This window comes from Monodon monoceros, unplaced genomic scaffold (assembly GCF_005190385.1).
Source record: "Monodon monoceros isolate NGI ecotype Baffin Bay Population unplaced genomic scaffold, NGI_Narwhal_1 Super_Scaffold_18, whole genome shotgun sequence".
NCBI classification, from domain to species: Eukaryota; Metazoa; Chordata; class Mammalia; order Artiodactyla; family Monodontidae; genus Monodon; species Monodon monoceros.
In genome coordinates this window covers 104508043-104580131 of record NW_021703774.1, presented here as the reverse complement: position 1 = coordinate 104580131, position 72089 = coordinate 104508043, and the positions used below count along the sequence as shown (strand labels likewise).

The 72089-nt window shown below is 39.9% G+C and overlaps 2 long non-coding RNA genes across 2 annotated transcripts; both read left to right on the top strand.

Moving 5' to 3' along the window:
* Window positions 1-30366: 30366 nt before the first annotated feature.
* On the top strand, window positions 30367-35013 carry LOC114897754. The gene is made up of 3 exons (XR_003794259.1): window positions 30367-30417; window positions 34583-34668; window positions 34935-35013. It is a non-coding gene; the product is annotated as an uncharacterized LOC114897754 (long non-coding RNA).
* Window positions 35014-36293: 1280 nt separating this feature from the next.
* On the top strand, window positions 36294-60523 carry LOC114899137. Its single transcript, XR_003794518.1, has 5 exons — window positions 36294-36454; window positions 38712-38788; window positions 56330-56473; window positions 57268-58187; window positions 59410-60523. It is a non-coding gene; the product is annotated as an uncharacterized LOC114899137 (long non-coding RNA).
* The last annotated feature ends 11566 nt before the right edge of the window (window positions 60524-72089 follow it).

Here is a 72089-nt window from a genome sequence, read left to right as displayed (position 1 = left end):
CAGAATGACAGACTAGCTTTTCATGCAAATTAGCTAACTCACACTTATCAGAGAAAATATTTCATAGCATTAACAGCACTGTCATTTTAGAAAAATTAAATGGGGCCCAGGACCACACATTTATTTTTACTACATTCATTTTTCATTTACTTGTTTCTTTCCTCCTTTTCTTTTCTTTCTTTCTTCTTCTTTTTTTTTTTTTTTGGAATTGTAAGTTCTGAATTCAAAGTTCAGTAGAGGAAGAGCAAATGATTTTCCCATCTTAGTGACCCCGTGGTTAGCAGCAATAAAGCACAGGAACAAATCTGGCTTGAAACGTGTCCAAACCCACATCTCCCAGCGAGCACAAAAAGCAGAAAAGTAAGATGTGCAGCGGATATTAACATGAGTAATCTTGGAAATCTAAATATTAAACATATGTCAAAGATTATCAAATGCACATCCACATGTCTTATAGAGATGTCTTTCATCCAAGGAGCTCCAGCCCATTTCAATGTGCATGAGCTAGTTCTCTAGTCTCGAAGGCCTCATCAAAGCTTGGCGTATCCAGTGACAAGAGCACCGTTTTTTATAGATGGGTGCTTGTGAGGCAATAACTCCTCAGCTCCCACACCTTCCTGAAAGACAGTCTTCTTAATCTCCCCCCCCGCGAAGATAATGTCATTTAAATTCAAGTTGATTAAGTTATTTGCCCAGTAAGCTGAACAGTTTGGGAAGTTTCCTGAGGTCTTTGATTTGTGTTCTGTTGCTGCAGTCACTAGAACCCATGTTCAACGCCATCTATAGGGCTCATATCGTAGCGATCCAGGGAAGAATGTTCCAGACCCTGAGAAGTGTATTGTCTTATCTCCTGGGAACTGTATGACAAGGCTGTGACAGTTCCTCCTGTCCATTGGTAGAATGTTGTCATAGTACTTTGGCACCTTTTTCCCTCCAAACCTTATTCTGTGAGATAACTGAAGTTATACTTTGGAAATACTTAAGGGTATAATATTATAATCAGGAGCTAACCTAATTTTTTCTGCGTGTATATTGGCTGTTGAATGGTATTATTTTATAAAATCTCTTGGTGCAGCATGACCTTACTTTTCCTTAGCCTCAGTTTTGTCATCTGTAAATTGCATAAGAAAAGCTGACTCTCGACATTTCACAATGAGATCATGTTTACGAGAAAACTTTGTAAACTCTAGACCTTTATACAAATGTGGGATGTTATCATTACCTTAAAGGCACATCTACCAGAAAGAGTCCCCTCACCCGCTCCCAGTGATAACTGGTGCACTGAAATCCAATTTCGTTTTCATGTCCATTCATCCTTGGCATATGTCATAGAGTCTTCATTATTAAGCTACCGGTGCTGCCTGTGCATACGGCTCAGTAGGTAGGCTGAGCGAGGCAGAGACTAAAGACTTACCTTTGTGCTACTGCTCTCAGGGAGTCTGGCACTGAGTGGGTGCTCAACAAATGTGTTGTGACTTGAACTGAACTGTGTGCAGGTAAAAGGACTTGGGAGTGAACGAGGCGAGTGAATACAAGGTAAAGTGCCAGTTTGGTCGAACCTCTCCAGGGAGGTGGTGTGACAGGCAGTGTCTGGAGCACTGCAGGGAGACAGGTTGCTGGAGAACAAGAGAGAGGAACCAGCCGTGGTCCACAGAGCTGGAGAGCGCCCAGAGCGATTGGGTGGGGGCATCGCCCTCTGACCCCTCCCTGCTCCTCCATCTTTTACCACCCAGAGAAGGAGCTGCTCAGCCTTTTCTCACCTGTCGCATATAGGCTTTTCCTCATTCTGTGAGGTAGAGGAAGCTGAGATTCTTTGGGGAATAGCATGGATTCTCCAGCTCTGTTCTTTAGGGAATTTGCAGGAGCTGTGGAAGAAAATCTGTAGACTGTCTCTCAATGGGAGTTTAGTGGGGAGAGGGAGGGATGTCATTTTAGGGACAGACCTGAAATATGTCAACACACTTTTGGGTAGAAGATTTGCTTACTGAATTTGTTCCTAAACCAAAGTGCCTGTTTTGGTCATCAAAGTAAAACATAACTTATGATAAAAATAATGACCCTATTAATTATCTCTTTTGACCTAGTATGTTCTCCTAGAGCACATTTTGAGAAATAAAGTGTATTCTCAAATTGTTTGACTTGCTTTTGTCCATGTGTCCCAAATAATCTGACTTGATACTCCCCAAACACATTTGATACCACCGCCCCTCCCCCCCTTTGGAATAGTAACTATTATTATCAGTGGAGGAATCTCAAAACCTAACACATTCTTCCCTTTCAAGAACAAAGTGTTCAGTGAAAGGCGGGGCTACTTGCTATTATCTGTGTTATGGAGGATGTAGTTATACCCAGCCTGCCCTCCTCTCTTCCTGCCTATTTATCTGTCTTTCATCTTCACCTTATCTTTTCTTTTTTTTAATTAATTAATTAATTAATTAATTTTTGGCTGTGTTGGGTCTTTGTTTCTGTGGGAGGGCTTTCTCTAGTTGGGGCAAGCGGGGGCCACTCTTCATTGCGGTGCGCGGGCCTCTCACTGTCGTGGCCTCTCTTGTTGCAGAGCACAGGCTCCAGATGCGCAGGCTCAGCAGTTGTGGCTCACGGGCCTAGTTGCTCCGCGGCATGTGGGATCCTCCCAGGCCAGGGCTCGAACCCACGTCCCCTGCATTGACAGGCAGATTCTCAACCACTGAGCCACCAGGGAAGCCCTTCACCTTTATCTTTAACCTATGTCTCACAAGCTGAGCGTGCAAGACTCTCAGTCCCTCAAAGCATCATCTATCCGGTAGACACGCAAGTAGATCTGGGGCTGCAGCCGCTGCCTGAGCCATCTCCCTTTGGACTAAGGGAGCCGTGCTTTGAAAGAAAAGCCTCAATGCAAAAATCACATTGCACTTGCTCTGGAATAATTTTCTTTTCAGCCCTTTCCCAGCCACTTTCTCAGAAATACATAGAAAGCTTTGCTTTGGGTTCTAAGCTGCAAGGAATTGAAGAAAGAAAAGAGGACTTGCAGAAGATCTAGATCTGGGGTCATTGAAGTAGAACATTATTCTTGAGCAGATTCAGATGAGAGTATCAAAAACTAATGAAAGTTGCTGAGTGTGATGGCAGATCAGCACTCAAACACTTGTCTACTTTCTCACTTCTACTTTAGAGTGAAATATTAGTTGAAGAAAACTGTGTTTTGACCAAAACTCTAGTGACTTAACGTTCACATTGTCAGAGAATGGAGTATGTTTAAGCGAAAATATTTTTAAAATATTGATTTAAATATATCACACTCAACTCCTAACTGATCAAAGGCTTAAAGTCTGTTTATAGTGAGTAACACTTTAATGAAAACAATTCACTTTGTCATTTGCATTTATGTGTACACAGATTTACTGGAATCAGCCAGAATAGTAAACTGCAGCCAGTTGGAAAGTCAACATGCTTATTGCTATTTAGTTTATTAAAAAATGTGTTTAATTCTTTAGAGACATCATATGAAGAATATCATGGCCAGCTACAGGCATACATATTTTCGCTTGGGGCTTGATTACTGTAATCCAAGTATTTCAAAACTGTTTTCAGAACCAATGAGCAGCTAGAGTTGGATCAGATCTTCAGACTCTTAGAAATTGGGAAGAATATTAGAGCTTATCTAGTCCAATATTTTTCAAACTCTCCTGATGATAGTAATTCCTGGTCCTTATTACAGACCTATTGAATCTGAATCTCCAGGGGTGGGGCCTCCCTCTGAAACTGTGTTTAAACAATGTGGTATTTTTATCATCAGGAAAGTTTGAAACAAACCTAGTCCACTGGTTCTCAGCCCTGGCTATGTATCAGAATTGTCTGTAGAGGATGTTGAAAATACCGAAGGCTGGGTAGTGACTATATTGACTACTTTGAAAGCCATGTCGCACTGATGGTCTCTAGGTTGGAATTTAATTAAGACCACAGGACTTATAAATGATTTGTTGTTGTTATTGTTATTATTATTTCACTATTACTATTACAAGCATTACGAAAGATAACTTTTGGATAGTGATATATAGTTTACAATGTCTTTCTATATCCCTTATTCTCACAGCAGTTCTGTGAACTTGTACTATTATTTTTCATTTATGGGTGGAAAAAACTGAGGCTCAGTTAAGTTTAGAGTATTGCTTGAAATTGCATGTGTAACATTCAGTCAAGCTAGGACATGAACTTAGGCCTTCGGACACCAAATCTGGTACATTTTCTATTGCCTCACAATGCCGTAAGTGAGGGCTTTGCTGCCTGTACTTTAGTAAGCGGGATGAAGTAAGGCAGGACATTAATTTTTCTTATTTAGTTATATGTGATTAACTTTGACCCTTTATTCCAGCTTCTTGATGTCCTTACAAATCCTTGATTGATCTATCAGTATACTGGCTGCCTTGGATGATTTGTATCATTCACAAATTGACTGAGAAAGTCTCTATGTCCTGATTCAAATTATTAAAATCTTTGAACAGGACACAGCCAAAGAGAAAACCCACTGCCATATTTCTGGGAGAACTATCTCTCTGTTAGCATTAAAACAGTAATTAATACATTGGCGGCCATTTTTCAACCAGCTAGAATTTTATGTACATGTGCCATCATTATGCTCACATGTCCCAATCTTGACATTCAAAGAGATCATGAACGTCCTAGTTAAGTGTCTTGCTGAAGTCCTGATACATTATGTCTATGGAATTCCCTTGATCCACCAAAGAGAAAATGGTCACTTTTTTTTTTTTTTTTTTTGCGGTACGCGGGCCTCTCACTGCCGTGGCCTCTCCCGTTGCGGAGCACAGGCTCCAGACACGGAGGCCCAGCGGCCATGGCTCACGGGCCCAGGCGCTCCGCGGCATGTGGGATCTTCCCGAACCGGGACACGAACCCGTGTCCCCTGCATCGGCAGGTGGACTCTCAACCACTGCACCACCAGGGAAGCCCCCGAGAAAATGGTCACTTTTTAACTGAGTGGACCATTTAGCTGTCCCACAAATCAAGCTACCTCATTATTTAGAAGAAAACACTCAAGATGTTCCTTTAAAGCTTGGAAGGACCCTGTGGGAGCCCCATCCTTCAGGATCTAGCTAGGATGTCACCTTCTCCGGGAAGCGTTTTTTGATCCTCCAGGCAGATTTAGCAACACCCTTTCCTCTGACTCAGCTTGCAGATCATTTCTCCAGTGTAACAATTAGCACATTACCTTGTAGTTATTTATGTTGTCTTTATTTGAACTTCTTGAAGGCAAGGACTGCATTTTATTCAGCTAGGAAGTCTCTCACAGTATCTAATATAGTGATTGGTGCAGGTCACAATAAATATTTGCTGAATGAATGACTGTATGATTGAATACATACACAAATGTGAAATAAAGTTCTCTTGTAAAGTTTTTATTAGATCAAGAACATTAACCAGAATCCCTATTCAATTTCTTTTGGGCTTTGGCACTTCTTACTGAAGATATCCAGGGTAATTGAACAAAGCCTGATCAAGAAAGACTAACATTCATCTACTCCTTGAAAAGGAAGAATTAATCCTTTGGCCGCCTACAATAGTTGTAGTTTTAAGATTAATCTTAACTCAGTTTGTAGCCTATAAAACAAAACTAATAGCAGAATTCAAAGCTTTAGAGCATTTTTAGGTGGCCTGATGGGAAAACATTGAAATAAATACAAACATTTAGATAAAACAACCAATTTTATAGTATTAACTCTGCCAATTAATGATAATGGAAGAGCCGTCCAGTTAGCTAAATCACTAATAGTTTTATTAAGCAGAGGTTGGTAATTTAAAGCAAACAATTTCTTTCTAATTTTATCCACTTGCACACCAAGATATTTAAAGGATAACAGGGGATCCAATAAAGAGTATTGCTCAAGAAGAGCTATATTTAAATCTCCTAATGGCTATAGCATAGAGTTACCCCAATTAGTCAGAAAACCCAAGCAGTCAGTAAATTCTTTCAAGGCTCCGTAATTTGGGGTAAAAAGAAATGAGACACAGCAAAGTTGCTGCTTGTAATCATTAGCATTATTATTGTGGCATATTTGGAAGATAGAGAGGCCCTGAGACAGTCAGGGGTGTAAATTTAACTCATCGAATCCTGCAATTATGAGTGCTCTGTACCTATACTCTGCTTCACGCTGCTGCATTCTTGAGGGGCTTTTCATGGAGGTCACTGCTAACACCTGCTTTCAGGGCAGCAGGTCAGGGGGAAGTTCCTGTACTCGATGACATGGCAAAGCTAGGACTTTCCCTATCAAACCTCCATGGAGAATTCAGGCACGTAATTGGATAATTCAGGAAAATCCTCTCAGGACCAGAATGATGTTAGCATTTCTTACAATACCATTTTATTTTTCTCAAGAGAATAGACTTTGAAAAACATCTGTATCGTCTGGATATGTGAACTTCATTAGTAGAGACTGGTCAGTTAAGGACAAATAGCAAATGATCAACTGAAAAGGGCCTTTGTAGTCTACCTTCTGTTTGAGTACAAGATTGCCCTTAAAAATTTCAGAATTAATGATGCTATTTATCCCATATTCACGTACTGCCAACCAAGCATTGTGCTTAGATGGACAAACTTTAAAGGAAAAAGAACAAAATGAAGAGCATCTCCAAAGCAGGCAGGAAATGTTGTTTGTTTATAGTAACAACTACTGTTTATTGAGCCACTTATTATGAGCCAAGAACTGTGTTAATATCTTTATATTCATTATTTCATCAAGCTGCCCATCAGTAAAGGGGGTGTTATCTCTTTCGTATAGATTAGTTTACCGAGGCTTACAAGTTGAAGTAGATTGCACACAGCTACTAGTCTTAGAGCCAGGATTCAGACTTAGGGCTCTCTAACTGCAAAGACCTTGCTCTTTACTGGATCGTTTATTGCCATCCCCATCTGGAGGCTGGCACGTTGTCAGTGCTTAGTGTATATTGCAGGAGGATGATGGTCTCCATGTGCTCCAGTGGTATGACAAACAAATACCCTGCAGATAGCCCTGTAGGGTAAATACAGAATGAACCAGACCCAGCTGGCCATTTGCATCAAAGTACCTCACCAGAGTTCCCAGCCGCTCTGGCAGAGTGCCCAGGTGCTACCCCGGAGTCCAAACGGAATGCTCTTTGAGATGCCTCTGGTTTTCATTTTCCAAGCCTTGCCACACACAACAAGTGGGCCTGGGGCTGGCCGCAGAGTCCCAAACCAGCCTCCCGTCTAGGGAGGAGTGGGAGGTTGTGGAAACAAAAGAGACTGGTGATAGCAATATCTTGGTATCAAGAACTAACTTTTCTCTAAACTCTAAATAAAGTCTCATCAAATCCATCCATAGAACTAAGTCTCGGCCAGTATCATTAGATAAAAGATTGTCTGTGATATGAGCTCCCTGGAACTTGTGTTTACCAAGAAGTAAGAGCAAAGACTAGCTGAAAGATCTAAAGGTAGCTCAGTTTTAGGGCTGAGGGCAGGATGGGCTGAAAGAACACTTACTAACTCAGCAGGTTGGCCAGCCTGAACGGCATTTGATCAATATTAGGGAGCAGTCTTAATTTCTCTCCTTTTACATTCTCTACTGTTCCTTTTAGGTCACATTAAATACGTCCCTCTCTTAGGGGGGCAACTTTGAAGATGGAGCTTTATCTGACCATCGGTTCAGATATTGGCTCTGCCACTTGGTAGCGCTGAGAGCACGGACTGGTCACGAACCACTCTCAAGCCCAGATCTTGTGGTAAGAAAGGGATCTTGCAGATTGTAGATACTCAATGAGCAGTTTTTTTCTTTCTAATTCTACTATTCTTTATTACTTGCAGAACAGTATAAGTGATAATTGGAACTGGTCCTCAGCAGAACTGGTATTTTAGTTTGAGAAAGAATAGAAAAAAAGCAACTGAAAAATATTGATACTAGGAGCAATTTAGGTGTGGCCTGCGGTCCCAGAGATTTTCACGGGAAATTGTACCTGCCGTCAGCCGCGTATGGGGCTGAAACACTGGGCCAGTAGTCAGGATCCTTGGGCTTTTTCCCACTTTGGCCACTATTTTATGTCAGGTTTCCTGAGAAACAGACTCTAATATGGAGATTGCTGTACAGGAGGTTTACTGGGGTGTGTTTTCAGCAACACCTGTGAGGGGTTGAGGGATGCAGGATTAGCTAAGAGAAGATGAAGTGTGATCTAGCTGTGACAAAGGCCTCAGTAGATCCCACAGCAAGCTCTGAAGCTGGGGTGGGTCTTTCAGAACTACCCTGAATTGAGGCAAAGGGACTTTGAGCTGTTGCATCAACAAGTCAGTGCATATAGGCTGCCCGCAGAGGAGAGGTCATGTTCCTAGGAGAGGGCAGTGCCTGCAGAGAGACCTTGCTGTGTACCATCAGCGGGTAGCATTTCTCACATCTGGGAAAATGAGTGCCTTCAGGAGAAGGGAGGAGGATCTGCACAGGGCATCGTAGCATCCACTAGAGCTAATGTGCGTGTAAGGCACCGTACTGCTTTGGTCCTCACTATCCAACATTTGCAACCAATATTTATGAACGCCTACTTTGTGTATTGTTTCCTTTGCATGGAATGTCTTCCCCTCACTTAGAGATACCTGATGAATTAACACATCAAAATTCTGATAAAATGTCAATTCCTCTAAGGAACCAGTTTTAACTATCATGCACAATTAGATACTATCTTTTCTATTTCTGTGCCATCAAAGCATTTCATATATACCTTTCCCAGGGCACAATTCACTGTATTAAGATTACTGTGGGGCTTCCCTGGTGGCGCAGTGGTTGAGAATCTGCCTGCTAATGCAGGGGACACGGGTTCGAGTCCTGGTCTGGGAAGATCCCACATGCCGCGGAGCAACTGGGCTCGTGAGCCAAAACTACTGAGCCTGTGCATCTGGAGCCTATGCTCTGCAGCAAGAGAGGCCGCGATGGTGAGAGGACTGTGCACTGTGATGAAGAATGGCCCCGCTCGCTGCAACTAGAGAAAGCCCTTGCACAGAAGCGAAGACCCAACACAGCTAAAAATAAATAAAGAAATAAATTTATATAAAAAAAAAGATGACTGTAGTCGGGGAATCTTATTTATATTTGTATCTTTTTCTCTTTTTTTCCCCCAATACAAAACTTAAGTGAATAAGTCATTTTTAAAGTCTATTTGTCTAATACTAGCATAGTTATACCTTCTTACTTTTGGTGAGTATTTGCATGGTTTATTCTTTTAATTCTTTCACTTTAAATTTTTCTATATTATTATATTTTAGATACATCTCCTGTAAATGACATTTAATTCAGATTAATTTTGTTTTTATCCAGCATGACAATCTTTGTACTTTAACTGGAACATTTAGGACATTTATGCCTATGTAATCACTGATGTATTTAGGTTAAAATCAACCATCTTATTTTGTGCTTTTTAATTGATCCACCATATCTATGTCTTTTTTTCTCACCTTTCTTGACTTCTGGATTTAATTTTTTCTTTACTATCTATATTTTTCCTCTCTGTGGATTTGGGAATTATTTACTTTTTTCTATCCTTTTAGTGGTTACCTTAGAATTTACAACATTCACCCTTCACTTATCAAAGTCTAATGTTAACATGTTTACTCTCTTCTGGAATATATACAAGGACTTCAGAATAATTTAACTCAAGTTTCCCTTTGTCCCCAACTTATAGTTGACAACATATAGTTGTCATGAATTTCAATATTTTAAAACCCTGTAAGACATTAATATTACAGCTTTAAAGTCAATGTTTATGTTTACTCACATGTTTATCACTTTTTTAGTTCTTTAATCCTTCCTACATCACTGATCCTTTAGCTCAGTTTACTGGTTGTGAATTCTTTCAGATTTTGTTCATCTGAAAATTTCTGTATTTCACTTACATGCTTGAAGGATATTTTGCTGGGTATAAAATTCTATTGTTTTTATATCCTATAAGAACATTGAAAATATATTCCCATTTTCCTTTGATTTTCATTTTTACCCTTGAGATATTTAACTATAGCTCCTTGGAAGGTAACTGTCTTTTTTCTCTAGCTGCTGTAAACATTTTTCATTTTTTCTTTATTTTTCTGTAGTTTCACAATGAAACATCTTGATATATATTTCTTTTTTCTTTATTCTGCTTAGGGTTCTTAGATTTTGTTAATCTGTTCTGGAAAATTCTGCCATTTCAGCCATAGTGTTTTAAATATTGTTTTTGCTCCATTTTTTTCTCTTGATTTTATTTCTAAACCTACAGTTATATATGTTAGATCTTTTCACTGTTAGGTCTATATCCTCTGTCTCTTATCCTCTCTTCTATACTTTCTATTTTTTGTCTCTTTGTGCTATATTGTAGAAAGTCTATTCTGACCTGTTTTCCTGTTCAATAATTCTCTCTTCAGATATGTTGAATCTGCCATTAAACTCATTCAACCAGTTCTTAATTTGCTATTATATTTTTCCTTTTCAAAAGTATGTCACTTTTTCCCAGTTTCTGCCTGAAATTTTCAGACTTGGCTTTTCTTTTTTCTTTCACTTGGTAGGTATAATTGTTTTTATAGTTTTTGTCAGATATTCCCAATATCCAGCATCTCTGTTAGTTTGTTTCTATTGTCTTGTTATTTTGACTGGTTCTCATTCATGGTGTCTTGTTTTCTGTGTACCTTATTTCCTTTTATTGTATGCTGTGCCATGTGTTTGATAAATTACTTTTATGAACACTTTGAGACATAAGATTGGTATGTAGTTTATATGAGTCCTAAACTTTGGTAGACCCTGAGCTTTAACTCTTGTTCCCTCTCCTACAAAGACCTTCAAAGGAAATACAGTGTTCCAGTTATTTCTTTCAGATAGTCAAGTGTCTTTTGGGAAAAAAAAATATTTGAATATAGGACTTTTATTTTCTTCTGGATTTTTTTTTTTTTTTTTTTTGGCGTTACGCGGGCCTCTCACTGTTGTGGCCTCTCCGTTGCAGAGCACAGGCTCCAGACGCGCAGGCTCAGCGGCCATGGCTCATGGGCCTAGCCGCTCTGCGGCATGTGAGATCTTCCTGGACCGGGGCACGAACCCACGTCCCCTGCATGGGCTCTCAACCACTGCGCCACCAGGGAAGCCCTTCTTCTGGATTTTGACTGGCAATTTCTCATTCTTTGGTTAACTGTTTGGTGCTTTCAGAAGGTGTGGGTTTTTAAAAAATATTTTCTCCAACTTTCTTTTACTTTTTTTCAGAAGAAGGGCTAATCTGAGAAAAACTAGTCTACTATTGTAGGAAGTAGAATTCTACTTTTGTATTTTCGTTTTTAGCACAACTCTGGTCACTCAATATTTGCTGAATAATGACTATGTGAATGGTCATGGGCATTGGAATCAAGTTGTACAAGCTATAGTTTACTATCTTCAAGGAATTTATTAGTTATTAGGCATTGAAATAAAACACACACAAAAAAACTTTAAATAATGACCACTCTATGATATACAGTTAATGTTAGGCCTCCATACTTTCATAGTGGAATTGTAAATTAATATACTTCTTTGGAGGTAAATTTAATAATACTCATCAAAATTAAATATGTACATAGTCTTTGGCTAAATAATTCCACATCTAAGAATTTGTCTGATATATACTCTGTATATACTTGCCTGAGCGCTCAAAGATATATATATACACACACACACACACACACACACACACATATATATATATGAGAATATTCATTGGTAACAGCATGTTTATAATAAAAAGACTGGAAACAATCTAAATATCAATTGGGGATCAGTTAAATAAATTATGATATATCATACAATGGAATACTATGCAGCCATTAAAAAGAATGGGAGGTTTATACGTTTTGATGTGGAATAATAACTGTGACATGGTTAAGTGAAAACAAAGAAATAAACAAGGAGCTGGAGAGTATATATAATATGCCACACACACACACACACACACACACACACACACACACACACACATACTTAGAAATGTATAGCTTGTCTCTGAAAGGCTCTACATGGGACTGCTAATAGAGGTTATATCTGAGGAGAAGAACAGGGGCTTGGAGTCAGGGATAAGAAGGAAAGTTTTCACTGGGTACTTTTGTGTTCATTCTATTCTATTCTGCTATTTATTTTTACCATGTGCATGTTTTTAACCACTACATTAAAAAAAAAAAAAAAGTGCTAGGAAAGTAGTGTATTAGAAGGTATACCATACTGGTGATCAGTTGCCGCCCACTGTATTTTGGTTTTGTTCTGACAAAGTCTCATGACCTTTCCAGAAACTCAGTGTCTTCCGTGAAATGAGGACATTGACCTAGATAATCTCTAAGGCCTCTTTCAACTTTAACACTCCCCAATTTTATCTACTAACTTGGAGATACTTTTATTGCAGAAGTACTTCAGTCAGGCAGTATCTCTGAAGATAATTTGGCAGATGAAAGTATTAGTATTAGATGATAGTACTGGTTGCCGAGAGTGCTAACCTTCTTGGTTCTCCTTCAAGTATGACACTGTGCTTTCCTTAAGATGATACACTAAAATAATTGATTTTTTTGGATTCACAGTTTGAAACTGTGATTTTTAATATAACTTTACATTTGAAATATTTTCGGCCCATTTTTCTTTAAGATTGAGTAGACTTAAGTCCCTCACAGACTGACCAAATCTTATTACTCTCTGTTTACTGTACAATGAAAGCTTATTTTGTAAGTGTTTCCACATTTTATGCTCACATAGTTCTAAGTGGCCAAAACATTTAATTAAATGGACTATTCATAAAATCTCATTTCCTGGCTGGTCATCTGTATCAATGATAACAGTAGCATCCACCCCATGGCTATAACTCCGATTCTTAAAAAAAAGAGAACAGTTATTTAAATCAAAAATATGCTCAGACTAATTATTTAAAATCTTTTTAAATTATAAAAGTAATTCAAGTTTATTTTCAAAAGTTCAAACAACAGAGAAATAAGAATTGAAAGTTTCCTCTCCTCTGCTTCAGTCCTACTCCTCAGAGGTAAACACTGTTAGTATGACACGTATCTTTGCACACACACCCACCCCACAGAGTTTGCTTTTACAATAATGGGATTATACTGAAAATAGTGTTTTTGTACACAGCAAAATATTGTACTTGGGGTACATGTAGCTCTATCTCAGCCTTTAAAGTGCTGTACCTTATTCAATCACACAGATATAACACGATTTATTTACATATTGTCTTAATAATGGGTATCTAGAGTTAGCTTCCATTTATATGCTGTGAGAAGCAGTGTTGCATTGAATTTAGATGTTTGGCTAGAATTTTTATAGAATATTTTTCTAGAATTGAGGTGTTAGATTACAAAGAGCTTCCTACATGCCAGGCACCACTGTAAGCCCTTTAAAATATCAACTTTTTTCATTCCCATAATAGCATAGATACTATTATTACTTCCGTTTTGCAGAAGATAAACTTAGGCTCAGAGAGGTTAAGTAACTTGCTTGAAGTCTCACAGCTCTAAGTGGTAGAGCCAGGATTGGAATGCAGGCTCTCTGAATCCAGAGTCCATGCTTAACTCCTACACTCTACTCCTTCATGGGATAGGTGTATCTGGAACTTTGATAGACACTGCCAACTTGTCCTCCAAAAAGATTGTTTCACTTTATACTCCCACCAACTGAATTTGAGAGTTCACCCATTTCCTCATTTCCTTACAAAATACTACATTCTTTAAATTTTTTTTTGCCAATTTATGGTTGAAAAAATAGTTCATATTATTGTTTTAATTTACAATTAATGCAATATTAACATTCATAAATCTTAACTTCTATGAGACTTTTACTACAATAAATTACATAAAAGAATTATTCATCATTTCCAGATTATTATCCAAGAGCAGTGAAGCCCACATACATCTTCTTCAGAAAATGCTCACATGTGTGCACATGGCTTCCACGTTTGCAGTGGTTCCAAAGTTTGCTTTTGAGGTTACTTCCTTTTTTCTTTTGGATACACTTCTCCCAAAGGAGCTGGGTGAGCAGAAGTCTTTTTGAAAGTATAGCTCAAACTATTTCTTGAGCAATCCAAGGACTCATTTACAATGTGATCCTTAGATTCACAACACATAGTTTGTGAGAGGGTGTGCCCAGAGCAGTTAGGAAAAGCAAAACAGCACTTTAACAGTGAGGGATTTAGCAGGAAGATCTGACCCAACAAATAGAAAGTCTTTTAAAGGTTCAATCAAGTTTATTCCCATCACATTCCTCTGGAATGCCCAACAGGCACATGCTTTGTCAATGAAAATTATTTTCGATCTCATTGATGTTTCATTTGGCAAGAATCATTTCTTTGAACAATTTCTTATTAATCACCTAGGATTTTTCATTTCTGACAGTGTTATCATCAATTGCATATTTATAAAAGAGCCAAACGTCAACCTGTATTCAATCTGTTTGTTTACGCAGAACGTAATTTGAAAAAAAATGCCAATCTATTTACAACCAAATTTCAGATCTTCAACATTACAAAGGGTAAGAAATGTGAACACAGTGGAATTCTTCTATCATCCTTATTTTGTGAGAGCAAATATCATATATCCACCTTACCAGTCATGTCTTTTAGCTTTCTCCCTCTCTTTGTGGTGTGTAGTTTTCTGTTTCTGGGCACATGGTCTGTCTGCCTGTGGTAATCCAAATATTAATGACAACACCAAGTGTCTTAATGGGGTCCTGCCTCCCAGACAAATAACTCACTGTGGTTCTAAGATTGTGTCTTCCAATAGGTGCTAACTGAAATTGTTTTGGTCAAACCACCTTTTATACAGGCGTATTAAAAATACATTCAGGGGCTTCCTTGGTGGCGCAGCGGTTGAGAGTCCGCCTGCCGATGCAGGGGGCACAGGTTCGGGAAACAGGTTCGTGCCCCGGTCCGGGAAGATCCCACATGCCGCGGAGCGCCTGGGCCCGTGAGCCATGGCTGCTGAGCCTGCGCGTCCAGAGCCTGCGCTCTGCAGCGGGAGAGGCCACAACAGTGAGAGGCCCGCGTACCGCAAAACAAAAAAACCCAAAAAACCAACCAACAAACAAAAGAACATTCAGGAGTAGATGAAGGAGTTTGGCATGTATTATTTTTACATGCTGGGGGCAATGTTGGGCAGTGCAGCCTCTGGCTGTGAGCAGCCTGTGGGTCCCCAGGGAACATTTCACTAGGCTTCAGCTTAAACGTTGTTTATACGCGGCCATTGATTTCCTTTACCAAGAGCTGCCAATCCAATGGAATCAGCTCCACCTGTCAAGCAACTCTACCCTCTCCTCAACCAGGTGGCCAGCACAGAAGCTGGGCTAGCAGTGGGAGGAATGGCCATACTGGCAATCTAGTGCAGCGTCAGCATTACCTGGGAACTTGTTAGAAATGCAAATCCCTTGCCCCACCCTATGTCTCCTGGGGATTTGGGTGCAGGCCAAAAAGTTTGAGAATCACTGCTCTTGCTTAATATGTCAGAATCTCCCACTTTATTTCTCTTTTTAACCCCATATTTTTATATCCCTTTTTACCCCTGTAATATTTTCTCAATAATGGATTCACTTTCTAAATATCTTTGAACTGTCCTGTGGCCGGAGCTCACCCTCATGAGTGGTGGCTGGCCAAGGCTTAAAAATGGGCTCAAAGAAGGGGGGCTTGACGTGTAGCCTTTCACAATTTCCGTGGTGTAAATACTCCTACCATGGCTGATTGCAAGCTACTCACATGATCTTACTGAACACGGAGTTAAGAAGAGATGTGCATAATTGCTCTCCAGAGTGGGTGTGAGCGGCTTTAACACCCTACAGGGTGGTACCAATAATCCTGTAGGTGTTGGCTTGAATTTAACTCAATGGGGATTTAGATTGGGTTTACACGCGAAACTGGAGTCATTATTTGCGGTTCAGTTGTTGAATCACTGAACACTTGTGATCATTAAGGTGACTGAAATATTCAGTTGATATCCTTTAAAATCACTGGAAATATTCAAAATCAGCTTACAACTGGCAGTTTGGAGATGGCACACACGTAATAGATTCAAAACCACGCTTATATTTGATGCCTTCTTTGCATGCCCTGTCAAATTACTTATTTGGTAGATGGTAAACCCTAAAAAAAAAATGGACTTTGTTTTGTTCACCATTCTGTCATTATTACTTACACTCAGAACTACCCAAAAAATGTTTGTTGAATTAATAAATTAGTAACTATAGTAGTTTAAGGCTGCGATAACAAAATACCAGAGTGGGCGGCTTAAACAACAGATATTGTTTTCTCACAGTCTTGCAGGTTGGAAGTCCAAGATCAAGGTGTTGGCAGGTTTTGTTTCTTCTGAGGCCTCTCTCCTTAGCTGGCAGATGGCCACTTTCTTGCTGTGTCCTCTAGTGATTGTTCCTCTGGTGTCTCTCCGTGTGTCCAAATCTCCTCTTCTATAAGGACACCTGTCTTATTGGATTAAGGCCTATCGTAACAACTTCATTTAACTTCTTTGAAGACCTTATCCCCAAATACAGTTACATTCTGAGGTACTAGGGGTTAGGTTCTTCAACTTGTGAATTTGGGGGGATACAATTTAGTCCATAGCAATAACTATCATAGCTTCTATATCTTAAGGCTCCACTAGCTCAATTAAAAGAAAAAATCAAAACCAACCCCCCCCCAAAACCCCACATCAGTTGTGTAGATTTGGAGTCTGTTAATCATACACCTCTATACTTGCCTTGATATGAAACTTGTATTGATTATGAAGTGGACACAATCTCACCTAAGAAATGACAAGCTAATCTTACAAGTTGAAAAGTTATGCCTCCCACCCCTACACTTGTCTCATACTTATTCTTGGCACATGAGGTTTTGTTTCTGCTGAATGAGTTAGAAGAACAGGAGAGATGGAAATGTAATTAGCTTGCATATATAGAAAAATAAGATATCGGAACTTTATAATGCATACATGTATATGTTTATGTGTGTGTGTAGATTGATAGATACATGCACCATAAAAATAAGGCATGAGAATTTTATTCTGCCACATACTTTCACTTGAGGGAAGACACCACTGAGAAGGTTCGACTGCAAAAAAAACCTCTCAGCTCTCACATTTCTGAGATTATTTTTTGATTCAGTGACTATCAGAACCGCAGGAAAGAAGTTCAGAGTGTGGCCAATCTAAAAAGCCTTTGGCGTGTCTCTTTGTTGGGGAAGGGCAGGCTCTAAAGAGCTGAAACTTTCTTGGTTGAGAAATAGCTCCACTTTGGTCAGAACTCTGGCCAACTATGAGAGTAACATGTCACTCTGAAGTCCAGCTTCTATTTTTTTGCTTATTGGCATTTGGTCATCTTAAGTCCTGTGGTGACGGGAGTGAATCATAACACCGTGTTTTAATTTTATACTATAGGTTTTGTTAGGTTAGGTCTAATTTTTCTGTTACTTTTTGGGATCATGATCAGACTTTTAAATTTTATTTATTTTGTTGTTTTGTTTAAGTTGAGGTTCTCTTTTGATCAGTAAACTTTTTAAATTGTTTTTTAGAAATCCTCAAAATAATTTCAACATGCCTTGAGGCCGTATGTTCTTGTAATAAAATAGCATGACTAGGTGGTTCTTGGCGACCAGCCTAGCACGGTAAGGCATGCTGTTATTACACGGTTACACACATCCTGGTGTATGTCTTATTATGTAATTGTTCTTCTCATTCAGAGATGCTGCTGAAAGCAATTACGTAAGTCATGTTCATTTCATGGGGAATCTAAAGCGTGGAAGTAAAGAAGAGTCAAAAACTCATAGGCACTGAAGGCAACTGTTCCTTAGACTGCATGTCATGTCTCTTGATAGGATATTGAGCTACACCCTCAGGAGACTGAACGGGCACATTTTGGCCTTCGTATCCGATTGCCTTTTTTTCCCCCAGCCAGCAAGTAACAATAGCAGCATCTGTAATTTGTGTATTTAGTTTTATTTTTAAAGTTTTTCTTACAGTAAAATTGAGTGATATCGTGGTGACATTCTCTGCCTCATGACTTCAAAACCCTATTCTGTGTGTCCGGGAGTGTGATACATCTTAAGTAAAGAAAATAAAGGCCACTGACCCCAAAAAGAGACATAGGGGAGAGGGCAAGGTGAATTGCTTCTGTTATGTAAGGCAGCTCTCAAAGTCAGAGCTAACAAGGAGAGCTGGTTATACAGATGGGTTTGCCTAGGGTCAGACTGTCCTGAAGATTGTCTTCTGATGAAGGGTTTTGGGTCTGGTATGTAATGCTGTGGAGGGAGAATCCTGGAAGCTCTGCTAAGCAAAGTGGGAATTTTCAACCTGCTCCGAGGAGATTCTCCAGGTGAGGATGTGGGGCTTCTCCTGAGATGTGTCAGGCAGCTGTATAACCAGAGTCACGATGCATTTTTTTTTGGATGGATGACTTTTTAATGAGAGGGCAACCTGCTTCCTCTTTCCTCTTATTCCAATAGCTCCTCAAAACCCAAGGGAGCTTTGAATATCACTGAGTTACTCGGCAGCTTCGTGTCAGGTCAAAATGACAAGAATTTGGTTTGGAAAGAGCAAGCTGTCTTCCTGGATGATAAGGAGTCCCTAGACACCAGTGCCTTCTCTTAAGAATGCATCTGACATCACGCCCACTGATATGCTTCTACCAGAGGGTATACTGAGTCATTGAAAAGAGAAAGCAAAGCATGGAACCAGATGTTGATTCTGTTGCGTCCTGTAATTTTGTTGTGAAATCTTGGTAGCAGTGAGACGGTGGACCATAAGATCCTTAGGATGAGGACTGTGTCACTAATTTTGCTTTGCCAGGGTCAAACCCAGGACTTGATGTAGAGGAGATGCTTAAGATATGATGTTGTTCATGCCTGTTATGGTTAATTTTAGGGGCAACTTGGTTAGGCCACCGTACCCAGATACTTGGTCAGATATGTCTGGATGTTGCTGTTAAGGCATTTTTAAAATGAGATGAACATTTATGACAGTGAACCTTGAGTAAAGCAGATTACTCCCTGTGATGGTTAATTTTATGTGCCGTAGTGTGAGTGAGTCTCATGCAATCAGTTGAAGGCCTTAAGAGAAAGGTTGACCTCCCTTCAGAAAGAGAGAATTCTGCCAAGAGATGGCATTCAGACTTGAACTGCAATACCAACTCCTCCCTGGGTCTCCAGCCTGCTGGCCGATCCTGCAGAATTTGAACTTGCCAGTCTCCATGATTGCATGAGCCAATTCTCAATGAATGAATGAATGAATGGATGTCTCCAGCATCTTTGCTTGACTCGCCCTGATGCAGACAAGGATACCAAGACAAGGAAAAGATGATTTGGGGATTTGAGGTGGTGGGGCAAGAGAAGAATTCAACAACCCTTCTCAGAATCCTTGATTTTATATTTACTGCCAATGCCCAATGTAAAAATCGTTGGCTTGATTTAAGTGCCTTTGTGGGGTTCCAAGCCCCATCACCACCACCAAGAGCAGCTCACCCCGCTGTGGTCTGAAGATGCTGAAGACCACTTTTCAACCTGATGTGACTTCTAACAGCTGAGATATTAAAACACTGAAAAACGGGCTTTATAATGGAAATGCTGACAGACTATTAACTATAGCAGCACTGCTCTAATAAATGGAATGGCCTGTCATAATCTCTAGTTCATAAATATGCAAATACAGGACTGGGGATTTGCTCCAAAGGATGTCTCTATAAGTTTAACTGACCTTTACTGATACCAGATGAGCCTGTTGCTTCTGTTTTCGTACATTGGATATAAAGTACAGGAAATCCAGCCGCCTGTCGGCCTAAAGTATATAAAGTTGAAACTGCCAACTACTAAACTCTGGGCTCTGATTCCATTTCTCTTCACATTCACGCTCTTTATTGACATTTTCATTTTTTTTCCCCAGGGGGTGAAAGCTGAGCGGGGGCAAAATCAAACATTGTTCCTCCTCCGTTCCCCCCGCCCCACATTATTTCCACATGTCACAATGCCTGCACGGCCAAAATTCATGGATTGCCTCAAGGACAAACAGGCCATCTACGCTGAAGTATAAATTTGAGTTTTATCCAGTTTTCCGCTTTTTAGACCAAATGGGCAGCAGATCCAGTGACTTCATATTTAATAACCTAGATGTCATTTGTCCTGTGTCTTTCAGCACAGAGTAAAGAGTTGGATGGATGGCAGTTTTGCAGATTTTTTCCCCCCAATTATTTTAAGCTCTTCAGCCTAGTATCCGAACTATTGATGCCAAGCCAAATTGCCAACAGGGGAGAGATCCGTCCAATCCAGGAGCTAAATGAGTTACTGAGAGTCAATCTGTTTTTCCCTTGCTGCTGGGGTTTCCTCGGGCCCCGGCCTCTGTTGCAGTCACACACAGCGCAGCAGGCCCGGCCTCCTAGTTCTCCTCGATTCCGGCTCCCACCCTGCTTGCAGCAGCTGGGGATGCTTCTGACCAGTTGGCCTCAGAAATCCAGGGTCTCCATCACACTGTAGTTGAGGCCTTGCTTTGGCAGAAAATGAAGACATCTTGGCCTTGTTGTATTCGCCACTCCAGTAGCATGTCAGGTATCCAGAAAGGAAAGGAAGACCCAGAAACAAAAGGTGTTAGGGGATTGACCCGCTAGCTCACTGCTTCCCGTGGCCCAGTTCCCCCAGAGCACTCTTCTCCTTCCTAAATGTCCAAATGGAGTCCTGTGACACAGAATGTTTCAATAGGTGACAGAAAAAAAAAAAAAAAGGTGGGATGGAAGGGGCGTGTGGTTCTTCTGGGGGTCGTGGTGGGGTGGAAAAGCACTAGCCTAAGCCAAAGTCTGCAGGAGTGGTAACACTTTAAGTGTTGGGGAGAAAACTCAGCACCTTAATAACGTTACTGTTTTGTTTTCAATTGAGACATTTCATTTCTAACAATATTAACTAAAAAGCAAAATCCTTGAATTCTTCCTGGTAGGGTCAGTGTTCAATTACACAAAAATATGCAGTCGACTTAGGACTGCACATAAGATTAAGATAACTGGTATTTCATGGTCAATGATTAAATTAGTTGACACAGTTCTATCCTGAACTTTGCCATCAGGACCGACCTTTTTGTGCGGTGTGTGTTGAGGACTGTGGGTGATCTAAACTGGGATGAGCATTTTCTCTTGGAAACTCAACGCCATCGAGGAGCCATGTTCTCTGCAAATGTAGAGAGGAGTTCATGTGGAATTCAGAAAACAACCACGGAACCTTCTATCATTGTAAGCTGAACTGCCCTAGGAGTGTTCAGGAATTAGAGAACTCAGGAGTCCCTGAGAAATAAGGGAAGAGACGGGGAGTGAAGAAAAAGCTTGCTTAATTGATTTACTATAATTTTCAGATAGAAATATCAGAGCCCCAAACCCCAGAACGAGCAAGTTGGTTTTTTTTGTTTTGTTTTGTTTCTATTTTTGTTTTCATCGTAAAGTCTCAGAGAAGGGACAACTTTGTTCCTTATGGGGCATTCAGTTCTATTTCTGTAGTTCCAACAAAACTCACCTTTTTACATATTCATGTTGCTTTTTGGTCTCCCTTTTCTCAGCCAGCAAGGTGACAAGGGCAGTTAGAGAAAAGAGTCAGATTTCTGAAACACAGAAAGATTTCTCATTGAAATCAGGCATGTATTAGTGAATCACTTTTCTTTTTCTTTTCCTCTGATGGGGTCAACGGCTTCATTTAGGTTTTGTAGTGGGTTTCTGGATTCCAGGGATCCAGGAAGTTCTGGGAAGCGCTCCCACCACCATCTTAGTCAGAACTAATTAACTAAAAAATAAAGGCCCCTCTTTCTCTTCACATTTTGAACCACCGATCGACTAATACCAAGCACGAAACACCAGTTTCCAGATCATTAGTACAAAGCATCTTCCGCAGGAGGCAATAAAATGTTGCTTTATATAACTCAGCTACAGTTACACTGCTTTCAGAAAAAGCAGGAGTCTCCCTGAAAAGAAATTTACATGAAAACAGTCCCATTGTTTGAGAACTTATGCAAATAATGTGCAAAGGGTTTTGACAGTGATTTAAAAAAATTAAATCTTTATCACTGCCTGAGAAACTTGGTTACCTATAAAGAACTCCATTGCACTTATTTTTTTAATGTGTACAATATAGAGTTGTTTAATTTTTTTTTTTCCTTTAAGCTCCGAACTTCCCCCTAAGCTTCAAAGTCTTCTATAATGAATGCCCTACAGAGAGTCTAGTGCTTTTCGGCTTAACGTTTACGAGCATCCCTCATTACTAGTTAAGAAAATTGAAGATAACAACCACAAAAACTGACACAGCTCCAACTATTTTGAACAACGTAAATGTTTCTCCCCTGGGTGTAGCTCTTAGGGACCACATAGGGATACACACCCCTCAGCGCTCAATCAGTAGAAGATGAAGCTCTAAGTGTCTCAGTTCATGTTGATTGCCTCTCAACTCCCTGGTGCTAGGAATCTGGATGTGTCCATTAACGCATGTTCAAACAATGGATTGCCCATGCCAGGAATCTGATTTCCGTAGAAGGACATGAAGGGGATGGGTGAGGAATAGGGTGTCGGACCAAATGTTGTGACATTTCCCTTTGATTTCTACTTTCTTTGAATTCTTTTGCATTTACTACCTAGCGTCTGTCTGGCTTTGGTTCCTTCAATTTCTTTTCGTCTTTTCCTTCTGCTTCACTGTGGAAGATGATCAAAGTATGGAGTTTCTTCTATCCCAGGGGTTGGCATTTCTGCAGGCACAAATGAGACTGGTTTTCAAGCACCAGTGTTTGAACACCAGGAATTCCTTTAATGATCATGCCAGACTACATAGACTTTAGAATCAGACACTGGTTCCAGCTCTGCCATTTACCATCTTTGACATTTTGGACAAGTCATTTTGATGTCTTTCAGCCTTGGTTTCCTCTTCTGTAAATAGAATCATCATCACCATCATCCTATCTCGTCAGTTAAAAACAAAAAAACAAAAAAACAGAACAAATGGCCATCCATGTATTTTCAACATATATATGTGTGAGTATATATTTCTTTTTTTTATACAGGTACCGTTGTACTATATATTATGTTAATTATAAAATACACAAACATGGAAATTAAATAATGAAATTACAAAATAAACAGAAATAAATATTTTAATATTTTCTTCTTGTCCTGCACAACTTGTGGGGTACATGACCACACTTTGGAAAAGCATAATAAATGTAACATGCTTAGTGAAGCCGAGTCCCCCTAAAACCAAGTTTCCCTGCCGAGTTTATGATTATCCTCTCTATCCAAAACTTTATCCCCTTTCCTGTCCCTCCTCTGTTTCCCTCAGGGTTGAGGAGTATCAAAGAAAAGAGGGGACTGAAACCAAGCAGGAAACTTCAGGGCCCTCCCGGATTCAAAAGCCCTTCCTTATCCCCCATTCCTTGTTTGTTGAAAAGGCTTAGTCTCCTAGGCTTTCCCTGAGTTCCAAAGAGAACACTCAAGCAGTTACTAATTAGGGAAGTGAGAGAATGCCGAAACAAAGGAAAAGCAGTTAAACAAGTTGGGTTGAACAATAGTTCAGCAATAAAATAGAGTCCTACTTCCTCCTCAAGGGATATACATAACAATCTGGTGCATATCTTTCCGCATCATAACGATCTGATGCATATCTTTCTGCAGAATCGAAACCCCCACCCAGGTGGAAGATGGTGACTACATGCTGAGCACAAGCATGTAGACCCTAGACTGGCTGGAACCAGGAAGTTGATGATTAAGCTTCCCGTAACACCCAAAACACCCTGTCACCTCACCACCAAATGATCAGAAGAAAGTCATGCACCTTCCAACCCTCACCCCCAAATCTGCCTTTAAAAATCCTTCCCTGAAAGCCATTGGGGAGTTTGGGTCTTTTGAGCATGAGCTGCCTGTTCTCCTTGCTTCGTGCCTTGCAAATAAATGCTGTACTTTCCTTCACCACAGCGCAGTGTCAGTAGATTGGCTTAGCTGTGTGGCATGTGAGTGGACCCAAGTTTGGTTTGGTAACATTAGCACACTGCCTGACATGAAGCAAAACTCACTGCATGCTATGTATTATTTATTTTTATGCCCAAGGAAAAGTCCAATTGAAATGAAGAACAGGCAACCTCATACTGGCTTCTTTTGACATGACTCTGTTCTTATATAAGTAGCAGAAAGTGGTTGAGTTATAAGTCAGGCTCTTCCAATAGAAAGGAATCCTGTTGCATAATCCTGGCCAGCATTGTCTTCTACTGAGAGAAGAATTACACAATTATTTTCCACAGCACCTTATTTCCAAGAAAGATTGGTGGCTTCTCCCCTTCAGGTGGACACTGAAGACAGCACAATTGCTTCCCCTGGTGTGAGGCTGAAGTGATATTGCCTCCTTGATAAATGAAAACTATATCCTAAGAATCTGTGCAAATGGGGAAGAGAATGGGGGAGGACAGATTCAAAATTGGAGGAAAACAGAAAAGTCTCTGTCCTTTTTCTAATTATCCTTTTACTGCAATCAGCACTGCCCTTGACATTACTTATCATATACAATAGGTAAGACACACTGATTATGAATTTTATTGTGGTGACATTGAGTATAAGTCTAGAAATTTGTATAAATACTCTTGGTATAGAGGTTTCTAATTTCACACTCATTCATTTGTTATTCCTAAGCATTGTTACATATACTAAGCATCCACTGTATGTCGGGCACTGTGCCAGGCGCTATTTTGGGTATGAATTTGTCTTTTGAACAAAGAGAAGCAAGCCATAGGAACTGATAGAAATAAATAAAGAGCCCGAACTCCCACTCAGGAACTTGGGATTTGCTAGGGAATTTGATATGAACCAAGTGGTAATCGACCTCACACTTTTAAACTAGTGAGCATCAATCTTTCTCCTTGGAAATTGTTTTATTACCTACAATGTAAAACTTTGACAAAAAAAAAATCTTACAACAAAGTATTGAAAAAAATCAAGGAACTAAAAGCGGAACAGGAATTTGGATTCATCTTGACAAAAGCACACAGTAAGTATTTTAATTCTGTTTCAGTTATTCTGGATTCACTGGGTATCCAGGCTTAGAGATTTCTTTGTGTTCAGTCTGTTTTGTTGGCTTCACTCTTCTTGAGGCATATACTCTCAGTGTAGACAGTGGTGATGTGTGTGTGTGTGTGTGTGTGTGTGTGCTTGTGTTAGACATTTCTGGTTTCACCAATATCTGGTTCTCCTCTTATTTTTGCACACAGGAAGATCACATTTCCTGGAACTTAGGGGAACCTGTGACAAGTTCTAGCTAATGGATTGTAAACTGAAGTGGGATGATGTCAGTTCTGAGTCAAGGCATAGAAGGGTGCTGATGAGATACCCCTTGTCTCTTCTTCCTTCTGCTGTGGAGACGCGACCAGCTGTTTTAACATCCTTCAACCTGGTCCGTGAGTAACTGTATGAGCAGAGCTTCTCACTAACTTGTGATGAATATGAACTGGAACAAAAAAATAAATAAACCTTTGTCTTGATAACTCACTGGGATTTCAGGGCTAATTTGCTACCTCTGCATAACCCATTCTATCCTGACAGTTACAGGGTTTTTATATTTTTGTTTTTTTCCCGGAAGAAGAGTGGATATCTAGATCTTTCTCCAAAGATGTTCTACTCTTAGAAATTGTAAGCAAAGTACAAAGATTTGAAGACATCAGGGGACTGAAGTGAGAGCAACTTATGAAAACATCAACGAAAAGGACTCAAATATCTAGAATAAAAATAAATGTCTTGCTGGCCAAGTTTGCATCATCAGAACCAGATGGTGGTTCTTCAAGAGATCTATGGAATCTGAAAGGTGACAAGACTTTTCCTTTATTAAAGAATGGGGAAGATGTATATTCAAGCTTTTAAATGTGAGGAATAAAGGGTGATTTTTCCATATGAGGCTTTTAAGATCTTACAAAATGAAGAGTTTGTACCATGAAAATCTCTGGGAATGATGACCACTTAGGTCTCTGAGAAAGATGTCCAGAAGAGGGAACCATAAATGGAAGCAAACAGAACTTGTCACAAGGAAGTCCCAAGGGAAAAATAACACTTGGGGCAAAAGCTCTCATTAAGAGTACATTGAAAACCTCCTAGTATAACATTTTTCTTCATAGAGCTAATATGCCATTACACAAGATGAAACAATCATCTTCAACTGCTAACTAAGAGACCTCATGCAATAAAACCCCTGTGAGCAGAGGCTGTAATATATATTCTGAGTTTGAAAGATAGTGACATTTCTGAGTTCCCTAAAGGCCTGGAAGCAGCAGTAGCACGGCAGAATCTAAGGCTGACTTGTTGATCTGTGAGGCTCTTTTAAATGTACTTTTAAGGCTGCTTTCTTCCTAATCTTAAACGCTTGACCTTTCAGTCTGATATTCTTCAGTATTATTAGATTAGATGATTAGTTATTAAATATACTGTCTCCAGTAAATAGGTAATTGTATAACGCAATGGCCTTCAGCTTTTCCAGGCCATGTTCCCATGACATTTACAGTTAGAACACTAAGTCCTTTTGTAGTGGGAATGTTTAACCCTTTCTGTGGGCAGAAGAATGTACAGGGATTTCCCTGGATCTCACATTCCAGTGGACCAAATGAAGGGCAGTCAAAAATGTAGAGCATCACATGTTTTTGAGAGCTGTAGGACTCAAAGATCACAGAATTCTTATTACATTTATGTCCACATAACAACAGTAAAAAAAAAATACATAAACCAACATTTTCCCTGTGACAAGCTGGGTGTGACGAACACAATGTAGGTACTCACCAGGGGTTAGGTGGGTGCTTGAGAAAAGTTTATAGCTCTGTTCTGCAACCAAAAGCACACAGGAGGAGAAGTTTTAAACGTCTCTGTTGGTTTTTGCTAAATTTTGCCTGGTGTGAAAGAGTGGGGACGGAGAGAGGAGGGAGAATAGTGGGAAGGACAGGATCTAACATGTTTTGGTTGCTAACTATGTGCCAAGCACTGTGCCAGGCATTTTACTTACACAGACTCATTTAATCATCCCTGAAATAGAAACAAAGTGTGTATTATTAGTCCTCATTTTGCAATTTAGGAACCTGAGGCTCAGAAAATTGAAAGTAGCTCAAGATCAAACAGACAGTGTAGTTGAATTGGGATTTGAACTTGGATCTGTTTGACTTCATAGCCCTTGTTCTTTACTATATCTCACACTGTCTTCCTTTTATTAAGTGCCTACTATGTGTAGATGTGATGTTACTCCTGTTATGAAAGCAGGGGGCAATGGTTAGGAAAATCTAAGTATCAATAATCCATCAGATGTCTTTTTAATTGAGTGTTTACTGTGTTCTTGGCAGCACCCTGTGAAGAATACAACAGATGCGTGGAGGCACAATTATAGACCCTCCAATTAGAGGTCAAACTTGAGTTGAGAAGGCAAAGCAACACAAATAAAACAATTCCTAAATTGGGTCCTATGAATGGCAAGTCTAAAAGTTCACCAAGGTGGAGGTAAGTATGGTCTGGTGATGGTTACTGGAATCCGAGGGACTATAATCTTGTAATGTAGCCAAGATTTGGATAGAAAGGGCACTTCAGGTACGAGGTGTGGGCGATGTGAGCCAAGGCCTGGTGTTAGTGTTGCAGAGGGGACATGAGCCTGGAGGGGGAGGAGGGGAGGGCCGTCTGATTGCCTTCCCTTCCCTGTCTGGACCTCCAGAGTATCCTGGGCTCCTCTTTATTGCTTGTACCACACTGAGGCAATTAAGTGCATGCACTGCATACATGTCCACCTTTCCAAGTGAGCTCCTTGAGAATAGGGACTGATCCTATTCACCTTCTTGTTCCCAATGGCTCAAGCAGTGCATGATCCCCATAGGTGTTCAATAAATCCTTGTGAAATGGATGGATGGATGGAACAATGGTTGCTGGTGAAAGGTTGAATAATAAGGGGTAAAGACTGAAGCCAGACTGACACAGAGGCAAGAAAAAGGTTGAAACAGAAATGACCGTAAGAAAGGTCTTGCTGGGCTTCCCTGGTGGTGCAGTGGTTGAGAGTCCGCCTGCCGATGCAGGGGACACGGGTTCGTGCCCCGGTCCGGGAAGATCCCACATGCTGCGGAGCGGCTGGACCCGTGAGCCATGGCGGCTGGGCCTGCGCATCCGGAGCCTGTGTTCAGCAACGGGAGAGGCCACAACAGTGAGAGGCCCGCCTACCTCTTGCTTAAGTAAGTTAACAAGATAAACACAGTATTTACAAATGGATTAGAATGGTGAGAAACAAGGAAAACTGAGGTAATCAGAGCCTGGAGCAGTAAAATTGAGAATGTGGAAAAGGAAGAATTAGAAGTCAGAGAGCAGTGATCAACAACAGGCTTTGGTTAGAAGTCTGGTGTAAGAGAGAAGGGAAGGCAAGAATCCTACAGGGAGGAATGTGGGACGCAGGGAAAGGATCTTGTTTTAGGGAATGATGGGCTACTTTTAGACAAGTTGCAGATTTTAAAAATAAACAAACAACTCTGTTGAGTTTAGGGTCATTTTAGGTATTTGGAAATATCTATGAAAAGAGGCTGGGAGTATGGATGAGGATAGCTGCATAGGTTCAAGCTTCTACCTGTTGGAGGCATGGTCCAGATATGTCTGGGGGGGCGGGGAATGATTGCCTCATAAGCTCCCGGAGATGATGGTTTCTGCCTGGGAGCCTCAGGCATGATTTGAGGAATGAAACGATCCACTTGATTTAGTTCACCATGAGATCTCCTAAGGCCTTGATGTGTGATTTCAATCTCTGAGTAATCGAATTAAATTCATTTTTGAAGCCTCTTGAACTGATGGTTAGTGATCCGCAGACATTCTGACTGGCTCTCAGTGCATCAGATTCCTACCCTGGTTGACTGCACCCTGCACCTGCTTCCCCTACATCAGTGGGGTTGGGTCAGAGGAAGGTACACACACACACACACACACACACACACACACACACGATGTTTGTACATCACCAGAGGATTCTGTGCATTCAACACACAGCCAAAACAGTGGTTAGGGTTAGTATCACACCGCACCATACCTGATTACAGGCAAGGAATACAAACCACATGACACTTTACTCTACTGACATCAGGAGCTAAGCACAAACCATGACTCAGAACTTGAGACATCAGTTTTTTCTCCTAGCCATGAAGGCATTCCTTTTCTTTCTTTTTTGAGGGATAATTGACATATAATGTTATTTTAGTTTCAGGTAAACAACATAATGATTTGACATTTGTATATACTGTGAAATGACCACCACAATAAGTGTAGTTAATGTCTGTCACCATACTTGGTTATAAACATTTTTTTTTCTTCTGATAAGTTTTAAGATCTACTCTATTTGAAAGCAACTTTCAAATATTCAGTAGAGTATTATTACGTATAGTCAGCATGCTGTACTTTACATCCCGCAGGGCAGCCTTTCTTTGAACTTGAAACAAACCCATAAATAAAGAACTCCATCCCCACCAGCTCTCCCAAACAACTTGGTGGACAGAGAGCTCTGTATTTCATAGGAGATGCCTGCAGAGATTGAAGTTAAGTTTCCAAAAATAAAAGCACAAACAGTTCCCCTCACACTTTTTTGTTACGATAGCTACAGAACCAAGAAGAAATGCATACCATCCTGGGGGGATAGAAGGTACAAGGACTAGATTTTGCCCATTTTCATAGCCATCATGGAGCATAGTTGGCTCCAAATCCTACAGAGTCGTCCTGGCATATTTACAGGGCTCAGACCCACACCCAAGCCATCAGGATGGTTTAAGGTTTGGGGAACAGGTTTCCGTACTGCCAGATAGCATAATTAGGCATAACGTCTTAAGTGAACGTATTAGCTCGGGCTTTTAACAGTGTGCAAGCCTTGGCTTCCACAATAACCGCTTAATCTTGTGTGGAAGCCATCCCAGGCTTCACTAGAACACAGGCACTGTGTGTCCACCCGCAGATAAAGCAGATAAAGCTTGGAATGGGTTTATTTATATTGTCTTTGTTAGTCATGCAGCCTGTGTGCAAACAAAACAACATTATTCTTATCTCCTTGGAAAGTTTAATTCGTTAGCAATTAAAAGCTAGTGCAGAAAGAGGGCCAGGCACAGGGAGAAGTTCATCCTAGCACAGCAGCCCTGGCCAAAGAGATTTGCGGGGGCAACTCTCACTGATAATAGCACCATGATGGCTGCCTAATTGTTTTTCATGAAGAGTTTACGCAAGTAAGGATGATCCCTCTGTAATTTAATAAGATAATGTTGCCAACGATCTCTTCAAAATACTCTGCTGAAACTTGCTGTCCTCAGGCTCTTCCCAGAGCCCATTGCTGCCTCCTGCTTCCTGTCTGGCTTGATTTTAGTGGTGGCTGCCTCTGGGCCAGGTTCATTTTGTTGAAGAGCTCAGCTCAGGATGGGATGGCTGGTCCCAGCAGCTGATGGAAGCCTCCAGAGTGAGTGAGTTCTACTTGGAACAGGGATGGGTCTGACCACGTTCTTAGCCACCTTAAGGTCAGGAAACTTCAGAACTGCAAACCTGGACCACTCTATTGAAAGTCATGCTCAAGACCAGGTGTCATAATGGGGGAAACTGTGGAGATGGGGGTGGGGGAGGGGAGGGGTATATGGGAACCGTCTGTACTTTCTGCTCAGTTTTTCTGTAAACCTAAAATAGCTCTAAGAAATAAAGCCTACTATTAAAAACAAAGAGTCATGCTCACCCACGGTTCTGGGTTTTGAGAGGCCAAGATTGATTTGAAAAGGCTTTTTCTTCCTCTCCATAGGAGACAGAACAGGAGGAAGCCCAGAGATTTGGAGGGCTACACCCAGGACAGAGAATTAGAAATAAAAATGCTCCCTTTTCTGAGCTCTGGCGACCTCAACTGGTAGGGTGGAAAGTGAAACTTTACCCCGCTGAGAGGTGCCACTGGGCTTAGCACCCCTGGAGCTCTTCCTGACCTTGTAGCAAACAATACATACATTTGTCTCTTTGGTATTGCATGGGTGGATTTTTTAGCTGATTAAATGTTTTACTTTCCTACTGCTTAGCTTTATGTTGGTCTGCCTCAGTGTTGGAGAAAGAATTTGTACTAAAAACAATAAACAGCTTTGGAAATAGGTTGGATCTAAAATAAATAAGGTTAATATTGCAATAATATGTCTTAGGCTAAAGGGAAGTTTAGTCATCATCTGGTGCAAACCTTGTCCACTCCTGGGCACGAAAGAGTTAAATAATAAAGCCCCAGCCCGGAGGGTAGTGGAAATTTTAATCCCAGCTGCTGCCCCTGCGGGCGAGAGGAAGAGATATTTGATAGTCCAAAGCAGAAAGTAAATATAGAGTAAATTACTTCCATGTAATTGGGGAGATTATTTCAAGTAGATTGCAACTTGGAAATGGATTGCTTCTTTTTGAAACCTAGGGTGACTTGTACATCTCCCATGGTGGCTTCAAGGTGGCACCGAGGGAAGGCACAATTCCTGGCTTTCAAGGGCAGCTATAGCTAGCATATTTTATAAAGTCAAAACTACACATCTTTGATCCTCACATTGCTCAGATCTGTGCAGTAGTTAATAGGAACAGAAATATAGATAGACATAGAAATGTGACCAACAGTAACTACCACCTTAAAAATCTGAACTGTGAGTTCTTATAGACAGAAAACAGAAAACTGTTTGCAATTAATATAATTGCCCTCATTCAAGGAAATGGTCAATTTGATCTGAAATGGTGTGGAAAAGCATGAGAGGGGATCTGTGTGAGACACCTAAAAGAACTATTATAAATTTTTTCACATAATGAGCCAGTTTTCCCAGTAGCTTCCATTCTTTGGTTCCAGTGCTCTTTATTGAAGCCAGTATGAATAGGCTCCAATTCTGTGTCCACATCATAGTCTTTCCAATATTTGTCTCCTTTTCTTAAGTGTGTAAGCTCTAGAATCAGAGAAGCCTTGCTGAGATTCAAAGCTGCCTCTGTCTATCACCTCTCTGACTTTGGGCAAATTGCCTGGCCTCTCTCAGCCTTTATTTTCTTATTTGTTAAATGGGATAATAATAGTACTTGCTTCTCAGGCAAAATGTTGTGAGGACCTAATGAGAAAATGCATGTAAAGCACTTGTCACTTAGTTCTTTTTATGACTATGATGATAATCCCACATAGTATAATAAATTATTTCTCATATGACATGATATTTAGCCTACCCACCATTCAATTTCCCTTAAGTTATTTCAGTGTGTAGCATTCATAATTGAACAAAATGCTCCGTGTGGGCTGATAGTACAAAGTAGACTATCACCTCCTTCATTCTAGGTTCTATACTTCTATTGATACGACCAATTAGAGTATTAAATGTTTTTGTTTATGTTTTATCTTTTTTGTGGGGGGAGGAGGTGGCTACTCCAATCAAACTGCTCAGAAAACTCTCTCCTTCTCTGTTGTACTTTGGTAGTTTTAGACCCTGGTGTAGGACCTTACATTTATCTCATTACATGATTTATTAAATGTTAGTTCCTCTTTCAAATCTATGCAATCCATTTGTTTATTCATTCATTCATTATAGAAACTTTCAAAAATATATTTTTCATGGACCCGGCTCAGTGCCAGTTTTTTGCCGTATTCTGAGATTTTAAAATTCATTGGAGTTTCAGTACAGCATACTTTTTACATCTTTGTGCAAATTGTTGTGTAACATGTTGCTAAAACAGGGCTGAGGGCACAGGCCTAAGGAATGTCTTTAGAGACTCTCCACAAGGCTGACCAGCACCATTTGGGCACTGTAGTTTAATCATTATGAATTCATCTTATTGTGGTATCATTTGGTACAAATTATTTTTCAACATGACCAGCAGGAACTCTTGAGACCCTCTCAGAATTCTTGTTCAAGTCAAGATTCACTAGATCTATCTAGTAGCTAATTCAATATTCTCATCAAAATAAGACTATTAATCTGGTGTGATTTCTTTTCTACGTGAAATTAGTCTGGCTTGTTTTCTAAAGGGCTCAGAGGACATATTTTCATAACCCATTCTAACATTTTGAAGAATTTAAATAACAGCAGAACATAGTGCCTAAAACATGACAGCTATCTGTTTCAGATGCTCCTCCCGCCAGCATAAAATGTCGAGGACGTTAGTGAGAGAGTTGAAAAGATTAGCTAGGTGAAAAAGTCTACCCTCAGGTACTACCTTTACCTTGATTGTGGAGCATTTGCTTTATATTTACTTATATATATGTAAACATATATGTATTTTTAAATATATTTTTTATATGTATTTCTCCCCTCCTGAGCTCCCTGTGGTCAGGGACATGCTTTTACTTTTCTCTTGTAATTCCTATCACAGTGCATGACACATCACAGGTGATCCTTAATTGCTTTTTAAATTGATATACTCAAGGTTTATTCGTAAACCTAATGCCTAACCTATTACAATTAAGGAGAAAGGATATTACCGCCTTTTAGTCCAGGACATGGCAAATAGAGAAGAGGTCTATAGGTCTAAGGGCATCCCTTAAAACTTTTAGGCTTTTAGGCTTAGGAGGCATGCCCGCTTACACTCTATGAAACTCTCAAATGATTAGTAACGGAGTCCAATGAGTGAGAAGTAGTGAAATGGCTTTCTCAAAATATGGGGAAATTCGTGATCATTTTTTCCCCTTTGTCATTACTAGGATTTTGGAATTCTAAGGGGAAAATTGCATGTTAAAAAATCATTGTCCCATTCTGATCTTTGCAAAGACTTTCCCTTCCTTAAATTTGTTTAGGATAGGAGATTGCTTCTATGGACTTCTCAAAGGTAAGTATTAACTTTTTATGTTTTTACTTCCTGTGTCCAGCAGACTGAAAGAGAGGAGGAACTCAATAAATGTTGGTTGGATGAATACGTAGTATTTGTGAAAGTGCATTGTAGACTTTGAAACCTTGCACAAATGGAAAGATGAGGATGATGACTTAACGAGGCTCAGAAATTGAAGTGGAACTCGTCTTAATGTACCACACACACACACACACACACACACACACACACACACATTTCCCTTTGAATAATGGCTACATTTTTTTCTTTCAATAGGAAAGGTATTGGGATACTGGGTACTTTTTAAAATTTAAGTCAAAATGTGCTTGCCTATTTTTTATTACTAGCTGCTCCATTTGGTCTTCTGGTTTTTGTTGATAAACATATATTTGTATGCTTAATATTGCCCTTAGTTATCCTCTTACTTTCACATCTTACCCATCTTTAGTCTGCCATTCTGTCCTGACTTAGATTTTTCAACTGTTAGACTGTCAGGCTTTCAAGGATGCATTTTTAGAAATCAGTTTCTTTGAAAGCACTTGAGCCAGAAGTCAAATGGCATGATGTAAACCAATAGTTTTTCAATGAAGAAATGAAAAGTCTCAATAATGATAAATAAGGAATCTAACCTATTGACACCAATTTGGTTACACTGTATTGATTTCTACAAAAATATTATAAAAGAGAGTGCTACATATACTCTACTGATCAGATTGCAAATATACTTCTTAGCAAAGAGAGAAATAGTGTAGGATACAAGGGTTTGTCTTCAAGTGTCACCTGCTATTTGTTATCCCTCACTGATTCAAGCATTTTCCTGGATTTAGGTGGGTCAGGCTGTCAGGGGAGAACCCAGAGGCTGTATGTGGCCATGGCTACAGGATCGACGGGGCATGATCTGGAGAAGCAGCAGGTGAGTCCATCATGTCAAGGGCAGGTGATAATGACCGGGAAAAACTGGTCCTGCTACTTCTCAGTGACAGCGATTAGCAGGGTGTAAGAACAGAATTCCAAAATTCCAAAGGTTCCCATAAATGTCTCAGTTTCTTACTCAGGGCTTCATGGTCTTTAGAGATATATTTCAGAGTTGGTTTTTGGCTGTTTCACTTATTCTTTTTTGTTTTTTTTTGCGGTACGCGGGCCTCTCACTGTTGTGGCCTCTCCCGTTGCGGAGCACAGGCTCTGGACGCGCAGGCTCAGCGGCCATGGCTCATGGGCCCAGCCGCTCCGCGGCATGTGGGATCTTCCCGGACCGAGGCACAAACCCGCGTCCCCTGCATCGGCAGGCGGACTCCCAACCACTGCGCCATCAGGGAAGCCCTGTTTCACTTATTCTTGTGTAAACTGGTGGAAGTGGGTGGTGGGTTGGGTAGGATGGGTGAGTCTTCCCAGGCCCTTCATTCCATCTGAGCTACATGTGCCAGGAGGAGCCCTTGATAAGCCAAGACAGCTCTACATATGCCAGCCTCACACAGCTCAGCAGGGACTTGACACTGTCACACAAGTAGCTCTCATCTTTCTGGGCAGTTGGCAAATCCAAAATTTCTAGATACAGGGGTTTAAGGTGGTAATCTGGAAGGAGAGAAGGATTAGGGGCCTTGACTCGAGGCTGCTTTGTCCAGCAAGCATAAAATCTTTACTTAGCTTGAATGCTTATTTTGACATATTTTGGAGGGAGGCAGCTGGAGATACTGGAGAGAGATGCTAAGGAAACCCCAGGTCACCCCTAGATACTGCGCATGGAACCCAGGTTTGGTAAATACTGCAAAGCCTCCATAGTGTAAGAAGCATGAGATGTTTTTTTTGGAGAGTCTGAATTCACTCTCCGGGAAAGTGTTTATCAAAGTGTTGTCCTACTGAACTAGAATATCAGGGGTGATGGTAGCGGGGAGGATTTCCAGGAAGGGAGAGTCTGCATATTTGTTTGTTTGCTTGTTTGTTTATCTAGCCACGCCATGCGGCATGTGGGATCTCAGTTCCCCGACCAGAGATTGAACCCGCACCTCCTGCAGTGGAATTGTGGAGTCTTAACTACTGGACTGTCAGGGAAGTCCCTGCATTTTTAATAAGCGTCTTAGATAGAGCTTAATGGGGAGTAAAGTTTGGATGTATCATCTATGAAAAGAATCTCAAGATCACTTGCCTCTCTGATGTATGGAATTTCTTCATTTTTGTACATTCTTCAGCTTTTGGTTTTGATTATGTCCTTGTAGTCTCTTGGGATAGGAATGCCTCTCCTGGATTATTTTCTCCACTGTGTCTAGGAAGTCTGCATCTTTCCAAATGAGTTGTGCTGTCAAAGAGTGTCCCTAGAAACCTCTCATGTTCCATCTAAGAGGAAGATGACTTGCATTTATAGCACACAGTATAGGCAGTGACCTTGGGCAAGAAGAAAAGCAATGATATTAATACCATATATTTGAATAATGTTCTACAGTTAAGTTGAATTAAATTGCATAGTTAAATTCATAAATTATATGATTACATCAATTCTCACAACTTGCTGTGAGGATCGGTAATATTATTCTTATTTTACAGATTAAGACATTGAGGTTCAAAGAAGACAAGGCCTTACCATAGGTCAGTGGACTTACATATGGAAGGATGGGTCCTGGAGTCAGGGTCTTCCAACCACTGGCCTGCTGATGCTGACTCATGCCACCCAACGGCCTCCTGAATGGCTTTCGTGCACATACCTTGTAAGTTGATGCTTAGAGCAGAGTTGTTGTGTCAGATCACCTGGGTTCTGATCTTTGTGATTTCTGTGGGAAAATCTCCATTTAAGTTGCCATGGACATCCACGTGCTGAATGATCATTTTCTCTTGGGAAAGACATTTCTGAGTTGCTCTAGCCTTCCGCGTGTTACCTGAGGCCTCACTACTTTTGAAATGGTTCACACTCTTACCTTATTTGCGTGATATTACCCCAGGGAAAGGATGAATCTAAGAGTTCCAAAGAACCTTTCTCCTCATATCTGATTATGTTATGTTTACAGACACATCTAGGCATAGGCTTTTTGGATTTTCTACTGCTTTATTTTGATCATCTTGATTTAATCCATGTGAGCTCATTTTCCTCATTAAAGTCATCTTATTAAAGAAGGAAAAGGGACCTTATAGGCTCCTGCTAGATTTTCCTGAGCAACAGGGGTCCATCCAGTCTCTGCCATGCCCTTCTGGTGATGGGGACACGCTGTCAGGGGCTGCAGCCCCTAATAACTAGATTCCTTTCATTGTCACGTAATTCTTTATGTGGGCTGAGACTTTCAACCTTTATCTTCCACACATTGGTCCTTGTTTTGATCTCTTAAGGAATACAGAGGTCTTGTCCCTTGTTTTCATGTGAGAGATTTTCAAACACACGAGCCAGTCATTATGTAGGTCTAGAGTTAGATGATTCAGAGCTGTTATGGGCTGAATTCTATGTCCCCAAAGTTCACATCTTTAAGTCCTGACCCCTAACTTCAGAATGTGATTGTGTTTGTAGATAATGTCTTGAAAGAGGCAATAAATTAAAATGAGGTTATTGGGGTAAGCCCTATTCCAATATGGATGGTGTCTTAATAATAAGAAGAAATTAGGACACAGAGACACACAGAAAGAAGACCATGTGAAGACCCAGGGAGAAGATGGCCATCTACAAGCCAAGGAGACAGGCCCCAGAGGAAACCAACCCTGACAACATCTTATCTCAGGCTTCTAGCCTCCAGAACTGTGAGAATATAAATGTCTGTGGTTTAAGCCACCCAGTTTGTGGTACCTTGCTATGGCAGCCTGAGCAGACTAATACATGAATCAAATATATATGGGGTTGGAGTCAAGGAGATGGGGAAGATCAACTAAGCAAATGTGCAGGGGGAGAGGGTAAAAGGGCCATGGGATAAAAGCCTTACAGAGTAGGTATTGGGAGAGGGCCTGGGAGCCATACTGTGAGAAAAATCGAGAGAGCACAGTGAAAGAAGACATGGGAAGAAAGAGTTCTTTGCTCCTTTTATACTGGGTTCTAAATTCCTTAACCTTGTGTTCACTTTTGTCAACATTGTCTTTAGTGCTTAAACACTCTCTCCTTTCCTTGTCCCCATGCACCAAATTTAGAAGGTGTGGGTTTTAAATCTGAAAATTGGTCATCACAGCATTCAAAGGTAAGGTTAAAGTGTTGATATTAGTGTTGTTGAATTAGGGGGTCAGTCTCAGAAGTTCCTTGGGGAATCATTCTAAGAATATATTTCTTTGACACAGATTACAAAATTCAATTTCAGTGTAGATTTATGGTGGGGTAGTAAAATACATTATGAAGCCAAACAAACAAGCAAATAAATAAACAAAAACCCCAAACCCCACATAATTCCCAGGCGCTTCTGATGTGCGCACTGTTTGGGATACACTAATTCAGATGAAGATAAAAATGAATTCCTTCTGTATGCCTGGAAATGATGCCAGACCATTGTAGATTTCAAACTTCATGAAAAATTAAAAATGTCCCCCTTTTGAGGGGAATGTTTTATGAATCCAGTAAACATAGCCTAAATTTCCTATTCTTATTACCTTATTACTTTTCAGAATAATGTTGAAAATGATGGTTATCCTGGGAAAACCAGGATATTTGGGGATGTTTATGCTCCTTTTCCCAGCAATGGCTTCCCCTGGCCAGCCGGCACTGTTCTTTTCCCATATTTCAGGATCTCAGCGTGAAAGAAGCTATGAAAGCTTACAACAGTCAATCATACTGACCATCACGTTATTCTTTGTGATTTAGGAGAGTGCCCCTGTTTCCTCAAGTGCTCTATCTGCTGAGAATTAGGAACCATTTCTATGTACTAAAGAACTATCGCTCACCAGGAAGTATACTGTTCCTTCTTGTGGAGGAAAACTTATGACATTGAACTTGATAACAGCCATTATTTTCACAAGCTCAAATAAAACAAGTCTTCTTTGTCTCCCCTCCCACCTCTACAGGTTCAAGTATGTGGAGGAGAACAAACTGAAAAGAAAGCATCATAGGTTTTAGACTGAAACAAATCAGGGCTAACCAGGTAATCAAATTCTGTATAAAAACAATGAATTGTGCTACTCTGACTTAGATGTTTCAGAGCAACTCCAATGCCTTCTTTATTCATTTCTGGAATTTTTAAAACCACTGTTCCATAGGGCCTTGAGAATAACCGGAATAACTAGACTCTGTTAATTTAGTTCAGTTATTTAGGAATCAGGTATAAGATTAATTAGAACTAATTAGTATTAAGTTCTGAGTAGGTAGGTAGAGCTTACTATACACCATGCTTAAAACATCACAGTGGGAATGTGGTGGGTAGTCTCCGTCTTGAAATTTAGCAGGTCTGCCTGATGGGTACTGACTTGACTGTTTCATCCACTTTAGGGATGCTGAGGGTATACTCCTCTGCCCCAAGTTATATTTTATCCAAGCATCATGTCTCTGACATTCTACCTCCAAAGAGTCATTCCTTCAGCTTTCTTTGTTTCCCTTAAAATGAAAATTCTCTTGGTTTTTGCAAAACAAAAGATTACTTTCTGCAGGCAAATACATTAAGGTAGTTATTAGCTTTGTCTTCCAGTGACTGAAAGGAACTAGCTGAGCTAGAAGGAACTTGGAAGTTCATCACTGGGAATGAAAGGAAGGTTTGCTAAGTAGGTGAGGGGAAAGCACAGACAAAGGAGGAAGGGGCCAACTGACACACATTTTGCCCGCTTGGGAATTTTGAATGGGACTGACTCCGCCCACTCAGTACTGCTTAAAAACAAAACAAAACAAACAACATATCTTTGAGAGTGCTTTAATATATTGCACTATTTCAGTAGCTGTGCAGGCCAGGACTTAACAAGGCTAGAGTAAGGAAGGACGGTTAATATTTCAACTATAGTGTGAATTGTAAATCATGACATTGATTTGGGCACAGAGGCTAGATCAGGAATTTTTTTTTTCTTTTTTTTTTTGCGGTACGCGGGCCTCTCACTGTTGTGGCCATTCTCGTTGCGGAGCACAGGCTCCAGATGCGCAGCTCAGTGGCCATGGCTCGTGGGCCCAGCCGCTCCGCGGCATGTGGGATCCTCCCGGACCGGGGCACGAACCCGTGTCCCCTGCATCGGCAGGAGGACTCTCAACCACTGCGCCACCAGGGAAGCCCTAGATCAGGAATGTTTGAGGAGCACCCTTCAAAGCTCAAATGCAGAGGGCAGAAAATAGTGTTGGTCTTTAATATCATGTCCCCCTTTTTGAGTAAGTCAGAGCCTGAGTTATGAAGCATTCAGAGATCATTTTGTTCCCGCATTCAATTTTCTTCTTTCCACTTAGAAGAAAACTTTTAGGCCAAAGGCCACTTGAGGTGGCCCTGGTTCCTCCATGTTTCACTCACTGGCTCCTTGTATCTGCCGGACCTGCATTTCCATTCACTATGTCTCAGGAGGAAAATGATTCTAGTGACCTCGCTGTAGGGAGATGGGAGCCTCAGGCATCTTATCAAACTGCCAGGCTGTTCTACATAAGCAGGGCTCTTGGCTCTGGTGTAGGAAAGCAATGCCATTGTCGGCTAACACTCAAGCATCTTGGCGAACTTGCTAAGTGTGTGGGGAGCCCTAACCACTGTTGTTGGTGGGAAGACCAAGCTATCACTTGTACCTCACCTTCAGAATTCGGCCCTGTTTAAATTAAGCTCTGCAGGTGGAGTCCTGGATTGTGAGAAGGATACAAAGCCTGAGGACACGTTGGCATTTATTCCTCATGCTGCTTCTGAGGACACACAAGAGGGTGTTCCGGCCAAATTAGCCAGTTATTGGTTCCTCGAGTAACTTTGGTTTTGGACACCTGACTTGACTCTGTGAGCGAGCAGGCGGCTGTTTTCCCTGAGTGTGTTTGCCTCTTGGCTTTCCTGTCCCTACATGAACATTCAGCCCACAGATTTCTGTTATCTAATCAGGTGCATCGGTCCGCGGTGGAGATGAGAGGGGAGGAACACCCCTCTGACTCAGATTTTGCACAAACAAAACTCAGCCTTGTTAACAAAGGCAGGGAGGAGTGCCCACGGCTGCTCAGATCAGATCTTCCCCGACAATCTGCGGGGCAGTGCAGATGGGTGGGTTTTTATGGCAAGATAAGCAACTGGAGGGCTCCACTTTGGTATGCTAAATAAAATTAAAATGTCAATATTTACACATGACCTTCAAGGCTCTTACACTCTTGCTTTCTTAGGATTCAGTACAGACTGCGTTTTCTTTAGCCCGTTACCAACAGCTTGGAAATTCAGTTAGAGGACATAACCCAAATGTTCTCCAAATGTTCCTTCCAAATGGTCATCTCGAAAAGTGCTGTTTTAAGGCGTGCAACCTTTCTGCACCAAGAGAGGGCTGTCGCGCTGCTTACCCAACTGCAGGCGAATTATCCGGAGATGAAAACCACTGATGATAAAGCTAGTGCCGCCAAGCTGCTTTAATTTGTTGATAACTAAAGCACAAGAGGCCTCTTACAGGCTTCTCGAAGCCTCACTATTGTGTATTGCACATTCAACCCCTGCTTGTGTGCTGACACAAACAAATAAACGCGATCATAATGGTTGAAATGTAGTTAGAAACACAATTGAGAACATCTGTATTGTAAGCAGAAATAAATTAGAAATACTGAAGTGTTTTGTAGCTGTGAAAAAGAAGGAATAAAAAAATAACCCACAGTACCTGGATTAAGCGGTTATAAATAATGTATAAGGCAAAAATCTCATTACCCCCTGTGTAAACTCCCACCCCCCCTCCATGAAATATATTTTATGAATGTAGTAACGCTGTAATAACCAAGGCATTTGTTTTTCCCCACAAACTTTCCATTTCATAACTGGGAGATTGTTTGGATTTACAAGTTCAGGACAAAACATCTCCGAGTTTACTGGTTTGGGTTTCTTCCTCGTGACCTTCAGCTTCAGGACTCTGCACAGCTCTGCACACCACTATTTATTAGAATGCTGCTTTCCACACATGAAAGTTTCCCCCAAACACAACCCTATAAAAACAGAGGCGAACACAAATCCCCTCAGCCCTGGAGGAAAAGGCCTTGAAACTTGCATTGCAGAAGCCATAGGGAGGATGGGAGAAGCTCTCCCTGCCCAGGACCGTGACACCTGTGTGACTCTTGGAGTCCAGGCTGCTGTCAATAGGACCAATCATTTTGCTTACGTGACTATAAGTAAAGTGACAGCTGCCAGATTAGTGAGCTTTGTCCAACTGAGCTATGGGGCTGTTACAGGGGTGGCCAGAATTTTCCACCGGGCCCCATCCTCAGCATAGCCAGGATCCAGGAGGAACTCCATTCTCTGGGCACCGACTCACCTCTGCAGCCCTTCCCTCTTCAGTTTCTTGGTTCTTTTTTTTCTATTATAAACCCGTGGTCAGGCTCTGCAATATCATGGAACGCAGCAGCATGCTCGAGGGTTAAGCGTGACTCTGGAGTCCTGTTGTTTAAGAAACCCAGTTCTCCTGAGTCATGCAGGGGGAACCCCCATATCTTTAAGAGATACTAGGGCAGGAGGTAAAGCGGAGGGAGCTGGCTCAATACAACCTTTTATGTAATAGGAGCCTCCCTAAGCCTAATCGGCTCCTACCTCAAATACCTCATGATTCTTTCTGACTTTTAATTAGTGAATTAATGTACATCCTATCTGGCTTTCCTGGAGTCCTTGGAATGGTTCCTAAGTGGACCACAGATATCCATAGAGATAACTGCCCGATTCCTAGCCTGACCCCTGATCAGGTGTTGCTCCTGCTAGCATGACTTGTGACCATGTTCTATTTCTGCTTCTCCCACGGGAATAGCCGTGTGGCTAAGTGGCTAAGCAGAATGACCCCGTTAGATCCCCTTCTGGGAGGAAGTCACTCACGGACTCATTTTTGGAGTCACAGTTAGAAACGTATGATTTCTCCTCATTTGGGTATGCAGCTATGGCAGAATGGGGGGAAATTACTGCGCTCTGAGTCGGAAGACTGTTCAGGTGTCTTCTTAAATCTACCTGAGTGACTTTGGGTTAGTCCACCTCTGAGCCTCAGTTGTCATTGAAAATGTGGGTAATATTACCTCACACTTTTTCCTTTAGTGGGACTTAAATAAGGTTATGCACATAAAGGAGCCTTATATGGTTTAAAGTGTTATTGAATGGTATGGTGTTACTTGTCTTTGTTCAGGCTGCTGTAACAAAATACCACAGACTGGGTAGCTTGTAAGCAACAGAAATTCACTTTAAGTTCTGGAGGCTGGAAGTCTGAGATCTGGGAACCAGCATGGTTGGGTGAAGGCTGTCTTCTGGGTTATAGATTTCTCAGCTTATGACTGTGTCCATGTGTGGTGGAAGGGAAGGGAGGATCTTTCAGGAACCTCTTTTATAAGGGCACTAATCTTGTTCACAAGACCTCCACCCTCATGACCTAATCACCTCCCAAGGCCAGCTCCCTGATACCATCAGCTTAGGGGTTAGGATTTCAGCATATGGATTTTTGGGGGACACCAAACATTCAGACCATAACATCTTTATCAAAAGGAAATTTCTATTCTACCTATGTGACAATGAGGTTTGAGGATCAAATTAAATAAAATATGTGAAAAGGGCTTTGAAAAGTATAAAGCAATGCAAAGCACATCACTGTATTGTGAATGGAGTGACAGAGCCCTGTCAGCTGGATTTCCTCTGGTCATTAGGTCCATGTACACATGTGCCAGAGCAGCACAGTTTTCTAGACAAAAAGAGGGTTCAGAGGCTGGAGACTTTAAATCTGGTGTTATCGTTATCATTATGTTTCTTATTGTGAGCACCTCAATTAATTGTTTTGAGATCTTTGCCTCATTTTTTTTTCTTCTAATATGAAGAAACAACAGTCATCTCCTAATATGGTTGTTGGGAAAACATAATTGAAATGAATTCCAAAAATAGCTTTTAAGGACAAAGTTATGTGAAGGACAGAAATTGTGTGTGAATTCTCTCAGCAATGAATAGGCATATCTCCATATACCCCTAGGATCTCAAGCTGATAATGTAACGACAAGAACCTATTCAATCAGAACAAGGGGATGGTTCTGCTCGTGTGACAATCTAGGTCTCAGAGTCTGGTATGTGGGAGGGGTGGAAAGAGCAGATTGCATTTTCAGGAGAAAGGTTAAGCTTGAATGTTTTGGACAGGAGGTGGTTAGATGCATTCTTAAAAAGTCCTTGAATTTACCTGATGAGTTTTGTGTCCTTGTGATGGTTGTAGCCCATTCCAGGTTAGGAGTAAATTTAGCAACACAAAAGAGGTCATTTACAAATCTCTCCCTCACATGCTCCATTTCGTCTCGTGCCCCTTCTAGTTTTCTCCCTTCACTAATTTGCAACGTGTGAGACTGCCCTTCTGATCATTGTGAGTTTAAGATTAATCGTATGTGGTTTCCGAAACGTTTTGAAACTTTTATAGGAGAGTTGTGAAAAGGTGGAGGTTTCCAGAAAACCCTTAATAGAAGTTCAGAGATCCATTTATTTATTTATTTGGGCTTTAAAACATTTTAGTTTAAACTAATTTTAGACTTAGAAAATGTTGAAAAAACACTATAAAGTGTTCCTTTATATCCCTTACTCTGCTTCTACTTATGTTAATATTTCTTATCACCATTATACTTATCAAGACTAGGAGATTAAAATTAGCACAATAATATTAACTAAACTACAGGCTTCATTAGAAATTCACAGATTTTCCTACAAATAGCATTTTCTGGTTCCAGGATCCTCTCCAGGACCTCACACTGCATTTCGCCTCCAATCTGTCACAGTTCCTCAGTCCTTCCTTGTCCTTTATGACTGGCTCTTTTTGAAGACCAGTGATCAGTAATTTTGTAAAATATTCTTTAATTTAGCTTTGTGTAATGTTTTCTCATGATTGGGGTAAGGTTATGCAGTTTTTGCAAGAATGCCACAGAAATGATATTGTGTCCCTTTTCAGCACATCATATCAAGGGATTCATGATACTGATATATCTTATTATTGGTGATATTTACCTCGATCACTTGGTTAAGGTGGCTCCTGCTGGTTTCGCCATAATAAAATTACTATGTTTCCCTTTGTATTGATAAGTATTTTGAGGCAGGTACTTTGAGTTTATTCAAATTCTCTTTATCCTTCTTGAATTTCTTTTGCATGAAATAGCAGACACCTAAGAAAAGGAGATATACTCTTTGAGGATTTGCTTCTTTTCACTTACTATATGTTGTAGGAAGCACCCCACATCAGTTTTAGATGTTTTGCTCATTCTTTTATACAGTTGCATAGTACTCCATTGTATGGCTATACCAGTTTATTCAAGCACTCTTCCACATATGGGCAATTAAATAGTTTCCAGTGTTTTGCAATTACAAACAATGAGGCAATGAATAAATTCAAATGTATGTGCTTTTGCATTGTTGGAGATACGTTCCCTAGAAGTGGGGTTGCTAGGTCAGAAAGAAAATGCGTATGCAGTTTTGTTAGACATTGCCAAATGTTCCTCCAGAAGGGCTGTACCAGTTTGCATTCCCACCAGGAAAGTTTGGAAGTGTCTGTTTCCCCATACCTCCACCAATAAGCTTAACTAATAGAAAGTATTCCCATATTTTAAATTTTTCACCAATCTGTTAGATGAGAGACATGGATTTGTTTAAGTATGAGTGAGTTTGAGCAGTTTTTCACATGTTCAAAGGCCATTTTAATCTTTGTGTGTGTGTGAATTTCTCCTCATTCTTCTATCAGGATTTTTGTCTTTTGTCCCTTAATAATTAAGATTTCTTTATATGTAAGGAATATTAGCCTTTTTTTCTAGTATGTGTTACAAATATTTTCTTGCTATTTGTCAGCTGTCCTGTGACTTTGTTTATGGTGCTTTTTGTCAGGCAAAAATTTTTAATTTGTATGCAGTCAAATTTATCAATTTTTTTCTTTGGTCTCTGATTTTAAACCATAGTTAGAAAGCCTTTTTCTTCCCAAGATTAAAGAACAGAATAATTTAGCTGTGTTTTCCTTTATACTGTCCTGTTTCAGTTTTTATATTTAGGTCCCTAATCCACTTTGAGTTTATCTACTATATGATGTGAGATATAGATCTATTTTAACTTTTCCAAATGACTACCTGCTTGTTTCAGACTATTTATTAAAAAATTCATCTCTACCCCAGTGATTTGAGATGCCACTTTTGTCATATACTAAATTTCCATATGTATTGGGGGCTATTTCTGAACTGTTCTATTCTAGCCTATTTGTCTATTCATGTTCCACACCATTTTAATTATCAAGGCTTTATAGAATGTTTTAATTTCTGGTAAGACTAGTCACCATACACAGTTATTATTATTTTTTTAGTGTTTTTCAACCTACTTTTGCATGTTTTTTTCTTTTTTCCATTTGAACTTTAGTATCAAATTGTCTAACTCCAGAAAATAGCTTGCAGGTGTATTTTACTAGAATTGTAATAAATTTATAAATTAACTTAGGGAGAACTGATATTTTTATAATGCTATAATCCTATTTAAGAAAGGGGATGTCTTTCCATTTGTCCCAGGCTTTATTAGTGTAATTCAGGGGTATTTAAATTTTTTTCCTTTTGTAGGTTTGCACACTTGTTAAATTAGTCATAAGTACATACTGCATTTTGATGCTGTTGTAAATGGGTTTTCTTTACCATTATTTCTCCTATTTATTGTTTGTTTGTATGAAGGGTATCGATTTTTATATGTTAATTTTACATCCCACTACTTCAATAAATTCTTTCATTGTTTGGGTTAGTTTTATTATTGACTCTCTGGAGTTTTCCAGGTATATTATCATATCATCTGCAAATATAGTTTTCCTTCTTCTTTAATCATTCTTATGCCTCTATTTGATTTCTCTGGTCTAATTGCATTGGCTAATAGTGCAAATAGTAGTAGAGATCATAGGCATTTGTGTTCCTGATCATAGTGGAAATGGCTCTAGTGTTTCTCCATTAAATATGATACTGACTTTAGAACTATTCATCATTTCAAGAAGTATCTGTCAATTCTTATATACTGGAGTAGTTTTATCATGAATGTGTGTTGAACTTAGTCAAATGCTTTCTCAGCATCTATGGAAATAGTCATATCATTTTTCTCCTGTAGACATTATTATGTGTAGTAGCCTGAATAATGGCCATCAGGTCCTAATCCCTGGAACGTGTAAATGCTACTTTATATGATAAAGTTGTTGCAGATATGATTAAATTAAGGATCTTCAGATGAGGAAATTATCCTACATTATCCAAGTGGGCCCTAAATGCCATCACAAATGTGCTTATAAGAGAGAGGTAGAGTGAGATTAGATACTTATGTAGTGGAGGAGGTGATGTGAAGACGGAGGCAGAGATTAGAGTGATGTGGTCACAGGCTAAGGGATGCTGGTGGCTACCAGAAGCTGGAATAGGCAAGGAACACATTTTCCCAGAAACTGTGGAGGGCACATGGCCCTCCCAACACTGTAATTTCAGACTTCTCACTTCCAGAACTATGAGAAAATAAATTCCTGTTGTTGTCAGCCACCACATTTGTGGTAATTTGTTATAGTGACCATAGAAAACTGTTGCAGATTTTGATACTGGGAAGTGATGTGCTGTTGTACCAAATACCTAAAAATGTAGAAGTGGCTTTGAAATGTTAGTGAGTGTTGTTGTTCTGTAGTTTTCTTTCTTTGTATTGTCTTTATCTGTTTAGGTATAAGTATTATATTTGCATGCTAAAAAGGATTAAAAAGTTTTCTTTGATTTTCAATGTTGTGTAGTAATTTATAGAGCATTAGGACTACCTAGTGTTTAAAGGTTTGGTATAATTTCCCTGTAAAATTATCTGTGCTAGTTGATTTTTTTTTTGTGGGGGAGTTCCTTAGTACATTTCTTTATTTATTATATGGAAATTCATATATTTAAACTTTCTAACTCTTATGAGGTCAATATGTATTTCTCTAGAAGTTATCCATTTTGTTTGGGTTTTTCAATTTATTTGCATAGAGGTCTGCAACTCAGTCTCTTTTGATTAATTTTTTTTTTCGTTTCAATGGTTGTTATTTTCATTTCTTTTTTCTTTTGTATATTTGTATATTTTCCCTATCTAGTGGTTTACTTATTTTGTTAAATTTTTCCCCAAATCAGGATTTTGATTCTTTAAAATTCACTTAATGCCCACATGGCAATGTAAGCATATCCACTTCTTTTTCCCTTCTCCTATTTTTTATTGCATTATTTCTACTCTGTGAAATAGTAGAAATAGTGCAATAAGAGAACTACTTTCAACAGCTGTTAGTCTTTCACCCTCATCCCAGCCTTTGTATTAGTGTTATATGTACATTTATATATTTTAAAATGTTCCCTATCAGTCCTTTTGTTGAAGGACTGATATGATTTTGTTGGATGCAGCTCATTCTTTCATAGAGTCTTTAAGAACAATCTATGGATACAGAATTCCATAAGTTCTTGTATACTGAAATTTGATATTTGAAGGACAGCTTGACTGTGTATGAAATCCTTTGTTCACAATTTCTTTCCTTAAACTTAAAAAAAATAGTACTCCACTGTTGCCTTCTTTGTATGTTGGTTTTGATGCCAAACTCTCTTGACATTATTAATTTTGCAAAAAAAAGTTTTGAAAACAGTATTTATTCTTTTTGTCCAGAGGTCTTGAAGATCTTATCTTTGTCTTTGAAATCTAACAGTTTTATAGGCATATGTCTCAGTTTTGATCATTCTTGGTTAATTTTCTCAGATACCTACTAAACCTTTTCAACCAAGATTCATGCCTTTTTCTCTTTCTGGAAAAATTTTTTGGATTATAATTTTAAAGACTAGTTGCATTTCATTTGTTTTCCTTTTCTTCTTTATGATTCCAGTAGTACAAATATTATTCCTTCTTTAACTGTCTTCTATTTCCACTATTTTTATCTGATCCTCTTTATATCTTCCTTTGTGTCATTTCATTCTCTTGGTTGTTTTCCTGTCTTTCTTCAATGTCCCTTATTAAATTTTCATTTGAGTCTATTTCCTCTTGGACACTGTAATTTCCTCTTTATTTATGAGACAATATCATCTTTTTATCTTCCATTTCTTTCCTGAGTTCAATCAACTATTTTTTCATTCCTACCTTTTTTGTCCATTTCTGTTCTCAGTGTTTGAACTTATAATTTAAAGTGTTTTTTTCATATCCTTAAATCCTTGTTATGATATATTTAATTTGATTTGGAATGTAAACGTAAAGTTTCCTTCTGCTTCATGATTTATTTTTGTTTTGTTTTTTATCTTTTTTTTTTTGGAAGAGGGTGGTTGGATTTTTCTCAGTTGATTTGTGTGTAAATTCATTCTGCAATAGTCCTTTTTGGATTTTATTGTCCTGATTTTACTTTTTGTGATACTGGAATGTTTTACATGGTCTTGGTTAAAAGGCACTCTTCACTGTTGATCTATTAAAGTTCAACTACTTTAGGAGGTTTTGTTTGTTTTGGTGGTGGAGGAGGATTGTGAGTCCACTAATTTTGTTGACGTATTTTTTCTTGCAGGACCCTACATTTTTCTTTATTTCTGCCTTACTACCTAATTGCTAAAGGACTCTTTTTCCTTACTTTTTTTTTTCTTTCCTCTTTTATTTTTTCTCTCCCAGAAGCTATGTGTTTGAAAGACTGTTCTATTAAATCATACTTGCTCATTTAAACTGTGTCTACCACCTTAAATTGTGTGTCTGTTTCTAAAGGAGTTGCCTACCCTTTCAAAGGCACAAACTTTGAAATCTCCTTTAGGATGTTCAGTTCTGTTTAATCTTCCTAGTGTCCTCTCCAACTTTCCTTAAGGTCCCATTGCCTGTGTCCTTCTTCTGTATTCCTAGCAGTTTTTATTGGTCTGCCTTTGCTTGCAGCAAAGCTCTGTGGTAGGAGTTGGGAGGGGCAGAAGGGCATAGAATTTGTTTCTGTTTCTCTTTTTACTCACTATATGTATGTGTGTATATATATATATATATATATATATATATATATATATTTGGGGTTTTTTTAGCATTCTTGGCATTGTCTTAAGCTAATATTGAGAATATGGTTTTGCACAGAGATTTCATAGTTCCAAAGTTACTGTGTACGGTTCCATGGAGGAATGAGGTTTGGGAAGTTACTTACTATACACCTGTCATTGTTTTAGCCACATAAAAGTCCTCAAAGGATGCATGTTTGCATGGTAAAAGAGCAATCTCATCCCTGCCAGTGGTTTTGCTAACCACCTGTACAGCTGATGGTTCCCATATTTAGATTTTGAATCCAGACTTTTTCTAAGCTTTGGATCCACATGTCCAACTATAATCACACAACCTCAAGTTCAGCAAGGTCAAAACTCAACAATCTCCTTCCCCAGGAAGCATGATCTCCTCCCTCCCCTCACACACATTCTGTTTCTTGTTGAAAGGTAGCATTCTCCACTGGGAGACTCAAGCTAGAAAATTGAGAGTCATCTAGAGACATCTATCTCCCTTGTCCACACCTCCAACTGATACTTAATAAATGGCTATTGGATGAAAGTCCTCAAACTTTCTAGAAGAGGATGAAAGATCTTGCTAGTGGTGGGAATAACAGTACAGAACACTTATAATTTAATAAGGAGTTCATAGGAATGATAAACTTCTTATTGGAGTCCAAGATCTTGGAGGCAGGGACAATGTCTTTTCATTTGATAATCTTTCACAGTAGCTGACAGAAAGCTTAAAAAAAGGTCATTAGGGATATTTTAAATAAATGAATAATAAAATGAATAAATGACTATGATACCACCTGTGATTAAGCACATACCTCCTAATATAAAGAAAAATTCTTCAAAAATATCCCTAAACTTAAGCAAGTCAACTCAAATTCCTACAAGCATTAGGAATGTTACAAAAATGAATGACATGGCCACTTTGACACTGGCAAACTGGGACTCTTAAGTCAGGCTTCTTACCCATATTTTTGTGTGTGCCATGAACCCCTTTGGAATCTGGTGAAACTTATGGACCCTTCTCAGAATAATGTTTTAAAACGCATAACATAAAATGCATAGAATTACAAAGGAAACCAATTACATAGAAATATAATTATCAAAGTATTAAAAAACGCACAAATGTATGAGATAGTAATATATGTGCTTCTTTATTAATGCATTAAATAACAAGTTCTAGCAGCCAAACTAATAACTACCATATTTTCATGTAGTGGTAAATATACGCAATTTTTCAAGATATCTACAACAACTGTGATGTGATATGAAAACACCCATGATTTCCATTGGTGACGCAGTGAAGGCATGCTTGCCAATACCACAGTAGTTTCTTGCCTGTATTCATAATTGAATAAAATGATAAATTTCAGTTAGAAATTAATAAAAATAAAGATGCAATTTTTTTCCCATCCAAGTTCATGGCCATCTGAATTCTACTATGCACACAGCTGTATCCATGAACTCCAGGTTAAGAACCGCTGGTTTAGAAGGTGCCACTGCTATCAGATCTACCTGACTATAGCCAGGCAGAACAGTGGCCTTAGGGGCCTCAGTTTTTTGTGACCTCTGACCTAAACCTTTATGCAAATGTGGATCCATCATTTTACAGTCCCTCTATAAGAGTTGCCCTTATGGGAAAAAAAATAGATTGGAATATGACAGCTGAGTTTTCTTGACAGGCAGAAAAGTCTGTTTTGCCCAAGACAAAATGGATTCATATTTTACAAGATTAAGATGCTATCCATTGGCCATTCTCTGCAGACCCCAATCTAAAGGCCCTCTCAGAAGCCGGGGTCATGACAGAGGAGGGTGTGGAAGGAGATGGAAGAGGGCTGGAACCTGGAAAACAAATTCTACAACTTGTAGATAATAAACAAAAAGTGTAGGAACTTCCCACTAGCTGATAGAAAGAAAATGTCACAAACATGAAAACATAATAAAGCTGGCTTTGAGTCCTTGGTGCCTTCCCTTCATGATTAATGATTGGTCTCAAATAGGATGGGTAAGGGAAAGTGAAGTTCCTCTTGAAGTAGCTTTAAAAATGCCACAGCTTAAAAAAATTATTGTAACATCAATTTAAGAAAAAAAAAACTCTGCTAAAATGTAAAGGTCAAGAAAGATTTGGGTGTTTTTAAATGCTGTCTAGAAGAAATTCATATAAAGGTTACGATGTCAGGTAGTTTCAGTGTTATAGGCATAGAAGGGGGGTCCTCGACAAAAGCAGTACTACCTGGGGGCCTTCAGTGACTATGACCCGTGCCGACAGTGGGAAGCATGCAGCTGTTGGATCACAGTGTGCCACTGTGTCCGTGGGGAAAGCCAGGCACTGCTCTCTCAGAGCCTTTAAAGCCGTGGGAACATTTCACTTCCAAAGCTCTCTTTTGACTACAGGCAGGCCTTAAGATGATCTGCCCTCGTCCTCCCAACAGCATCACTCAAAGCAGCACTTAAAGCCCCCCAAGGGAGGGAACTCTGAGCTCCTGCTGCCCCTCTTGCCTTATTTCACTCTGCGTGGAACTACTCAGTCCTTCAGAGGAAGTTTCCACAGACAGAACCAGGCCTGGTCTGTAGGTTTAAGGCATATGGGGGAATCTCCTGACCTCTACAAAGAAGGGGCCCTGTGAGCATGGTGGAGGTTTCCATGACCTCACACCTCAGTGGTCTGGGAATAGGTGTCCCTTTGGTCTCAGGTGTTCTAGTCACAGGCTACCAGACACTTAAGGGACGTCTCCTGGCCATGGCGATCCTGGCCATGGCGGTCCTCCCCGGGAATGCAGCCTGGAGCGCCTGCACAACAGTGCATCCGAACAGGACTACCCCTCAGGGATTCGGGGGTCCCCTGGTCATGGAAGAGCAGTGGTTCTCCACCAGTCCTCACAAACATGACCCCCAAACCACCTGGACGGGATCCAATTGCTCCTCTCAATGTGGCCTCTGGAGAGGCAGCCTTGTATCACCCGGGAGCCTGTCAGAAATACAGAATCTCAGGCCTCACCTCAGACTTATTGAACCAGACTTTGCATGTTAATGAAATGTCCCCATGACATGTGTTCCCATGAAAGTCTGAGATGCTCTGCTTGCTCAAGACATACGTCCGCATGAGTAAGCATGTGCACATGAGCGGGCACACACAGCGGCCAACTCTGCCCTGGGGAACCTCTGTTGAGTGATAAGGGTAGGGCTTAGCCCTCAGAAACAAAGGATGGAAATGACCATTGTAGAGAGTTCGCATCTGTCTTGCCAACACCTATTAAAAGATCAAGAGCCGGACACTGTGCACTTGCTGTGCGTATTTATCTTAGTGAGATTTACTCGGATGATGTGGGCCCTTGGAAGAGCAAGTTAAGTCATTTGACCCTTCACACCGCCTCACTCTGAAAGGTCCTTTGTGACCTTAGCTGATCTTTTGTGGCAGGGCCGGACTTCCAGATAGGGAGCTAGACCTTTGCAAAACATAACTTGCAGGGCATCAGGAAGCGACTCTCAAAAGGCAATCTGAGTGTCTTGTTAATTGAGTCTGGAATCCGCCATCAAAGAGTCAATCACTTGAGTTAACTGAGAGTTTCTTGTTAAATATGTAAGCCTCACCGTTGCTACTCAGGCCACTTCCCCTGGAGTGGGCAAAATGCTTCTCCTCTAGTGTCTGTCTCAAACTCTCTCCCAAAACTACCTTAATTTCCCTGACACTTCTACTTATTACTGCTGCTTCTTATTTCTGATTTTACTAATTTTATATTCCATTCATTTAACACTGAAAAGGTACTCTTTTGCTGTTTCATATAGCCTCTCCTTCCAACTAGCTTTTTAAGCCCATCAAGAGCACATATGTATCCTATTTCTTGTAGGCCAGCCCCAGCCTGGGCAGTATATCCAGGAGGGGGTCTAATAAACTTTAAAAAATTAAAGTATCGTCATCAGCTATTAATGCTTCTGGATGCCAATGATCTCCAGATGCCGGACATTCACACACGTCAGCTAACATGATCCTTACAATTACCCCCGGGACCCCCATGCTAAGAGGAAGAGACTGAGGCTCAGGGGCCACAGGGGACTTTGCAAAGTCACATGGCTAGTGCACGGCCAGGCCAGATCTGAACTCAGATTTATCTGCAACGTGTGTTCCCTCTTCATTAATCCTGTTGTGGGAACAAGGTTGCCTTTTGCTGCCTGCTGAGAGCCAATCATATAAGAGCTCTGGGATGTGAAGACTGGCTGGTTAGAGAGATGAAAGACAAGGTCCCCATGAGCAGTCATTGTATTCAATATGATCCTGGGAAAGTTGTTTCTTTTTCTGTATCCAAGAGTCTCCTTCTCTAGCATAGGGGTGTTTATCTTTAACTCAGTGGGTCACTGAAAAGTTCAACAGTCAGTAAGTGTCAAGGAAGGGAAAGGGCACTGGATATGAGAGCCGACCTCAGGGACAGTCCCTGGGAATTGGGGTCCTTCGACACTCTTGAGGAGGGTGGTTCTGTGTACAGCCACCCCGGTTTCAGAGTCTTGCTTTTCCTCCCACTCCTTGCTTCCGATTTCTTAAAGGAGTGACAGTAGATCTTCTCCAGAGTGGCCTTCATACTGTGAATGAGCCTGCAAAGGTCCATCTCCCACCTTACGACATCAGAAAGAGCAGATCTATTCTTCACACTCAGGGCATGGAAGCCAGAAATTGCCCATTTATGAACCTACTCACAGGGAAACAATTCCTGCTGAAGGGGCTTGGGTTACTTCATTGACATTTACCACAAAAACCTGTGCTTTTGCACATATCCGAAAAACAAACCAAAACCAAAACCAAAACCAAATCCCCACAATACCCTGGGTTCAGGAAGAAGTGGACATAATGTGATTCTTCCCAATCAAGAGTCAGTGAGGGATTTTAATTCCTGAACACAATTATGATGATGGCTATGACCTCCATGGAGTCATTGACTTTTGCTACTCTTCCAGGGAGCTGGATTTCCATATTTAGAAAGGAAAGGGCGTGATATAAGGAATCTTGTGTAGCTACAGAAAATTCTTTCCTAAATATGTAGTGCTTTTCTAAGAAGCCTTTCCAACTAAATGATTCAGCCTAGTATCAAAACATTCTACCATATGATCTAGCAATCCCACTCCTGGGCATATATCTGGAGAAAACCATAATTTGAAAAGATACATGCACCTCAATGTTCATAGCAGCACTATTTACAATAGCTAAGACATGGAAGCAACCTAAATGTCCATTGACAGAGGAATGGATAAAGAAGATGTGGTACCTATACACAATGGAATATTACTTAGCCATAAAGAGAATGAAATAATCCCATGTGCAGAAACATGGACCTAGAGATTATCATACTAAGTGAAATAAGTCAGAGAGACAAATATCATATGATATCACATACATGTGGAATCTAAAAAAAAAAATGTTACAAATGAACTTATTTACAAAACAGAAACAGATTCAGACTTCAAGAACAAACTTGTGGTTACCAAAGGGGAAAGACTGGGGGGGGAGGGATAAATTAGGAGTTTGGGATTAACATATACATACTACTGTATATAAAATAGATAAGCAAGAAGGACCTACTGTATAGCACAGGGAACTATACTCAATATTCTGTAATAACCTATATAGGAAAAGAACCTGAAAAAGAGTGGATATATGTGTATATATTACTGAATCACTTTGCTGTACACCTGAAACTAACACAACATTGTAAATCAACTATACTCCAATATAAAATAAAAAATTTAATTTAATTTAAAAAATAGTTTTACAGTTACATAATTCACCAGCCTAGTTAAGACAAGTGTTAAGTAAAAGGGAACAAAGTTAAGGTGTCCAAGGTTTCTATCAGAGCAGCTCCTGCTACATGTGTCCTCTTTGAGCTGCCATCATGACTAAGATTCTCACATTTGAACAGTTCTTACCATTAGACCAATTTGTTTGGGTTAATCCATTGTCTCTGGCTGGAAGGAACCTATTAAAAGTACAGGTTACTTGGGCCTAGTAACACAATTCCCACAATCATCGTTATTCTAGCTGCGTGAATTACTTTATCAGATTAATTAGCTGTCACCTATCAGACAATATGGCTCTGAGGAAATAAGGCATATTTTAACGGACATCACTGTCTGAAATATGAAACATTATATGGAGCCCTATGGTGGGGGTCTGGGAGGGTAGAAGACAGAGAAAGACACTGATTAAGAAGGGGGAGCAGAGGAGAGATAAGTCAGGAGAAGATCAAAATCACACTTCTATCCCCTTTGCAATTTGGCCTCTGATCCATGAAGTTTTGTTTTCTGATGAAATGTTTCTAATGTAAAGTGACTAATATAATCTCTTCTTCATACATGCCTCCAAAAAATAAGTCCTACTTGTATCAAAATTAAAAGTGAAATGATTCTCCTGATCCTTTCTGGCAATGTTAACCCATATCTGCTTCTCCCCTCCTTCCTGGGCACCCAGCTAAGCAGCATTTCCCAGCCCTGTGTGTCTAGATAGGGGTCACGTGACTAAGGACTACAGACCAGGATGTAGGTGACCATAGAACATGTCACATGGACTTCTAGCCTCTCTCCCTCTTCCCTTAAGTGGCTGAAAACCAACAACTGGAAGACACAAGAGAGATGGAGGAAGCCCCTTGGCAGTAGATGGCTGGGTCCCCGAGTCACCACCTGAAGAAGGACAACCCAGGAGTGTGTCTGACCAGGAAACCCCACTTTGGACTTGCCATTGGTGAGAAAAAAACTTGATTGTGCTAAGACATTGAGATCTGGATGTCCTTTTATTATGTCACAGTGTATCAAGTGTATCATTTACCCCAACTGCTATAACTTACCATCTTTATTAGTATTTGTCATCACTAGACTACAGGATACTTAATAGACTGAGCAAAACAGGACTTTTAAAATGATTTTTAAAAAAGAATATAGCATGTATTAGTAGCTCTAGTTTGCTAAAGACTTTCTATCAGTCATGTTAAGTGCTTTGGATTCTTATTTAATTCGACAACAATCTTTTGAGGCAGATTTATTATCCCCATTTTACAGATGGGGAAATGGACTTTGAAAGTCTATTAAAGAACTTGCTTTAGGTCAGAACACTAATGAGTGGCAGTGTTGTGATGGTGATCCAAGTCATTCAGTGTTTGCACTGAGCTCTTTACCAGTATGTGATTATATTCTTAAAGTTACTGGGGGAAACAGGATCAGACCACAGAAAGACACAGCAAGGTCACACCATGAACTGAGGAGAAGTCCTGGCCTTAAAGAGGAAAACAATTATCATATCTCTCTGCCCACAAAATCGTTGAGAGAACATTTCCTTTATCTCCATTCCACACCTCAAAAATACTGAATTGATTTTCTGTGATTTCCCTTTTCTGCCCTCCATTGAAAGACTTGATTATGTCCCAGTTTTCTGCAAAGAGAAAATTTTTGCTGCTGAGTTATAAATTCTGCAGGTTCTAACTAGGTTTCAATCGTGAGACTTTTATTCCTCCATTAATACGGGCGTGTCACTCCCATCAGGGGAACGCTTTTCTTAGAGGAAACAACATTCTGCTTCTATAGCGGCAAAACGAACAAGAGGGATACGATGTGTGATAGAAGCCTGTACCCTGACGGGAGAGGAAAAAAAAGAACGAAGCTAAGTAGATGTCACTTATTGGCTGTTCTTGTGGATAGGGAATGTTGAATTTCAAGTTTTCTATTTTAAGCAGAGAAAGCAGACTTGTGCCTGACTGATCCCTATCGTGATTGTTACCATTCAAATTCAATAAGAGAATGCATGTGGAAGGGGCTGTGTAAATGTATGGGGCACCACACGTGGAAGATATTAAGGTTTCAGCCTTTATTAATAGAAGATCTGCATATGTGCTATTGTAGATGGTCCCCCAGGACTCCACAGCCTAATCAGATGGTGGAAGGCAGAAGTACGTGGTGGTTTAAAACACAAACTATGCAGATTCTTGGGTTAAATCTGACAGTGCTGCCCTGTCTAGCTGTACAATGGTTTGGTCAGTTACTTAACTTTCCAAGTTCCAGATTCCTCCTGTTTAAAATGGGGATAATGCTATTGCCCTCATTGCGTTTGGAGAATGGCACAGGATAATACACTCATTAATTGTCACTTTTTTTGTTTGTTTTGCGGTACGCGGGCCTCTCACTGTTGTGGCCTCTCCCGTTGCGGAGCACAGGTTCCGGACGCGCAGGCTCAGCGGCCATGGTTCACGGGCCCAGCCGCTCCGCGGCATGTGGGATCTTCCCGGACCGGGACATGAACCCGTGTCCCCTGCATCGGCCGGCGGACTCTCAACCACTGCGCCACCAGGGAAGCCCAATTGTCACTTGTTTTGAAGAGGATGATAATCATGTTGACTCCTAAAAGAGACAAAAGAGAGAGAGGCTGGTCAATAACAAGAGCATATTTACTTATCGACTTTTCTTATGTAAGTTAGCATCCATTTCATGGATTGGAAGGATAAAAACAAAATCAGACTAAAAGAAATCCTAGAGAGATTTGGCCAGGCAATGACACAGACAGCTGGTAGATACGGCTCCCTGCAGGAGTTGGGACTTGAATGGTGGGATGGTAGAAGGAAGCCACAAGTGAATCCAGTAATTTTTCCATGAGACTCATTGTAATTTAAGATCTGGTCCAGGTCTCAGTAAGCACCTGCTCATCAGAGAGGGAGTGAGATTTCCACAGAACACAACTGGAAGCAGAAGTGGGCTTATAGGGGAAGACAGGGCTCTGTATAGGCAGAGAGAAAGAGAGACAGACAGCTCTGAGAATAGTCTTGTAAGATCAGTTGTGGATTTAGAGAGGGACTGGACCACCCTTGGCTTTGTCCTATAGGCCAATCCTTCATGTTCCAGTCACTCCCATAGTACATCCTATGGGAGGGACCGTTCATAGTTATTAGAGGTCAGAAAACAAAGTTTCCAGGTTGTTTATTCTGGAATTAGTCTTATCCTTTCAATATTCTACAAGTTTCCCACCAGCCTTCTAAAGAATATCACTCCTCTGTGGAATAGAATGCTCTTCTCTGAACTAAAAGTAAGATGTTTGTTTTGGAAGCAACATAGATTCAAATAGCAATAACAATCCTTTGCGGGAAAGAAAAGCATCTTTGTATTTATTCGAGTAAACAGAAAAATAGCACAATTGAAATGATTTTCCACCTGCCAAACAAAACGGTTTCCTTTTGTGAGCCGTGTTCCATATACAAGGTGGGTAGAAGCACAACACTGCACAGGGGGAATGGTGATGGATTCAGCTATCGAGGCCGCTGTGCCTGTCGATGGGGGTTCACCTGGATCTATTATATCTCACCTCAGTCGAAGACAGTCATCCTGCATGTACCGGACTGAAGGTTCTGCTCTTTTGCAAAAGGTGTCAGTTCTCTTCTCAAATGGCTGTGTTTTCCCTGGGAGTTAATTTGTGGGGATTCATGCCAGTTGAATTGGGCCTCAAGTTGAAGTAAAACTTCAGAGAAGCTGTCATGTAGCCCAGGTTAAACCAGAGATATTTACTGCGCTTCCTTCTGCAGTCAGATAGTTCTTGTCCCAGCCAGGGGGTTGGGATTTTCCACTGCCAGGTGTGCTTCTACCTTGGAAGGCTGGTAGCAAGGACATGCAGACTTATTTTTCTTCTCTGGTTCTCTTTAGAGATCTGGCTAAGCTGACCCACCAGTGTCCCCCAGGATCAAGGAGGCAGAACTCGGAAGGACATGAAGGTTGCCTTTGACACCCTCACGGTTGTACTATTTTCACTCTTCTGAATTCTTATGGCTTCTGTTCTCAGACCTACCCAGGGGCTTCTGGCTCTCTCGTGGCTCCCTGAACCCTCTGCTGTGACAGTAAGCTTAGGTCCACCTTCATTAAAAAAAAAAAAGTAGCAATAATGACAATCACAGCGACTGACGTTGGCTCTTTCTCATGTGCCTGATGTTATGCTAAGAATCACATTCACATTATCCTCCATGACTTTCTTCAGCAGCTGTATGAAGCGGCTCTGTGTGTGACAGACACCGTTGGTGCCCATCTCCATCTCCTTGCTCCACCCCAGGAAGCCTCCTGCGGGCAGTCTGGTCTCCTGCGTGGTGGCGGTGTCTCTCTGCCTGACATATGCTCTGGCCTCATGGGAAGATCCTCAGCCTAGTTGGGGGCTAAGCGGGAAGTACCCATGAATCCTTGGCCCAGGAACAACCCTCAACCTTGGAAGAATGGGAATTCCTGTATAAATCCCCCCAGCTTCCTTTCCCTTTGCTGGGACAATTCTGAAGCAAGTTCCCACAGTGTCCCAAAGGGTCCTCACAGGGGTTGAAAGCAGTGACCACAGTGGGAACCCCTCACTGAAGCCACTTGGACTGATTCTCCCCCCCTCCCATCTCACTTCTCCAGTGGTCCCAGGGATTACCACCCAAACTTGCTCCCCATTCTTGACTCAAGATTTGCCCTTGGGGGAATCCAAACTGAGATCACACATGATTGTTCTTACGTAACACAGGAGAAGTGGAGGCTTAGCGAGGCTGAACTGCCTGCTGTTGTATAGCTGGTGGATGGCCAGGCAAGACTCGAACCAGGATTATTATTATTCTCTCCCTGCCTTATTCTGCTTCCATCAGAAATAGTCTGGACCAATTTTTCTAGTTAAATAATTGAATTAATTAATATATAGCTTCTTTGCAAAAAGGACTTGAGTTTGCAGAGCATAACTGATAACTCCTTCCTTCCATCAAAACGTATTTTGCCTGGCTCCTAGCTCTATTGAGAGTCAGGATTCAGCTAACAATATAATTAAAGATAAATTTCATAAATTAATTACTGTTGCAATGCTATTGTCTGAGAGCGGCTAAACGTACTGTAGTGTGCCTCTAGAGATATTGACACTTTACACGGGGGTTTTGAGATTGCAATGCAATAACATAGAGAAAGGACTCTGTGTGGAATTTTCAACATCTACTGGTCAAGGAGACCTTTTCTCCACGCCCTGAGATGGGACATTTCCTGAACCTCTTATTTCATACCTCTATCCATCTGCTCACTCTGCTCACTGACACTGATACTCTATCTAATCATCAAGATTCCTCCTGAACTGGAAGGCAGATTTTAGTCCTTCCTGTGTGCTAGCCTGGTTCCTTCTGAGGGACAAAAACATGCCGCCTTCCCTTCTTTAACTCCCTGTCTCGCCAGGGGACACAGAAGACCTGTTTACCTGCCTTGGTTTCCCAGCCTGTAAAAGAAAGACAACACCTGTTCCAGCTTGCTTTTCAGCAGGTGATGTGAAGATAAATGTGAGGAAGTCCACCAAGTCCTCAAATTCTTGGGATGAAAGAGGCCATGTAAATAGAACACAGTCTATTATGATTAAACTTTAATGCAGCTGCTCTCAGGCCTATAAAGGGAGCACAGTCTGGAAGGTAGGACTGCAGGGCTGTCCCCTCTCATCATTGCCCCCGTGAATTCACCGTCTGGCAGCTCCATCTTAGAAGTGCCCATCCTTTCTGCTCATTCAATTTGGTTATTATTTTCAAGAGGTCAGTTATGCAGTTACGTTTTTGCCCTTCACATTCTTCAGATTTGGGCTCAGCTTTTAGAAAACACATATGTACAAGCTTACACGTATCGTCTAATAGATGACCCAACCCCTGGAGGGCCTGGGGCCTAGATCATAACTAGACAATTAGATATAAATTCTACTCTGAAAACAATATTTTTGACCCTCTGCGTGTTTGTCTGTGACCTGATACACACTCAAGCATCAGTGGTTTTCAAAACAACAAACTATACAATTTTCCTTATTGTGACAGAATAAGAACTGCTGGATTTCTCAGCAAAAGCAAGACAAAACAACCATAGAAAACCACCATCTTTTCCTTCCCAAATCAATTCTTTCAGTTTATGCTCCTAACTCCATAAAAATGTGGTTTAGCTTTTGAAGTTTTTATTAATATTTATAATGCCCATTTGGTGCCCTTGAACCTCACAGAAACAGAGCCCTGAAATGAATACCCAGCTTCTTGGTGGTAGGCTACCCAAGCCCAACCATAAACTTTAACATTTACGCATATATATTTGGCTTTGCTTTGTTTTTCCTGTCTCTTGATGTAGAAGATTTAAAAAAAAAACCACTTTTTAAAATGCAAATTTTAATGGCTTATATTTTAATTTCAAGGGTAATACATGCTTATAAAAAAATACAGATGTGCATATAGAAATAAAGGAGAAGTCTCTCTTTCCTGATCCATTTCTAAAATCTCTGTGCCAAGAAGTAAACCATATACTTTAAATCCTTTCAAATTAGAGTTCTGTTGGTTTGAGAAATTGAAATTGTCTGAAGAAGCTAGTAAAGAGTCATATTTCTCTCTTTTATTTCTGAATAGGAACGTAATACGAAACTGTAGAAAGTTTTGAAAATACAGTGAACTATAAGAAATTAAAATTGCCTGTAAGTTCACTACCCCTCAAATAACCAATTTTTAACATTTTATTGTATTTCTTACAGAATTTTCCTGTGCAAATATTTCCTGCGCACCCTACCCCCTCAGCACTGTATTATGACGATTTTCCAATACCCCCAAAACATACTTTTGAATGGCAGTAAAATATTCCATTGCAATTTCTTCATTTAAAATTGTTTCCAAATAGTAAGGGGGGGCGGAGTGGGATGCGGAATGCTTCGCCCTCTCACCTCATGTTTCTATGATTGGAGGTGAGGAGGGCTTCCCCTCTGCTGACCAGGAAGGAGACGTGTATGCAGAACACTGACTTGGGATCCTCTCTGGATCCCAAGGTGGAACGAGTTCTTTGGCTGGTGACGTGGGAGAAGGTAACAACTCAGTTATTCCCACCACGACCCTATGAAGTCCCCAGACTCCTTCAGCCCCTTCATCTCCTTGGAGCAGCTGGTCTCCAGGATGCAGCCAGCTTCTCTGTTTCTCTTATTCTCCAAATAAGACTCACTTCTTTGGGCCACAGGCTGAGCTGCCTCTCTAATCCGGTTTAATCAACAATTAGGATTAGGTATAGATACTCCTCAGTTAGATTCCTGTGTTTACCTCTCACCCAGCTCCTGACACAGATGGAGAGAGACAAGTGAGTCAAGAGTGAAAGTGTAACTTATTATACCCCATACTGCAACTAATACTCCTATAGTTAACATTTATTTAGTATTTACTCCCTTGCCAAGCTGTGATTTCTCATAACTCTCTCAACAACACTGTGAGGTTTGGTGTTATTATTCACATTTTAGGGATGATAAAACTGAGGCTTGGTGACATCCCTAGCAAGAGCTGGAACTGGGATTTGCTCCCGTGCTCCTAATCACTTCTCTCTATCTCCTTTCATCTATTCTATATCATAAATAGCACATGAACTTTTTCTGTACATAAATTCCAGCTTGAACTTGTAAACTACCCAATGCTATCTCCCATTATTGAATACATCTATCATTACTTTTGCAATATTTTATTGTCATTATAGAATGCCTTTTAACGCTGTTTATAGTGACTTTTTTTTGCTATAAAGATTTCTATTTCTCTTCAATCTATTCTTATTTTCCTTCATGACTTATTCCATCTTGACTTTTGTGCTTTTGTCCTTGCCCTCCCCAATAGATTTCACCAATCTTTTACTCTAGCTTCCTATGGTTTTATTTTAGAAATATAACTTTTACCATCCAGAAATTATTTTATATAAGAGAGACATAAGTTTTGTTTGTTTGTTTGTTTAAGAAAAAAATTAGTTGGCTCAGTACCATCCTTTCTCCACTGATTTATGATGTGTATACCTTTTCCTGATCTCTGTTTTTCCCCACTGCACTATATGCTGATTTTTCTTTAATTTCACTCTGTTTTTGTTTGCTTGTTGAGTTTTTACTGTAGCTTTATGATATGTTTTAATATTTAGAAGGATAAGTCCCTTCTCATTACTCTTATTTTTAGAAACTTGTTTGTTATCATCATGTGATATTCTTCCATATACATTTAAAAATATTTTATCAAGTCTGATCCCTAAATTCTTACTGGGAATTTAATTGAATATAGTTATATTTGCAGCTCAACTTGGAAATATTTAATAACTTTCAAAATTCCTTTTTCCACCTAGGACCGTGTGATTTATTTTTTTTAAATACTTTCTTTTGAAAGCCTCAGAAGTGCTGAATTTATCTTTGTATAGGTGGCATTCTTTCTTGTCCAGTTTATTTCTATTTTTTAAAAAATTTTGAGGCTAGCAGGAATGGAATCTTATGTAACTAGTTATTATGGTTTAACATTGTTTAAAATAACTCATTATTGCTGGCACTGGACATTTTTTTAAATGTTTATTTTGTTGTGGCTTCTTTATTGAACTCATTATTTTTAAAGTTTTTCCTTAGTTCTTCTTGCTTTGTCTATGTATAACTGTGTCACTTAAAATAATGATGATTTTTGATACTTACACTTCTTACATATATTTCATTTTCATTTCATTGACTGGAACTTCCAGAATAACGTTAGATAATAGCAGTTACAATGGCCATCATTATTTTGTTTCCAATTTTAAGAGAATGCCTATAGGGTTTCACTGTAAGTATGTTGCGTGTTGCTTTAGGATAACATTTAATATATTTACATCGATTTTAACAGATAGATTTCAATTAGACATTTAAAGAAATAATATTTCTATTTATAAAAAAAAATTTCTTTTTAACCACAAAGACTAGATGTTGAATTGTATTATATTGTTGTTTTTTGCCTTATTTGTATTTTTAAATATTAAACCATCCTTACATTTTTAGAATAATACCTACTGATGATGTGTTGGGTGGCAAATCTTCATGGGTCTCACACATTTCTGTGTATCTTGTAAGCAGAGGCACTGACTGCTCTTTGTTTCAGAATATCTTTTCAAGGATGGAGATAGTCTTTCCCTCCAGAGCAAAGGGCAGGTTTGCTTATAGCCTTGAAGATATAGTGTCTCCCTCTGGAGCAAACAGCAAGCATGCTTACTGTCCACTATAATAAAGATAATATCTCTCTCTGGGGCAATGGGAGGATGCTTATTGCCCACTTTTAAAGACTCAAGCTTCCTAAGCTCAGGGTTCCTCTCCTGTAAAGCAACCCACTGAATGTGCAGGCATCTACCTGGGCCCATGTTGCATCATGGGGGGCACTGACATACATACTGATGCTCAGGCTGCTTCTTGTGCTATAAGTAATAAAATATTTTGTCTCTGACCCCAAAGTCTCATTTCTTCTGCCACATGAAACCATGGCAGGCTAACTTGTTTGCTGTAAGTAGGGTAAAAGCTCACAGTCTTCATTATTTAATTATGAGATCCCAATTTCAAGAAATTTACTTATGAATTTATATCTATACTCAGAAGTAGTATTGGTTTGTAATTTTTTCCCCACGTTATCTTTTTTTTTTGCGGTACGCGGGCCTGTCACTGTTGTGGCCTCTCCCGTTGCGGAGCACAGGCTCCGGACGCGCAGGCTCAGCAGCCATGGCTCACGGGCCCAGCCGCTCCGTGGCATGTGGGATCCTCCCGGACCGGGGCACGAACCCGTGTCCCCTGCATCGGCCGGTGGACTCTCAACCACTGTGCCACCAGGGAAGCCCCCCATGTTACCTTTATTAGGTTCTTATGGCTATGCTCACCGTGAAAGGAATCTGAAAGTTTTCCATCTTTTTCTGTGCTAAAATGGTATATGTGATGGGCAGATTATTTCTTTTAAGACTTGCAAAGGCTGGTAAAGTAGTTTTGACTTAGAAACCTTATTAGAATTAATTAATTTTTTTTTCCACTGACAAAGTCCTATTCAATTTACTAGTCTTAATGAGTTGATTTTAGCCATTTTTATTTTCCCAGAACATTAGTGAATTTTGAAAGTTTAACACAATATTGTATTGTATAATTTAAGAGTATCTCTCATATCTCTAGTTCTCTCATTTCTCATTTTATGTAATTTTGTCTTAAGTTATTTATCTTTTTAACTTTTTTTCTGAACTTGCCAGAATATGCTTGACTATTACATTTTTCTGTGTTTGCTTTCATTACTCTTTGCTTTAATTTTTGTTATTTATTTCCTTCTGGTTTCAAAAAATATTTTTACTTTCTAACTTCTTAAATTTAATTAAGCTTAAGTCTTTTACTTGTGTTAGTTCTGCTCTAATAAAGCAAGTATAGAAATTTTCTATCTCCTCTGACTAGTTTTAAATCTATTGTTTAGATTTAATATGAAATGTTCTAATATTCAATTTTCTAACATTCATATAATTTGTAAACACAGTTTTTATCTTTTCTTTGATCCGAGTTACTTATGTATGTTTTCTAATTTACAAATAAAGTTTCCTTTTTTAAAATTCTTGTTACTATTTTCTAGTTTATTTCATTAGAGTTGCAGAATGTAGACTGTACACTTGTCCTTTATAGAATTTGTCAAAGTTTAATTTTTGTTCTTTTACATGATTAACTTCTAAAAACATTCCACATATTTTTAAGTCATGTACTCATGGAAGGGCATAAACTTTAAACTATAACAATCATATTACTTAAAAATTACTAGTAAAATATAATTTATATTAGGCCTACTGATTTATCAAAGAAGGAAAAGTTTCAAGGTTTCAGTTATGTATCTGCCTATTTCTCCCACTATATCTGAGAGCTGTGTGATTTATACACTTTAATTCCAGTTACTAGGTACATAACGGCTCCTACTTATTATACCTTTGTTGTGAAGTCTATCTTTTTTTACTCTAAATTTACATTCCTTGTTTTTTCTAGTTCCTTTTGTCTACTTTTTGTGCTATTAATCTTTTATTTACATAAACCTGGCAGATCTTTACCTATCTTTTTACTTTTAATTTACATGTATACTTTTTAATCCAGCATATAGTTGGATTTTGTTTCTTAACCCAATTTTAGTCTTAATCTTTTAATAAAGAACTTTAATTTATTTATATTTATTTTCATAACTACATTTTTGCTTTTATTTACCTTTTTCATCTTGTTTTGTGCTTTCCTCTCTCCCTCTGCTTTTTTTTGCTGCCTCTTCTTTCATTTGGTATATGGACTAGATTTTCTTTGCTCTTTTTCCTCTTAGGATTGGAACCAATGTTTTCCTGTGTTTCCCTGAAGTTTTAGCTAACATGTGTAATCCTGTATTTCCCCAGTTATGCCAAGAATGAAGCAATCTATTGACCTCTTACTTTGTAGATGATGAAATTAGGATGCATCAACCATTTTCTTCTTACTGTGAAAAAAAATTTTTTTCTGAGACCTTTGCTTAATTTCAGGAACTAGTCAGTGTTGCTAACATTATAGAAAATGTTGTTAGGGAATCTTAGATCTTCAATTGTCTAGTCCAAATGCATTACTATAATAATGAAACCACTGGTTGTGTGATGAATTGGGAGATTGAGGTTGACATATATACACTCATGACATATATACACTAATATGTATAAAATGGATAACTAATAAGAACATGCTGTATAAAAAAATAAATAAAATTCAAAAATTCAAAAAAATTCAAAAAATTCAAAAAATAATAATGAAACCACTAAAGTCTCAGAGAATTTAAATGTTAACTCTAAATCCCCAAACTAGTTAGTGGCAGTATTAGGCAATAATAGACCTAAGACTCAGGTCTCTTGATCCCCAACTAGCACACTTTCTAGAACATTATATACTTTACTATAAGCAGTTGAGACAAGCCTGAAGTTATTTAGGGTTGTGAAGAAGTGGATAGAGAAAGAGAGCTCTGAAGCTTAGAGAAAGGAATGAAGATAGGAGGATAGGATAGGGTAGGAAGATAGGAGTGATTGATTTAGAAAATATATTGCTTATGACTTAAAAGAAATATAAAACAAAAATACAAGCTGTTTCTGTCACCTCACTTAGGAGAGGACTTGAGCCTGTGGGTTACCTGGCTGCTCCTGTGTTCTGGACTGTTTTTTTTTTTTTTCACTTTTACAGAGTTTTAGCAAGAAGCCACTTGTGAAATAGTTTGGACTTAGGTTGACATTTCACATTAAAACAGGCTTTATTTCTACCAAATAAAAATTTTAAAATAGCAGAGATATTAGCAAAATTATAACCCAAACAGCATCTCATTTTAAGATTTCTTGCTTGTCATGAAGTTCCTGGTCAATTGTCTTTTAGTCTAGAAATGTAACCTTTGGGGACATCAGTCCAGGAAAGCTCTGGTATGAGGAAATAGGTCAGTTTTTCTTCCCAATATCAAGGATTTCCAAACACATCCCGGTAGGCATAATGAAATGGACCTTCAGGGGGGTAGAGGAGAGTGAAGTCAGCAAAGACACCTACAACTTATAGTTCAGCTTCCATGAACTTGGCTGCACCCTTTGATCCTGAAGGTTTCTTTCCTCCTGACACCAAATATGTGGTGTCTTTTCGAACACCATTTCTCCATTTCTCAGACACAACTGGGTATCCAACAGTTCAATTCAATTCTGACGCTACCTACCTAGAGTTAGCCTCAGATCCCACAAGTTAAAGGGTTCAGTCCCACAAGACTGGTCCCACTTCAGATGCTAATCACAAGTCCTGGGCTACCTGTACTTCTGACTGACTGGCTCTAAATCGGAAATTCCCATGAGCCATTCCTCAGGTTTGATAATTTGCTCACAGAACTTTGGAAAGTCTTTTACTTACTACATGGAAGAGAGGCATAGGTCAAGGTATTGGGGAGGGGAGGAAGAGCGAGAATGGAGCTTCCATGCCTTCCCAGACACATCACTCTGCCAGCACCTAGAGGTGTTGACCAGCTTGGAAGCGTTCTGATTTTCATTGTTCAGGAGTTTTTATAGAGCTCAGTCTCCAGCCCTCCCTCTCCCCTTCCTGGAGGTTAGTGGGTGGGGCTGAAAGTTCCAACACTCTAATCACTTGGTCTTTCTGGTGACCAGCCCCATCCTGAGATTATCTAGGGACCCCAGCCTAATTCATATCACTAGCATAAACTCAGGAATAACAAAAGACACTACTATCACTCAGGAAATACCAAGGGTTTTAGGAGCTCTGTGCCAGGAACTGGGGCAAAGACCAAATATATTTTTGTATTAGGCCACAGATCCCTATGTTTTTGTATATCCTTCTGGGCAGAGCATTGAGGCCATCTACACAGGACTCACAGTTTATCAATGAAGAATTTCCTTCATTGATTATGAATGAACAATTTCCTTCATTGATTATGAATGAAAGATTTCATTCATAAATACCTGATGAGATATTGAGATTAGAAGAGCTAGAAGACAGACATGGCCTGGTTCCTGTGATTTCTAAGCTTATAGTGGAAGGTGTCAGGGTGTTTTTGAAACAGGAGGGAAGGGAGAAGTGCCCAACCTTTGAAAGAATAACATAGCCTGAGGACATGACATAAATTGATTAGAACCAAGTGGTCCAAGATGGTGGACAAGTCAACTTCCCCTAGACCCTGAGCCTCAGTGTGCACTCACTGTAACACATCAGCAAGCTAAATGACACACCCACAGGTGCCATGACAGTTCCAAGGCCAACCATAAGGATCAAAAAGTGGGCGGTGGCCCAATTCCTGGAAATCCCTGCCCCTTCCTGAAATAGCTGGAATACTCCTCCCACTCATTAGCAAATGAAATTACCCACCCCTTCAAAAACTGACAATCCCATACCCTGGTGCCTTTCACACCTTCTGAGATGGCCCACACTCTGTCTGTGGAGTGTGTTTCTGTCTAAATAAATCCACTTCTTATGTATCACTTTGTCTCTCATTGAATTCTTTCTGCGCTGAGACATCAAGAACCTGAGCTTCATTAAATCCTGAAACAAGGTGCGTGATCTCAGTTGGAAGACTGGGTTTTGGCCGGGTTCAAGTCCCGGCCGTGTGGGTTCAAGTGTCAATCAGGGTTTTGGCCGGGTTCGAGTCCCAGCCATGTGGGTTCGTGTCCTAGTCTGAGTTTTGGCCAGGGTCGAGTCCCTGCCGCGTGGGTTCAAGTCCCAATCTGAGGTGCACTGTTTCATTTTTAAGGACTATGTTGCTCTTATCCATTTCACCCATTTTTTCATACATCTCTTTCTGCCAAGGTGTTTAGTGTGCTTTGCAGGTTGTAATTAAATAATTGTCAAACACTCTTAGGCAGTGTTATTAGCTCTATTTTGAACACTCGAACAAGAATTACTTAAGACCACACACAAAATACCTCTTCAAATTGGTGAGAGATCTGTGTGCATTTACCTTCTGGCTTGCATGATCCTTGAGTTTTAGAAATAGTGACAATGGATATGTGCCTACATGATCTTCAGCCTTTTACATACAGTGTCACTAGTCCTTGGGTATATATTTTTATTTACTATGATGGTCTGAGTAGTATTTATATTTGAAGAAAAGACCCATTTTTTTCGGGCTGGTGGCATCCTTTCCAGCATGACTTCAGCTGGTCTTGACAATAGTAAATAGCTATAACTCATTTCTTGATATTGGGTGTCACTGTGTTTGTCTTTGGAATCTCTTCAATCTATTTTGCCCATTCATGTTCAATTTCATTAATTGTTTGGGTGTCATGTCATGATCCCAGCTCAGCAAACCTAGGTACTGGGGTACAGGTTTGGTGCTCATGTACTGACCATATCATTGGGCTTCATTGATTCATACTTTTTCTTGATTTTGGGTGATTCTCAAGTTGAATGTGACACCACAGCTACATGGGCCAATTTTATTGTTTTCTAGACCTTTACTTCAGTTTTAAAATGATGCCCTAATAGCAGTATGACATTTTTTTCTACAGGAAAGTAATTTGTAAAGGTTTCTTCCCCCATCTATCCACCATGGGATAATACATGGCCAACAACATCAAATTTGGTGCATTACAGCTCTACCTCACCAGTGAACTTGCTCTTGTGGGCGGAGGCCTTGGTGCAGGCTTTGTTCATCCTTGTGTTCTCAGGGCATGGTGATTTTGCCGACCCTGCAAAGGAGTCTGAAGCAGTGATTCTGGAGCCTGATAGCTCACCTGAGAAAGCTGAGCAGTGTTAAAAGAAGAAAATACAAATTTGATCTCAAGCTTCAATAAGATCAACTGAATCAGAATCTCAAGGGTCCTAAAACCTGAGTTTTGAAACAGCTCTTTCATCAATAGTAATGTTGCTGGATCCCTACTGAGAAGAGCAACTGGTTTAGAGGCTCGTGACTGCTACATGTGTATATGTACATGTGTGTAAGAGGTACTAACTAGTAGCACCTTAGAATTAAAAGGAACCCTCTGAGCTCGTCTCTCATGTCTCATTTCATGGGGAGAATGTAGAGGTCCTGAAGTTACATGTCTAAGTGCACACAGCTTGTCAGTGGAGAGTTGTGAAAAGTAAAGCAAAACAAAATCCAAGTGTCCTGACCCTTAGTCCAGACTCGTTTTCTCTAAATTAAGCTAACTTTGAATATTTTTATAAAGTGCTGCTGTTTATAAGTTCAGTATTTTCCGCAGGAGAGATAAGTTAAATATGTTAGATATCTTCCTCCCCTGCACATTAGAGTAAAAATAGAATTTGAAAAGCAATGGGTTAACTGAACAATGCAGTTTCACCACATTAGTAGCTACAAAAGTTAACTGATTATTCAAGATGTCATATTTGGTGCAGGGTGATCTCAGCCTAGGCTGGTGCACTGAGAGAAGTTGAGGAACAGTATGTAACTAGCAAAGCTTTTGTAGTCATATAGGCTTAGGATCAAATCCTGACTCAATTATGTGATTCTGGGCAATCTGAGGCTCAGTTTCTGGGTCTATAAAATAGATAAAATACCTTCCTTTCATGGCTGCTGTTAGGTTGTTCATAATATATGAATGGTGCTTGGTACATAGGAACTAATAATAATTAGCCTCTCATTTATTGAGTGCTTATTAAATTCCAGTTACTGAATAGATTATTAAAACTCACACTAACCCTATGAGTATATTGTAATTATGTCCATCTTAAAGATGTTCACTCACCTGCCTGGGGCCATGGAAGTGTTAAGAGGTTGAGCTTGGAGTTCTGCCTGTCTTAAAAGCCCCAGGTTTCGTGACTCTACTATATCATCTTTCAACAAATGATAGCTATCATTATTGCCCCCATCCTCACTCAGAAGCCAGTATAATCAGTGGTCAAGCACAGGGTTAAGGAATCAGACTCAGGTTTTAATCCAGTTCCTTTCCTTTCAATAAATGACAGCCATGTGATGTTGGATGAGCTCCCTAATCTTTCTATTCCTTGGTTTCCTCAAATGAGAATGATAATCTAGTCTATAAGGTTGTTGTGAGGGTACCCAGTAAGTAAGTCTCGATACTTCTTCTGCATTTTACACACTAGTCAGTCTAACATGCTAAGTGAGAGT